The sequence below is a fragment of the Panicum virgatum genome, chromosome 7N, assembly GCF_016808335.1.
Source record: "Panicum virgatum strain AP13 chromosome 7N, P.virgatum_v5, whole genome shotgun sequence".
Classification (NCBI taxonomy): Eukaryota; Viridiplantae; Streptophyta; class Magnoliopsida; order Poales; family Poaceae; genus Panicum; species Panicum virgatum.
This window is the reverse complement of record NC_053151.1, coordinates 22772736-22844824: the sequence shown is the minus strand read 5'-3', so window position 1 is coordinate 22844824 and position 72089 is coordinate 22772736. Positions and strand designations below refer to the sequence as shown.

Here is a 72089-nt window from a genome sequence, read left to right as displayed (position 1 = left end):
TCTTTGGGTAAGCAGCCAGCGACCGATGTCAGTTGAACATGAACTACACATGCTTGGAGCTTGACCGATGTGCGTGCAGGCTGCCGGACGAGGAGGCCGGCGAGGTCCCGGCGTCGTGCGTGGTGCGGCGGCGCGGCGCGGCGGAGAGCGAGGCTGACATGATGGCGTACGTGGCGGCGCGCGTGGCGTCGTACAAGAAGCTCCGGGTGCTGCGGTTCGTGGACGCCATCCCCAAGTCGGTGTCCGGCAAGATCCTGCGGAGGCAGCTCCGGGACGAGTTCGTCAAGAACGCCAAGACGGCCGCGGCGTAGGGGGCGAGTGGCCACTGCGCGCGCTTAAATTTCCCACTTGGACGGAGCTGCGTATTTAATCAGATGAACTACATTTGTGTACTTGAACAACTAATGTCCCCTCTCGTGATTCCACACCTTTCCTTCTCGTGAGAAGAAAAAATGATGAATAGGGAGACCCCACCACTGTTTCTTTTCTACCTCAATCTGCTGTTTCCCCTTTCTCATTTCCATGCCCACACACTGATCATTGCAGAATGTACAAGCACCACTTTTGGTCGGTAACGGACAAGTGCCAACTGCCATTGCTTGGCCAAGTTTTTCGGTTATTTTCTGTGCTATGTGGTGCAAAAGTGTGGGTCACAGATGGAAATTGGTGTCCAAATTGCTATATTTAGGGATAAGCTTGCAACCATTTCGATGTTTTATCAAAAGCCCATATTCTTAATGAAACTTTCAAGATTCTTTTCGAAGTCCAATACTCCAATTAAAATCTTTAGTTTATTAATGGAAAACTATCTTTTTTTAAAAAAATAAAGTTCAAACATAGTTTTTTTTCATGGAGTATTTGGTTTTCTTTGTTCCGAGTACGCTCTATCTCAAGATGGAGAAGATTAAAATAGAGAGGGAAAGAAAGAGAAAAGCGGATGAGCCCTCCAATATCCCGTTATTTTGTATCCACCACTGTTTTCTCTACATCGATCTCGGGATTTCCCTGCTCGCGCCTCTCTCTAGTCTCTACACGTTGACTCACTTTGTTGGAATGTAACAGCATCGCTTGATTGATAATGGACAGGTGCCATTGCCTTATCATGTTTCATTCTCTGTGTCATTTGGTGGAGGAAACGAGGCTCATGGTTAAAAATCTGCCTCCAAATAAATCAATATTTCAAGTCTTGGGTTAAACTTTCAAGCTTGCCTTTAAAGTCCAATACTCCAAATATGAACTTTAATTTATTGGCGGAGAACTAAAAAATTTGAGTTCAAACAATGATTTTTTTTATTTCTTCCTTGGATTCTTTAGTTTTTTCTTTGCTCATATTCTAAAGTTGGATTTTTTTTTGAAACACATACAACAACAATAATAACAACATAGCTTTTTTTCTCAAACAAGTTGGGATAGACTAGAGATGAAATCCAAAAGAAATAAAGGTCAAGGTTTAGACGCATGGATAGTTAATCTCCAAGCACTCTTATCCAAACTATCTCTTTAGAGATATTCTAATCCTTAAGGTCTCTTAACCGAATCATCAATTACATATACCCGCATGCACACTATGTGAGTTAGGGCCAGCTCTGGAGCTGCTGCTCCACCACAAAGCAGCTCTACCGTGGAGCTGGGCTCTAATCGCAGTGTGTTTGGCAGATATGACAGCTCCAGCTCCGCGAACAGATATTTTCATTGGATTTCCCCTTTTTGCCCTTGTGTTTTTTGTTGGCTGTTTTTTTTCTTGTTCCGGCTGGTGCATGGCGCATGTGTACAAAGGTTTTTTTCCTTGTTGCGGCTGGTGCATGGCGCAAGTTGCTGGGCTTTTTTTTTTGCAAATAGCAAATAAACATGCCATCCATTTGATCACATTTGACCACTAATAACTTTGATCATAACAATATGTTAACACACATTAATTGTTCAAATGCTTGAAATAAAAAAATTCACTATCCCATTACAAGCTAGTTCCAACCAAGAGCGAGAGCTGCGGCAAGTTCATCCCGAAAAGTATCCATACAAGTGGCAATGGCTTCCGTAGTAGATGTATCTGAAGCGTCTGCGGGAACGGCAAATTGTTTTTACCGTTTCGGGATTGTAGGCATAAAATTAGGATCACGATCAAATCGAGCAAAGTCTGCATCCTCACTGTTATGCTCACGAATGAAATTGTGGAGGACCATACAAGCAACAACTACCATCTTTTGCTTCCACATAGGATAGTTCCCCATCTTGTATAGAATTTGCCACTTCATTTTCAATAAGCCAAAAGATCTCTCAATCACATTACGAATAGATGAATGTTTGCGATTGAATTTTTCCTTCGGGGTTCTAGGTTCCATACCTCTATGCCACTCAGGCATATGATACCTCTCACCCTTATATGGTGCTAGATAACCAGGGCGATTAGGATACCCCGCATCGACAACGTAATATTTACCTACAAATGATGGGAAAAATAAATATTCACATACTTTGATCGTCAATGGAAGTAAATAAATTATTGACATTATTTTTACCTTTTGGAGGATGTGGAAAGAATTTCTCGTCCACACTCAATGCATTGTATAGCACACTTGTGTCATGCATAGATCCCGGTTGGCCCATTGACACAAATTGCTAAAACATTTTGGGTGGGTATCCCTGTCTTCCCAATATACCTCACTTGCTCATCCGGTGGAAGTGAAACACGAATATGTGTGCCATCAAGTGCTCCTATGCAATCTTTGAAATGTGGATACACTCTCTTGTCATCCCTTATCCTCTTTGGATCATATGAAAATTTGGATCTTTTGGCCTAATGAAATCATTTGCCATGTCCATCACACAATAAAGAACATCTTCAAATTTTCTACTAATAGTTTCACCAGAGTGCTTGAATCTATTTTGACCTTTTCTGTTGGACTCATTTCCCGCACAAATGAATAACAAAATGCCTAGACTCTCTTCAGTTGATATGTGCAGTGATGGTTTCAACACATACCTCTGAACCAATAACCCATGGAGGTTGAAGAAAATTTCTGTGCTCTTGCGCAGTTGGCTATGGCATTCTCCTGGAGTGTGCCAAAGCTCCAACATATACCCCATTTCACTTGTCGTAGACGTCCTTGAAGGGTTTTTAGTAAGAAACATGTCAACATATATTTGACCCATCATAACACCTCCTAAGACCATTTTAAAAAATTCCTCATTCTCGTCACTAGAATCATCACTAGACATCTGCAAGAATTAATAAAATGAGACCTATGACAAAGATAAATAATTTGTCCACCGGACACAGATAAATAATTTCTCCATGACACACATGACATAAATAAATAATTTGTCGACATAAGTTCAGACCACCCTAAGTTGTCCACATGACAAAAAAAAAGTTGTCCACATAAGTTCACACCACACGATATAAATAAATAAAAATGACATGTCTACATAAAGAAGATGAAACATAGGATAAACCCCATGGCACTAGACTGAAATCATCACTTCCTAAAGAGCATGTCATACTTCCTCTTAAGCCAATTGAACCTAGCCTCCTTGGTGGGAATAGTCATGAACATTTCCCTCTGTTCTTTCTTCACAAATAGCTCACTTGCCACGAAATGTTCATCACTCCCAAGATCAGCCCCACAAGCAATGACATGACCCATGACTTATTCAATAGTGATCCCCACTTGCCTAGAAGACACAAAAGCTTGAGCACTCTCTGATATCTTGGATATATGTTCTTGTATAACAAGTGCAGTGCTAGACTTGGGTTTCTTGTTAGGTTTTTCAAGAATAATATGAGCCTTTCTCTTAGCATTGCCAGGTGTAGGAGAGACTTCTAAAACCTCATCACCATTGTCGAAGTCCACATTAGCACCCATATCATGCTCTTCACCATTATCCAAGTCAATAGGAGGGGGGCATCTCCATTAGGGGGTATGATCGGGTTGGAAGACATATGATTCCAATGATCTATCTCTTCATTTATGCTGCTTCCAAACATCACCTTCATCTCATCTTCATTTTGGAGAGGCCTATTCTTAAATTTCCCAACACCAGATATCTCCTAAATAATTAGGCTTAAGTAAGCAATTGCATTATATGAATAATATAGAAATAGAAAAAATATTAGACGCATGAGAAGTGCTCACTTGTTTGGTTTTTTTCTTCACCACTCGGTATCCATGTTGATAGTTCCCTTGTCCCAATTCCAACTGGTTCCCGTTTGTTTTCTCATCAATTTTCTCCATACAGTCAAATCAGTCTTCAACTTGTCCCATTTGTTCTTAAGTTGGGATTTTTTCAACATGATACCAGTACACTGAAAAAACCTATCATTCACCTCTTTATAGCCCACATTATTCAAATGAGTGTTGGGTCTATTTCCCTTTCTAACTTGTTCAGCGAACAACTTGCAAACAAGTGCGGTATGCTCATCATTCCAAGCCATTTGATTACCCTATTCATGATTCTCCATAACATTGTTGAAATTTGCTATGAAATCACATGTATGAAATTCTAGATAGAAGAAAATTATACCTCATCATCCTTCTTTTTTTGTTGGAACGTCTGTTACCACGGGACGCCGTTGCCGCGCCCAGCGGAGTTCCGGCCATGTCGCTCGGACCCTGCTAGTGGCCGGCCGCGTTTAGGCCCTGCTAAATGCCGGCGACGCCCAGGCTGTGGCCGCCGGCCGCGTGCAGGCTCTGCTGAACGCCGGCCATGCCCAGTCCAGGGCCATGAAGATTGGCCGCGTCCAGGCTGTCGTGGCCACCGACCGCGCCCACGCCAGGGCCGCCGGTTGCGCCGAGGCCGTCGATCAGGCCGCTGGCCGCGCCCACGCCAGGGCCGCTGGTCGCACCCACGCCATGGAGGCCGGCCGCGCCCAGGCCAGGGCCGCAGGCCGCGCCAACGCCTCGGAGACCGGCCGCGCCCACGTCGCGTGGCCGGCCACGGCGCCGCCCATGGAAGCAGCATATGTCGGATGAGGAAGACCTACCCTAGAGTTTGTTTTGGGCTGATTGGAGGATGAAAACGAAGGCGGTGGTGGAGGCGGAATCTACCTTGCGACTCACCGCCTATCAGACGTCGACGATCCCCGCCTTGGCCCGCCGGCGCCCTCACGGAAAGAACGGAAATGACGATGCAGGAAGGGAAACGACGGAAAAAAAAGAAACGAAGCGTTACCTGTGTAATGGATGGCAAAGGTGGGTAATTTCCACCAACCCCACAAAACAAGAGTTGGTGGATACCCCTTGAGACGCTCCTTGAAATTGGTGGAGTTGGGAGCTAGGTCTACGTTGTTTATGGATATGGAGTTTCTAGGGCCGAGGCGTTTGGCTACAAAAATTTGGAGCGGTGCTATTTTTTTTTGGATATGGAGCTGTTAGGAGCTGTGCCAAACATGCCCTTAATGCACGCTCACTCTTATCTGGGTTTGAATTTTGAATACATTGCTCATGGCACATTAGGAATGTAGAACCATGCATGAGGGACCCATATCATAAATATATTATTTTCATAATTGTATTACAATCTTTTTGTTTGCTTACAAAGTACTATACCTTAGCTGCGGTAATAAATGCTACAAAAGAAAATTCACGGACCACTTCATTTTAGTCCACATCTTCAATTTGAATAAGACCGTATTTATATATATATATAATACTATAAAATCAATAAAAATCCAAACGATCTACATTTCCCCCACTGCCGGCAGCGAGAACTCCTTGTGTGTCAAATCTCTTCGCAGCCACCTCCCGACCACCGACCGGTGATCGAACGGTGAGGAGGCGATCCAACTCAACAATCCAACGAGCCCCATCTCCAGTCGGTTCCCCTGCTCGGCTTCCGGATCCTCCCACTTCCCCCACAGCCGGCGGCTAGAAATCGAATCGAGCACGAGCAGCCGGCGGCGATGGCGTGGCGTGGCACCCTGTCCCGGAGCGTGAAGGAGATCCGCGTCCTATTCTGCCAGTCTTCCCCGGCCAGCGCCGCCGCCAGGTAGCCACCGACGCCTCCTCCCCCATCTCTCTCCCGTCGGATTCTGTCTCGAGGATGGATTTCCCTCACGCGGCGGTGTCGCCGATCTGGTTCGCCCGCAGGGAGTTCGTGAAGAAGAACTACGGGGACATCAAGTCGCGCAACCCATCCCTCCCCTTCCTCGTGCGCGAGTGCTCCGGCGTCCAGCCCCAGCTCTGGGCGCGATACGGTACGCATCCCCTTTTTCCTACTCGTACTCCGGCTCAAGGCCTGATTCGGACTAGTTTGAGACATTTCTAGGGGCCCGCCTCTAAATATTGCCGTGTCCCGTGTGGAATGTTCCGATCTGCACTGCTGGATCTTGTCTTTGTAGGTTTAGCATTGTTCATGTTTGAGCCAAAATTCTAGTAGTTACTGAAATCTGCCAGAGATTAGTTGAGAATATCTGTGCAGTCTAGTTGGTGTACTGCTGTATTCGTGTGAAACCTCCTCTGGATAGCTGTCCTGGATGGTAAAGTATGGTGTTGTATCAGGACCATGTCAAATCCAACTTCAAAAGCTAGTGTTACCAATGTATTGTGGTGTGACGGCTTAGTTGATTATATGGCTCCTCCAGCTTTTTAGTCCTGGGCAAAATTTTCTTTCACAGTTCTTCTATTGGCACGGTTGCATTCTGTTTCTTCATTTTGCTTGCAAGTAAAAGCAATAGAGCTAAAATTATTTTACAGTTATTGTGAAGCTGATATGCAGTTAAAAGGATTATTGCATACTACGGTCTATGGCCATATGCTCAGCTTCAAATCTAGATCATTTGCATCATGAGCTAATTACAGTAGGTTTACTATGTGATACTCCACTACATTATTTCGTAGATGTTTGGCCAAATTTGAGTATACCAAATTAGTCAGCTTATAGCTCAGGGCACTCACAATGTAGATACTGCCTGAAGCTCCTTCTCTGATAAACGCGACCAACCATAACAATCTTCCTGCCACATTCCGCAGTAGGTAGATTTACCTCATACCCATAGTGGTTGCCATCTCATCCCTCTCCAACAACTCAAAGCAAAATAAAATGTCATATTACTTATTTCATCCACCTCATTATTCTCAAGTGGGGCTGCAACAATTTCATTTTAACCTGACACTAGTGCATCATGCATGAAGGGCGGGCATGGCGCAGTGGTAGAGACTCTCCGCTTGTGGCCTGGATGTCCTTGGTTTGAACCAGTCTCTTTGCAGAATTTTAAAAGAATTTTGCAAGGGTAAGGCTGTCTAGAAGTCCCTTCCCTGGAAAACATTGTTTTTACGGTGGTAAGGCGAGGCGTGGCGACCCACCCCCTTCTGGACGCCTAGGCGAATAAGGCACGCGGTGAGGCGACGCCATGCACATATCCTCATTTAGCATTGAGCAGCACAACCTAAGCGATTAGGCATTTTATACTAACTGAACAACAAGAACATGCATCAGGCAAACAGGTACACACCACACATTCACACAAAGCTATCTACTTCTATATCAGATTAATAGCACTATAGCAGAGCAGAGAAGAGCACCAACTCCAAGCACAAGCAGATGCGCTAGCAAGTAGCAACCTAGCAGAGGGAAAGAATAGGAGAGGAAAAGGAACCTGTGTCTGGTGTTGCAGCTGCAGGAGGGGTACCAGCTGAGAGGCGGAAAAAGAACAAGGAGCTCATGGGCAGAGGAGTGGAGGGAGTCCGCCCGGATTGGTTGGGGAAGAGGAAGAAGATGCATATTGATTGGAGAAGGGGCTGGAGCCCCACGGGATTGGGGAGCAGGCATGGCGGGGTCGGAGCTAGGTGGAGCAGAGGAAGCTGCCACGAATCGATAGGGGGCAGAGCTGAATCGGCGGACGGGCGGACATTGGAAGAAGCTGGAGCAGATGGATGCCATCGGCGCGCCGCTGGATTCCAGGTCGCCGCCCTGTTCTCTCCCCCCCTCCCCCCTCTTCTCTCTTTCCTCCTCTCTCTCCCTTCCCGCGCTGCAACGATGCAGCAGCCCGCGTGGGAGTATAGGCGCGCGATTTCCCGCGCGTGCAGCTGGCGCCTTTTCCCCTGCGCACGCAAGGCGACAGCGCATTTTTTTCCTCCCGCGCGCGTCGCCTTTACGCACGTGCGGCGTCCATCCGACGCCTTGGTGAGTGAGGCGACGCCATATGCACGTAAGCCATGGCGAGCCTGACACCTCAATTGGAAAATCTCCTGGACGCCTAGGCGACGACTAGGTGACGCTGACGCCTAGGCGACGTCGTAAGAACCTTGACGGAAAGGCTGTCTAGAATTCCCTTCCCCATACCCCACCTTGTGTGAGACCTTTCAGCACTGGGTATGCCCTTCTTTACTCGTGTGCCTTGCATCTACTCACTCTAGTTCCACGGAATTCCATTATGTGCATCTCTTGGTTCGCTCATTGCACCAGTAGCCATCAAAGCTAGATGCTGCAAACCATCTGGTATTGTTTTCACTATGGGTGACCTTATAAGTGCAAGAAGATGATTGATATGAATATTGAGTATTTTCTTCTGAAAAGGTGGTGTGGTGTGGGGGATTTTTAGTATGCCTATCTCGCCTTAGCCAACTAAACCTGAATGCCCCCGTTCGACTCAAGCTCTGTTTTAGGTCTCCAATTAAGTTTATTTTGCCAAATGCCTCCTGAGCTCATTGATGTGCAAATAAATAATTTGACAGAAATGGGATCAGCAACATGTCCTTAGTAATGTTATTCTTGTACAATACTAACTATTGACCCCATTATTTTTGCTCATTTATGTCCTCTATCTTAGTGGAATCAATATGGAAAGACAAGAAAGTGCTTTAGGCTAAGCTAAAGAATTTTGTTTCATAAATTCACCAAGCTTATGTTCATGCAATGTCGATGAAATAGCTTTATTTTAAGAAAATAAATTATAGCTTGGGACAATCTTGATAAACGTGGAGCCATGCTTTCTGCTTTACAGAGGTGCAACTTTTGTTTCCATAGGGCACCAGTTAATCGGAAATCATATTCTCATCTCATGGTCAAAGTTCATATCAACCTAATTGTTGACCATAACAAAATATTAAGGCATATCTCCTGCGGTCTTCCAAGCTACTTGTTTTCTTATCTTACAAGGAGAAATGTCCGAAGACTTGATAGCATCATACTTTGATATGAAACAAAGGAACCTTGTACTGGAAGACTGTTGTTGGATTTTAGTTTGTTTTGTCATTCAGCGAAGTGCATAGTGAAGTACATTAGTACAAGTACAAGTAATGTTAAACGGATAAATGAACTCCAGTTCATTGTGTTCAAGTATTGTATTATATCATCTATCAGCACTTGTTTGTCTCATTGTCTATAGGAATACACATTTCATTATTGAAATTATGTATAGTCAAGTATTGAATTCTCTTATTCTTGCAGTGGATTGTATTTCTTATTTTGTTTATTTAATCATGGGTGCCAAGTATTCTAATTGAAGACAAAATAATGACAAACTTGACATGAGTATTAATAAAAACTCGACCACAGGGGGAGGATAATCATGGCCACAGCCCACAGCACATTGTGTTTGCTTTAGATGCTTTTGTTCAAGGAGGATACATCTGCTCCGTTGTGTCTTCATCACTGCTTCATTGCTATATGGAACATATCGTTTCATCTTAATCCTCTGCTATTATTTAACTGGTCAGAAATGGGTGTGGAGAGATGTGTGAACTTGGATGGCCTGACGGAACCGCAGATTGATAAGAAGCTCGAGGAACTTGCCAAGGCTGGAGAATCTGCCAAAGCCAAGTAATGTTGGAGTTCCTACAATCTCTCGCCGTAATGTTCACGAATAAGTGAAACTTTAGCAGTGAGTTTCGTGTTGTCATGACTTCGGTGCTAAGAATGAAATGAAGTCTTGGGTTTGTATAACTTAATGCGAGAAAGATAGACTGTTATTCACATGTTTGCTACGCATTCTTCTTGAGTTTATGCATATTTCATTGGTTTACCAGTACTATATACTGCATAGTTCTGTACTGTATTCTTTTATATTTCCTGAATTAGAAGTTGCTACTGATTTCCTTCTTGGTACTGATTTCCTTCTTGGATAATAGGGCTAGCGTACAGTCTTCCAGTAACGCTAGATGAGCTCCCTAACTATCTGGCTGAGACGAGTCCTTTCTGTTAGACAGATATGTAGCTCAGCCGGTTTGGACCTTTAGGATCGGTGCTGCCCTCGGCCTATATGGCACTGCACACTCAGATGGATTGGGGCAGGGATTCCTACGTTGGTCATATTTCCATAAACCAACCCTAGGTCTCCAAGCCTATATATGTACATGTATTATACATTCATCAATCAATCCACTATAGCCATATTTCGGCTTACATGGTATCAAGAGTTCAGAACCTTCCCTATCCCGCTTCTGCAAAACCCTAGCACTGCAATGCCACCGACGCTGCTTTCCTGCACCAGCCACCTCGCGGTCGTCACTGCCCCTGTGCACGATCCCCTCATGTCGTGTCCACCCCCGAGCAGTAGCAGCAATAGCAGGCGCTCGCGGAGGAGCGCCCACGCAGTCAAAGAGGCCCACGACGCCGCCTTCGCTCGCTCGGCAGATGCCAAACGCGAGGCTGTCGACGCCATCAAGATTCGTGACAAGGCCGACGCCCGCGCACGCGCTCCCTCGAGCGCGCGGCTGCAGATCCACATTGGCAGACCGATGATGAGCGCGCGGCCACCGATCCACATTGGCAAACCGATGATGAGCGCGACTCCGACTCGCACATCTCCGAGCCGCCTTTGCAACCCGGCGTCGATGCCATGCTCATCCACGAGGCTGTTGCAGTCCTCAACCTCCACCCTCAGGCCATCACCGTGTAGAACATCCGTTCGCTCATGCCGATCGTCCTCCACCCCAAGGCTAACAACTACGCTCACTGGCGGGAGGTCTTCCTCTCACGCTGGGCAAGTACACGATCCTGAATCACGTCCTCTCCAACGCCTACCTCCCCCAGTCTCCACACGCGCCCTTTATCGCGGAGTTTCGCTCCTTTAGCCAAGGTGACCAGAGCATCATTGATCATGTGACTTGGGTGAGGTAATCACTGATCGCACACTTGTTCTCAATGTGATCCGTGGTCTTCACCCCAAGTTCGCCAGCATCGGTCGCCATCTTCGCCGCGGAAGACCCTTCCCCACCTTCCTGGAGGCATGCGCCCATTTCCTCCTGGAAGAGCTCACCTTGGCGAACTCGTCCACATCTGCTTCCTCTACGGCCCTCATCGCCACCGGCATCGGCTCGTCATCAGCAACTCCACCATCGCCGCAGCACCCGCTCAACTCCGGGGGCGGCTCAAAGCACGCAAGTGCGGTGATGATGACCGTGGAAACTAGCCCGCATCGCCCGACATGCCCATCCCACTCCTGGCGGCACCAGCACTAGTGCGCCAGCATATGGCAGCCCTGGCGGGGGTCTGGCAAGCCTGCAGAACCCATGGGATGGGTCTATCTTCATGTGGTACGGCCATGGCCTCCGCTGCCAGCAGGCTGCCTGCCCTGCCCTACTTTGCCGGCCGGCGTTTGTCGTGAGTGCTTCGTCGTGTACAACAAATGGCAAAGCCTTTGCCGTGTGCTTTAGGGGCTTTGCCGTCTGCTTGTGGCGCGCGACAAATGTGTTGAATCCCGTAGTGCCAGCAGCAGCATCTGTAGGCCGCACAGCTGGCCCAGCAGCAGCAGGCCGCGCAAGTGGCCTAGAAGTAGTAGCAGCAGGCCGCCCTTCTTGGCCAACAGCAGTCGCAGGCCCTGCTTGCCGGTACCCAGGGGTAGTGGGCCGCCTCACTGATTGGGCTCCACGGCATCGGCACTGGCCTTCCATACTGGTATCATCAGTCCCTCGCGTCGTCCTTCAACACCATGGCACTGCAACAACCTTAGAACACCGCGTGGTACTTCGATTCAGGTGCCACTTCTCACGTGACCTCTGATGCAGGCATTCTTTCTTGCTCCTCTTTACCGCGATATCCTGTTCTATCATCAATTGTTGTCGGTAATGGTTCCCTTTTACCCGTTACCTCCACTAGCACAGCAACCCTCTCTGCTTTGCTACATATTAATAATGTTTTGATTTCACCATATCCTATTAAGAATTTTATATCTGTTCATCAGTTTGCTTCTGATAACAATTATTCTATGGAAGTTGATCCTGCTGGTTGCTCTGTGAAGGATCTTCTGTCTTGGAAAACGACTGGTGCAATAGCTTCGGGCCGTTGTACCCTCTTCGTCTTCCCGCCACCTTGCCAAGCGCCCTTCTCACCGAGTCATTCGCTTCTCTTTGGCGCCTCGGTCATCCTGGTCATGAGGCGTTATCTAAACTAGTTTCTTTTATACCCGCATGTATCCAAAGACACTAAGTCATACTCTGTCATGCTTGTCAGGTGGGACATCATGTTCATTTACCCTTTCATGTGTCATCATCTCGTGCAGCTCAGAAATTTGATCTCATACATTGTGACTTGTAGACTTCTCCTAGTATCTCAGGTTAACAAATACTATTCGATCATTTTAGATGACTGCACCCATTATACTTGGATATTTCCCTACGCTTCAAGTCTGACACCTTTACTATCTCTCTCTCTCTCTCACACACACACACACACACACTTTTTTGCACATGTACCCACACAGTTTGGCGCCACCATTAAGGCTGTTCGCGAGTTCGACAACTCTAGTGCCCGCACTTTCTTCCTCACCTGTGGCACCCACCTTCACATGTCATGCCCGCACACCTCGCCTGAGAACGGTAAAGCTAAGCGAATCATTTGTTCCATTCCCACAGCAAGGCAGCGTTTAGTTTTCGTTTAAGTTAAACAAATCTTTTTCATTCCCCAAATATGCACCATATTTTTATCCTGATAGGTTGTGTCAGTTCTTACTTAAAAATACCTGAACGTTGCTGCCACGACTTTCACCTTCCTCAGCTCATGCTGTTGCCGTAAGCAAGTAGTAGTGTTAGCCAGCAAGGCAAGAATCACACCATGTCACCATCGGTCAATTTGTGCAACAGGGATAGAGTAAAGCTAGACTTCATTATTATATCTGTCGAAGTATGCAATACGTATGCAGATGACACGGATCGTGGAAATTGTTCAGAATGAATTAAACAGTTGAATGGATTGAAGATTTTGCGAATTGATGAACATCATGGTGACTTGGTCGAGTACAGAGTAGCAGGTGTGCAACTTGGCTTACCTCTCTTGATGGCCTTGCACGTCAAATTTGCGTTTTGGCTCCTAATAATTTGATCTCAAGGGTCAAGTTTGTTCTTCAACTTTTAGATTGGCTAATCTAATCTCTTAACTTTTGTGTTTGAGTCAAACTCATCCTTGTGCTCATGTTGTGCTCCATATTACATGAGACTAATGAGAAAAGTCCTTTTTTTACATTTGGCTCCTTCCTCTCTTTCATTTCTGCTGTCACCGTTCGCGCTAAACATGCCCATGACGCCACCACTATCTGATCAAGCAGAACTAGCTATTTGTACAAAATCCAAGAATTAGCACCTCCTCCTCTATTGTTTCTAGCACCACCGAGCAAGCGAGCTAATAGTAAACCAGCCGTCCTCTCCTTTTCTCCAATCTGAGCTTCACAAGAATCAGCTTCCGATCCCTTTCCCCTTCTTCGTGAAAGCATGCATGTAACAGTACAAAGCACAAGCATATAGCACTCTCTTTCCCCTCACCCCCAATCGGTAAGCAAGCAGCATCTGACCGCTTCTCTCTGCTCCTATTTCTCTCAGCAAGTAAGCCATCAATAGCAACATGTCACATGTTACAGCAATAAGTTTAGAAAAAATTTATGTGCAAGCCCTAACTTGATCACATGTTACAACAATAATGCCAGCGCAAATTGAGGGGAGCATGGAGTTAGAGGCAAAAAAAGACTTCGCATCAGTAGCATGCCGCAATGGATTGCAACATCAACACAAATGAGTTTGGCACAAAAATTAAGTCTTCTTACTAGCCCCAAAACCAAACCAATCTGAAAGTTGGCAGACGACTTGACCCTTGAGGTTAAATTGGAAGACCAAAACACCTATTTTGCCCAAAAAACCATAATATACAACATATCCAAAAACACACAACCAAAGAAGATACTTTCAATGTACAAAGGGCAATGAACTTCAGTGGGATATCATAGATTAATAGCTGAAAGTGGACCAGGGTGAAAAATTGTTTGCTACTCGTTTGGATGGGAAATAATTAATGAATCCACATTTATTACGGAGCCCACGTGTGCTTCATTTTATCGAGGTACCTCCGCAGACGATATGAACTCTTGCTCGAAACTGTAGCACCTTTTGCTTGGTTGGTCCACGCTATAACCAACTTGGGAAAATGAATGATCAGTACTATCTTCATGAGCAGCTTGGTATGACTTGAATCTTTTTGTCCGCATGGTTTGCAATGCCATCTCAACTTCCTTCATTGTAGGTCTCTCTTCACCTCGAAGCCTCAAACACATCTCCGCAAGGGAAGCGACACTTTTAATCTCTTCCTCACTTGCTTCTTCTCGAACTTGAGTTGCAGCTATCTCCTTGATTGGCCTTGTCTTGGATTCCCAAAGAAAGTAGCTAGATAGGTTCTGTTTAGAGCCTGACTCACTTGTAAAAATAGGCTCCCTCCTGAGCAGTAGCTCTAGAAGCACAACCCCGAAACTGTAGACATCACTTTTTTCATTAAGCTGTCCAGTATGGTAATATTCTGGATCTAAGTAACCAAATGTGCCTTGCACAAGTGTTGATACATGTGTTTGGTCAATAGAAACCAATCTTGAAGCTCCAAAATCTGAAACTTTGGCACTGTAGTTTGCATCAAGGAGTATGTTAGATGACTTAACGTCGCGGTGGAGGACTGATACTGAAGCTGAGGAGTGAAGATAAGAAAGAGCTCCTGCAGCTTCTGTTGCAATTCTTAAACAATCATCCCAAGACAAAAAGAAGCCATTACTTGTAGCCGAATGAAGAATTTGGTATAGTGAACCGTTGGGAACAAAGTCATATACCAATAGTGGGACCTTTGTCTCAAGACAACAACCGAAAAGTTTTACGATGTTTCGATGGTTTATTTGGGAAAGAATGGCAACTTCATTGATGAATTCATTGATCTCACTCTGCTTGATTATCATTGACTTTTTTATAGCCACCACACATTGATCAGATAAGATGCCTTTGTAAACCATACCATGCCCACCACGACCAAGGATACGTGTGTCATCAAAGTTGTTTGTGGCTTTTTCGAGCTCTTCCAAAGAGAATATCTTTGTCTTGTCACTAGCATTTTCATCTGATGATATTAAATGCTCCAGTAGAAGTCCTTGGTTTTCGAGGAAATACTTCCTACGCTGCTTCTTTTCGATTTCTCTTCTCCATCTATTGGCAAAGAGTAGTGTAGACAAGCCAAGAAGTAGAATTCCGAAGCCAGCACCAAACCCAATAACAATACCTATCAAGAAAAGAAATATATTTCATCTTGTAGGACAATCCTGGTGAAATTTAATTGGGTACTACAGACTCACTTACCTAACAGAAGACTTCGTTGCCTTTTTGTTTGAGTGCACTGCTTCTTTGCTGTGTCATATTGTGTTTTGCTAGGGCATTTTGTACAGTAATAACCTCCTACGGTATTATGGCAGGGCCCTCCGCAAATGCCTGGTGTTGTTTCACATTCGTCAATATCTGCAACCACATTCAGTTTATAAAATGGGAAAAATATCAATCAAAAGAATATGTGTTTTTAGTTTTTGTATGCGAGCGCGAACCTTGGCAACCGTTCAGGATATACGGGTTTCCATCAAAGCCATCCACACATTTGCATCGATAGCCAATGTAGGTATTACTAACGAATTTTTCTGTTGAGTTGACGCCCAAGCATGTACTGTTTGCACTAACACATGCATATGCAGAGATATCCTGTTGCGCCTGTTGGCAGCTCTGATTGGCTACCGCCCAATGCAAATCTTGAGTGGCTGTAGACTCAGCGTAGGGAGCCGTACCAAAAACAGGAAGAGCATCAGAACTAACGGTCATGATGCCTTTGCCAACATTGATTTCCGACACGTATTGATCCCAACCGATTATAAGTGTGGAGGATGCTGCGTCACTGCAGTTGAGCAGAAATTCTTGCCTCGCGGAGCAGTCTTCTTCTAGACCGAAAGGGAATGGAACACTGATGTTCCCACACGATCGGCTACAGTTCACCTTCTGTGGATTCGGATTGTACCCTGTGGTTTGGAGAACAATGCAAGTTGATTTCTAACTGCATGCTACCAAAATAAAGCTACAACAACAATTAAATTTGGCAAATGCTTAGACCGAGCAATTGTACTACTCACCAGGCAAGCAGCCACCAAGCACATGAGGATTGCCATTATACCCAGCACCGCACATACACATGTATGAAGGGTAGATTCCAATCAATTCATATGTGCATGTGCTGTGCTCGCTGACACAGGCATAGCTGGTCTTGTTCTTCGCCACCGCGGCGCAATCTGGTTGTTGATCCAGCACGAAGCCCCAAGAAAGCAACATCAAATCGGTTTCAACGCTGATTCTGTCCCATAGAGAGCTCCGATTAGTCTGCCCTTCACCTCTTGCCTGACCTTCAACGTTGCTGTTGTTGCGCCTGACGAACTGGAACTTCAAGCTTGAAATACCACCTGTTGGAAATGTACTACTGCAACAGCCGACGCCGTCGCAGCTTTGCTTTGCAATGGTCTCCGTGATCCCGTCGCTAGGGCAGGTAACCGCACATACCAAAGCCCTTGAGTTAATGTCACGAAGCCAATATATATCGAAGTCACAGCCAGTGAAGTTTAGTTGTATTTGCGAGGCGACGAAAGATCGGCCAGGTGCTGTCCATGACACGTTGTACACATCAACGCCGGAAATCATGGGGATGGACCGAGAAAAGGCGACATCTAAACCTGTTATTTACCATGATCAATGAAATGAGTCATTTCTTCAAGAAAGTGAAGATATAATAAACTACAAAAATGTTGCCAGGTTTTCAGAAATATTTGTGCAAGTTTTTAGGAGTTTTTTTTACTGGTTTCAGAATACATCAGGCCAGGTTTGGCAATTTTGCTGCGCGTTCAAAAATTGTTGCTCCTACATTTCGAGAAATTACTGAGCTAGTGTCAAGTGCGTGATTAGGGTTGGGCATCAGGTCATGGCAATCCCATCTAAGTCAACTTATTAATTACTACCTCTTGCACTTTTCCAAAAAATAAACTTTTCAAGAACTCATTCTAATCGCCTAAATTGCTCTTGCCAGAAGATAAATGCGCTCCCTGGGCGTTGTGGGCAGTGTGTGGTGTGCGTGCTGGTTGGGCCCTGAGGGTCTTAATCCCATAACAACTGGTTTCATAAAATTGCATTGTTTTCAGAAATGTTGATGTATCTGTTAGTAGATAAGGAATTCCGTATGCACATATTGAGATGCTGTACCTACCATGCATATTGTGGATGTACTAGACTACTAGCTAGTATGAACTTACCAGGACTATTAGCGGGTAAAGCAAAAGGGATGCCGTCAACGAGCTCTGTGTCGCCGTCGTTGAGGAAGAGCCTTGGGGGCTGGGTGCTGTGGTTGCAGATGACCTCAAAGTCAGGGTCCCGGAAACAGCCGGCGCCGATGCCGGATGCCGAACGGGTAGTCAAAGGTAATGTCGCCACACGTCTTGGGACAGTGGGCAAGCGTGGCGGCGGACGGAACGGTCACATTGCCGGATGCTAGCATAGCTGCAGCCTCGCCCCCGAAGCCGAGTATGAGCACAGCAATAAGCAGCGCAGCATCATGAGCAAGGAAACCCATATCGAGCCCCCTTCAGCTCTCTTGCTCTCTAGTGAATGGGTTATGATGAGCAGCTCAAAATCTAGCTCGATGCTAGCCTTCGGCACCCGGATCGTAATGCGTTATTATGCATGTGGTCAGGAAGGACTTGCTCAAACAGACTGGAAGTAGTTGAAATTCCTGCTTGTCTCCTTTCCTTGAGACGCGCTGGGTACCTTGCATGGACATTCTGCAAACAGCGCAACAATAGGCAATTGAGGAAGGACATATTCCTGCGTGCTGGCATGTATAATTTCGAAGGAAAAAAATGCCAACTACTGAAAGCGTCATATATATAATCATCACAGACAATAGAGAGGAACATGGCGGCGCATGATATTCCATATTATTTGGGACTCGGGGTCCAAGCTTTTATATGTTGCAATGGGATACAAAATACCCGACTGATTAGTTGCTGCTAGCTTTTATTGCTGTTCTTCACCCACGACCACGAGGGCACGAAAGCATGAGCTGATAGGCGGTAGCTAGGCATGCACACAAGTGGACCTTGACGTTGTCAATGTGTGGACTTGCAGCTTGGCCAGGCTAGCCAGCTGCACATTGTTGCAACTAAACCACGAATGGGCCGATGTCCAAACCACATCCACATCAAACTTATTATATATATAAGTATTTAATCCATCCATCGTACATCCAACCATCCATCCATCGTACATCCAACCAATCTGACTCAAAAACAAAACCAATCCATCTTGCCATCAGTTTTGAACCAAACCAAATGGGCCTAGCTTCCTCTAAATTGTCCCAAACTGTGATGTTTAACTCACAGATTTAGCATTTAAAAGCTAATTGGCTAATTTGTAATGCACTACACTACCTATAACATTTAAAGGTTCTTGTAAGCCTGCATCGTCCGATCTCGATCGATCTTGCTAGTTCTTAATAGATTTCACAATTTACCTCATGATAATAGTAGATCTATCAGCTTCTATCTAATCTTTTTCTTGCAGAATCTCAATAGCCGATAATATATTTGATTCTCAGTGTTCTCTTAAGTGGAGAACCAGCTAGCTCTGGGTTCGAGTGGCATTTCACCCCTAACCACAACTCATCCGCTAATCCTTCAACATCAGTCGGGTTGGACCTCTACTTAGTGGACCTTGACGTTGTCAATGTGGACTTGCAGCTTGGCCAGGCTAGCCAGCTGCAACAACCGCACATTATTGCAACTAAAGCATGAATGGGGTGATGTCCAAACCACATCCACATCAAATTTATTATATATATATTTAATCCATCCATCATGCTTCCAACCAATCCGACATAAAAACAAAACCAATGCATCTTGCCTTCAGCTTCGAACCAAACCATATGGTCGCTGTATTTTTGTACCTGACCAAGAACCAAATTAACCCAATCAGATGGCAGCCATGTTGAAGCTATCAAAACTGAAAACAAATAGTAACATAGAACTAGCAATTTATCCTGCTGCCTATATCTAGTTCTGAACAGAAAAAGACCTTTCAACTTAGGACAGAAAATGCATATTACAAACTGAAATTTAGTAAACACTAGTCAATTTCTAAACTATAAGACTTTCAGTTGAAGACACAACATAAGTGTAGAGAATTTATCTTGAAATTAAATTCAATTAAATTCCAGGATATGTTATATAAGAACAGAACAAGGAGTCAACAAAAGATCACAGTTTATTTTCCACTAGGACATTATCATATAGGGGGCAAAAGGACATGAGTTCATTGTTCAGGACAAAGTAAAGAGCGCTACTTACATGAGAGACTTTGTGCCACTGCCAACACAATCGTATTGTGTCTATACCTAATCAAGCGATATTTACCTGAAATTAAATCAAATTAAGTTAGATAAGGTATTTGCATGAACATGGCATAATTATTTCCCAACATCAAGATAGCATGCAGTTTTGTAACATGGGCTGCAGCTAAACAATGAAACACTAGGATACAACAGAGGCACTCTACTTCCAGATTCCAGCAAAGTACAATAGTAATGCTTCATATATAGATTTGCTCACACACCAATTACTAACCAATCAGTTGATTCTGCCAACATGCAAGTACACTCGACCTAGTTGCCTGCAAATAAATTCTAGCTAGGATATATCATTACAAATAGAATAGGGTCAATTCTTACTAGTGTCATGCATACTTTGACTGTTAACAAATTTCTTTAGCATACGAGACGACTAGAACACCTTTGGCTGTTAACAAATTTCTTTAGCATACTAACTTATATGTTTCCATTACCACCTTTGTCTTTGTGCATCATTTATTCATTTTCAGTTCACAAACAAGACTAGAACACAATCATCAAATTAAATGAATAGTTGGGCGCCGCACCATATGAAAAATAACATCATGCTTCCTTTCCCTCTGATAGACAAGTAAAGGGTCAATGTATTCCTGTTGGGAAACATAGAGAAACATGAAGAAAGTCTAATCAGAACCTTATGGTTTCCACTCAAATCATTACTAGATCCATCCCCTCTAGAGAAATTAACACACACAAGAGAATCATACCACATGGAGCTAAGGAAGATGGCCTTGGCAGGCACGCATTCGTGTCATCGAGTGTGTGATGGAGTACACAGGCTTGCGTCCGGCTCGGTGGCGTTGCAGCTGAGGTGCAAGAACTCAGCGTATGTCACAGCACTGGCACCGAACCAGCAGATCCACGCCTGACTTGCTGCTGACAGCACTGAGTTCGCGCCCCACTTGGCCAGCGCCGGCGACACAGGAAGATCCGCGCGAACTCTCGAAGCCGACCTCGAGCTTCCGGATCTAGGATGGGGAAGCGAAGATACGATGGGCTGAGCATGGACTGGATCTCGAAGGAGGATAGGAGCAAGGCGGGGTGAGATAGGTAGAAACGACGGTGGCACAGGCTAGGGATTTGAGGAACGTGAGCGGCAATGGCGGCAGCGGCGGCGGCGACCTATGTTTGTGAGGATGGGAGGTGGAGCGAAGAGGTCGAGAGGATAAGGTTTGGGAGAGTAGCAGTTCCCTTCGTTTTCTTTTTTGGTTGGGCGATTTGGTCGGGGGTGGGGGTGGGGATGCGCTGCTGCGGGCTGTGCGGATTGGGCTCTTGACGGTCGGCCTATACCGTCAGGACCCTTCGCGTTTCCGGTAGTGCATATCGGCCTAGCTTCCACGAAATGGTCCCGAACTGTGATGTTTAACTCATAAATTTAGCATTTAAAAGCCAGTTAGCTTATTTGTAATGCACTACACTGCCTATAGCATTTAAAAGTTCTTGTAAGGCTGCATCATCCGATCTCTTGCTAGTTCTTAATAGATTTCACAATTTAGCTCGATAATCATAGATCTATTAGCTTCTATCTAATATTTTTCTTGCAGCATCTCAGTAGCAGATAATATCTTTGATTCTCATTGTTCTCTTAAGTTATCTAAATGTTATTTCTTGTTATAGTTAATTTTATCAGCTGATTTGTTTAATCTAGTTTCACTATCATAAGTTGTCTTGATTTGGTCCAGTCCTTGAATAGTGATATATAATATGTCTTATTGATTAGATTCGTCTTTCTATGAAAAGAAACATGATGATGGTGACTTGGAGGTCCAATCAGCTATTCTAGCCGATCACAAATTTGTGTTAACAATAAACTTTGCTATAATTAGATTCAAGAGCAAGTTTATTTAATCTATCGTCCCGCTTTCAATGTTGTCTTGGTTAGATCTGATCCGACTGATATGGCGCTAGGTTGAATTTAATCGGCTAGATGCGCTTCTTTATGGCTAAGTTTATCTTTGGCTTTATTCGTCACCAATGAATCGGATTCCGAGCCAACGACTTTACTAATGTATTGGATCTTGTGGCCGATGTGTTTTCTAGAACTTCTCGGAATTCCTGCCGACGTGGTCCTTTTAATTTGCTGATTAAATTTCTTTCCCTTGTCAATTACATGTCAAATTGACTGGTACATCCCTAATCTAAATTGTAGGACCTGCACTGGAGATAAATAGAGCTCTCAGAACTTAGTGCGTCGTGCTCTGCAAGATTCACCGTCCAATTTTTGCGACAACATGGTCATTGCAAAACTTGTGAACCCATATGGTTGGTTCCTATCTTTTGATGAGGGAAGGGGGATAACTTGACTGGTGGAGGGAGATGTCGTTCATGGCCCGACTACAGCCTTCAAAGGACGTTGCGCCCTGGCAACCCATACACTACATTTAATGGCTACCGTGATCTTGTGGAGTGCAACACACAACCACTAGGGCACTCATCCCGCAAGCAATCAAAGAACAAGCAAGAATAAGTAGAGCAAGCAACTCAATTGCAAATATGATGATACAATCCAATCTGAAATAAAAAAGGTGGGGTTCTGAATCTTGTAGAATGGTTGGTCTAGCCGACACACGTGTCTATAAGACACTATTAGTGTTATTGCAGCACCCTATTTGATCATGGTATTGTAGTCCAGAAGGATATTTCAGATTAGAGTAAATATAAACTTTATGCAGTAAATATAAACTTTATGCACTCAATATTCTCCTTTGCTGCCATATTTGCCAAGTGCATGAAGCGTACACTGATTAAAACTTGGCAAACTAGAAAAAAATTAAGCTTCTCTTTTAGACAATTTAGATTACATAGAATATCAAATTTAATATAATGTAGAGTATTTATAGAAGACCGCAAATTTCAGTTCATCTTGTGCATAAGTAATAGGATAAAAAGGCTTATGTTCAGCATATTTGTATGGTTCCAAACCAAAAGTATCACAATTATCATAAGGAACAGCAAGTAATTCATCTTGCGACAACGATGAATAAGCAATGGGTTCCACTATTTGTTGCTCTTGGTTACCAGGTAGAGTGGATAAATTTTAGACATTAGGGGTCATCTCCTTCTTGCAAGTATTCACAAATAAAAGAATCTACTTTCAGCATTGAGAGCAAGACAAAACAATTGACCAATATAGCTATATGACTTGCCAATTAACAGGGTTCAAATTTCAAAATTGAGCCCTCTCAGGAACCTATTCATAACATCTTCCATGCATTCATCTAATCCACAAAAAATGATACAGATCGTAAAGACATGATAATATTCTTTCACAGTTCTACTACCTTGCTTCAAGTTGTCTAATTTTGCAAGAAAATAATAAGCATAATATGAAGGAATGAATGCATTTCTAAAAAGAAATTTGAAATCTGCCCAAAATTCTGGAACCTTGTTGTGCCTACAAATGTGTTTCCACTCTAGCAAAGCATATTCAATCAAAATGTTAGAGAAAATATAAATATTTTGTTTCTCGAACAGGTTATATTGAACAGTAGTAGCTACTTATATATTAATCATGTAGCAACTTATGTGTAAATATATTAATAAATTATAAATATAAATTGCTACGAAAATAATTGTTACTGTCATGTTGTTACCTGCATAATGTCCTTTTTTACCTTACCTACATAATGTCTAGATAATTTAGCACATTGACTCTCCGTAAGTTGATGCTATTTATAACATCAAAATTATCATAATGTTCAAACACAACTTGTCACATAATTCTTTACACAAGTTGATATACTTATTTTCCTATAAATATTCTACTGTGCAAGTAGAAATGAGATTATAAGTTGTTATGTAGTCATTAGGTAACTTATTATATAGTAGTTGATATATACTCCCTCCTTCCCAAAAACCAAGTCACTTTGGGATTCAAAATTTGTCCCAAAAACTAGTCATCTTACCTTATTTAGAAAGTGCATGTGCATGCAAGAATCTATTAATGCCAAATATGGGTAATAAATATGGGCAAATATGGTTATTTTACCTTCTTGTTAATTTGTACTAGAATCTCTAAGCTGACTTTTTTTAGGACAGAGGGAGTAGTATTTATATAAATTGATACAAAATATCTATATAAGTTACTAATACTGCTTTATATATATATAAATTGATGAAGAATATGAAATTATTCCAAAGATATGGAAAGTAGGTCTTGTTTAGTAGATAAAATTGTAAAGAATCTAAGCCGCAAATGGCTTTAAAAATGGACACTTAGTGACAAAGTAATCACCGATTAAAGAAAATAGAATAAAGTATCCTCTTAGGATTTACTGCATGCATGCGATCTGCATGTACATGATTTAAGCAACTAGGTGGTGAGTGGACTTTTGTCGCTATACGAAATCTTTTTTATCCGGCATTAATTTGGAGCCGCACTTATTTAAAATTTTTGAAAGTTCTTAATAGGCCCCTTTGCTATTTGATTTGGAGTGGGGTTATTTCTTCTAGCATTCTGCACACTGCATGCATGCAATTTGCTACTCTTGGATGCTCTGGAGAGACGGTTGCGCGATCACCTCCTACGTGATTGGTCGCGCGTTACACGGTCCCACCCAAAACGGAGTTAGGATGAAGTCATGGTGGCTGTTAGAATTTGACACTTTCCTGCAGTCCGAATGCAGCTCTTCCATAACATGTTTGATTCAATCTCTTTGTATCTTTGGGCTAAAGTGTCGTGGTGGTCTGGCGGAGGATGTTGGGAACGCATGAAATTGGTGCCCAATCAACTTCTTTGGCCCTCCATGCCTTCTATGTGTGTTTAATAATCTTTTTGATCCATGTATATATTTTTGCAAATGAAAATGAACCCACATCATGGTGCAGTATCATTTCATCAAATGTATCGAATGCAATCATGATAAAGAATAGTTTCAACTTTAAATCAAAAGTTTCTAATGTCGTTGTATCCAAGCAGGTGATGTCCTCATCAACTGCTTCCTTTTCAACTTGAATGGAGTGTAATATTCTTTGAAGGAAATAGGTGTATCTTTGGTTTAAAAATTATATTACTACCCTATTGTCCTTGTACAATTTCAGCATCAATTGCATTTCTAGCCCCCTCACAACTAAGCAATTGTTTTTACAGAGAATTCTTCATATAGCATTGAATAAAATCTACGTTCCTTATATAGCATTAAAATTTTTGCCTCCCTTACTTGACACTGAAAATATATCTTTTGATCTTGACACTGAAATATACCTTGCGTTTCTTTTCTAGCACTTCTGTTAGATTATTACTCTATTCTGTTAAAAGTCAGTCATATAGATATTTGATCCATGGACGACACTAGCCCTAAGAAATCATTAGTGTGGCCTCCCATCCTAATCATGTGGCCCGACTACTGGTGGTAATGGGCCATGACTTTAATGGTCTCTTCACAATCTAAATTAGTTCTTATATATTTTTAACCCAAAATTGTATAAGATTAGAGTCCAGCCCTTAGATAATCTAAATCAAATTTTAGATCCCTTTACCACCTCGATGACGGCAATCGCAATGATCATTAGTCGCCACTTCCCTTCCCTGCAGACATGGGGAGGCCGCAGATAGTGCATGTGTAGAAGGCACGAGGAGCGGCCAGTTTCGCAGCCCGCCGGCATTGGGACCCGCGGCTGCAACGGCACGGAAGGGCGGCGGTGGCTACTCGGCTGCGTCTTCCCCAGGTGTTGTGCCTTGCCATGTCGAGACGACGATTGGCAAGCTGTGCACCACAAGCTGCAGCAACCCCTTGGTCTGCCATATCAGTGCAGGTAACCCTTTCGACGAAATGCCCCTAAAGACATCGATAGCAAGGCAAGGTGGAATGGCAGATGCACGTGAGGACCTTTTCATGTGTGTTAGCAGCCAAGATATTCAGAAGGAGGAAGAAGGGGGATCGACTAGCAGAGAGGAATTCGTAGGACATGATTCAATTCGATGTGAATTGTTCGGTTCATACATGCCGATCTCTTCCTCAGCTTGCCTACTTGTAGCAGGAAGCAGGAAGAACTCACACGTCTCAGCAATCACGCAGCACACATACAACTCTTACACGGGCCGAGCGTACTTTGGACCTGATATACGCACACTGGGTTTCCCGGGCCGAGAGGACCGTCGAGGTCCAGGAGTCATCGAAGCGGAGCAGGCCTTGTTGGTGTTGGTAACATCTCCCCCCTGTAAAGACACCGCTTGTCCCAAAGCGGGAGCCGATGGGAAATGTTGACAAAGCGCTTCTGCGTCTTCCCAAGTGGCGAGTGACGCTGGCCAACCGGACCACTTGATCAGGACTTGCTGGACAGAGTGGACACCCTTGGACACCATCTTCTTTGCCAAGATCTGTTCAGGAATTTGGAAAGAGTCATCAAGAGCAGGTATGAAGGGTGAAACCTGTTAGGTCTTGGACACTGCTTTCTTTAGTTGAGACACGTGAAAGATGTCGTGGATAGTTGCGGAAGGAGGCAGCTGCAGCTTGTATGCAACTGGACCCACTTTGCCAACAACTTTGTACGGGCCGAAGAATTTGAAGGCTAGTTTCCAGTTTCTGATTAGCCCTTGGTGCCAGCGACGATTGGACATACGGCTGGAGCTTGAGGTAAACATCATCGCCCACCTGAAAGGAACAATCAGACCTATGCTTGTCAGCCTGCATCTTCATGCGATGCTGAGCGTGGTGTAGGTGCTGTTGGAGAAGTCTGTTCATCAACTTCTTTTCCTGGATCCAAGCAGAGATGTCTAACCTAGAGCTCTGAGAAGGAGAAAGACCCAATCTGTGAGGGACATACCCATACAAAGCTTCGAATGGAGAACAACCAATGGCTGAATGAGCAGATGTGTTATACCAAAATTCAGCGAGGCTCAACTAGTCTAACCATTTGGAGGGACAAGAATTGGCGAAACAGCGGAGGAATGTTTGGAGGCATTGATTGACTCGCTCCGTCTGGCCATTAATCTGTGGATGATAGCTCGTGATCATGCATAATGTTACTTTGGCCAACTTGAACAATTCTTGCCAGAAGGAGCTAGGGAAGACCCTATCTCTGTTGGAGATAATAGACTCGGGGAGACCATGCAGTTTGTATATGTTGTCAAAGTACACCTTGGCAACTGTAGCAGCAATGAAAGGGTGCGCAAGGGGCAAGAAATGGCCGTACTTGGTGAATTTATCTACGACCACCAGCACACACGATTTACCTTGAGACTTCGGTAAGCCGTCGATGAAGTCCATTGAAATGATCTGCCAAGCGGACGATGGGACTGGCAATGGTTGAAGAAGGCCGGGGTACTTGGATCGATCAGGTTTGACTGGTTGGCTTCACTGAACTTACAGGATGGAGTTGCGGGTGGACAGCTAGCCACAAAAGATTTAATGTCTGACTTCATGGCTTTCCAGGCGAATAGTTGTTTGATGCGCCGGTAGGTAATAGGGAACCCGGAGTGACCACCTGAAGGGGAATCATGAAAGGCTAACATGATCTGTGCTTGCAAAGCCTTGTTATAACTCAACCAGTTCCTACTTTTGTATCTGAGGATGCCCTCTTGCAATGTAAAGTGAGGAACAGCTGAAGAATAAATTGCTAGCTTGGACAGTATGGACTGAGTTCCCTCATCTCGGTCATAACCTTGAATGATGGCGGAGGTCCATGATGGAACACAAGTGGAGATAGCATATTGGGGATTAGCATGATCATGTGGGCAGCGTGAAAGGGCATCGGGCACCCGGTTGTCAGGACCTTGCTTGTACACGATCTTGTACTGAAGTCCAAGCAGTTTGGTGAAGACACGCTATTGCCATGGGGTGTCAAGCCGCTGATCTATTAGGTGGATCAAGCTGTATTGATCTGTAAAAATTGTAAATTTAGCATGTTGTAGGTAAGATCGCCACTGCTCAATAGCAAGAAGAAAGGCCAAGTATTCTTATTCATCGGTTGATAAACTAGCTGTCTTGGGACCGAGAGGCTTGCTGATGTAGGCAAGAGGATGACCGGACTGCATCAGGACGGCGCCGATCCAGTAGCACAAGCATCAGTTTCCAGACAAAAAGCTTTGCTGAAATCAGGTGTGGCGAGGACAGGAGCAGAGCTCAGAGCAGTCTTAAGAGCCTCAAAAGCAGCTTGATGATTGGGGGTCCAGGCGAACATGACATTCTTCTTGAGAAGACAGAGAGAGGGCGAGCAATAACAGCAGAGTGACGGATGAATTTCCGGTAGTAACCAGCCAAGCCAAGAAAACTCCACAACTCTTTGGTGTTGGTAGGTGTCGGCCAAGAAACCGTAGCTGCCACTTTCCTGGAATCAGTCGAAATACCCCCAGCGCTGATGATGTGCCCAAGATATGATATCTGCCGCTAAGCGAATGTGCATTTGGACAGTTTAACTTGCCAGTGATCCTGAGCGAGGATCCAAAGGACCGCCCTGAGGTGGGAAAGATGTTCCTCGAAAAAGTGATTATACACCAGAATATCATCAAAGAAAACTAGCACACATTTCCGCAGCAGAGGCTTAAGGGTGCCATTCATGGCGCCTTGAAAAGAAGCACTGCTCGGTTGGATAAGACCTTTGTCCAGCATATCCTGCACCTACTTTTCGATTTCATCCTTGAGGGCCGGAGGGTACCGATAGGGGCGAATATAAACTAGCTTGGCACCCGCAACCAATAGAATGGAATGATCATAGGCACGTTGTGGCGGCAAGCCATCAACTGGGGCTAAGACTGAAGCAAATTCAGATAGTACAACTGCAACTGAAGGATCAATTGAAATGGCTAGTTTTGCAAGCTGCTCAGACACTGAGAGACTGCAAATCTGAACAATAGTGTCATCAGGAATATGTGGCAACAAGCCCTGCAGCATCACAGAAGAAGTCCCATAGGAAATTGACATCGATTTAGCCTTCCAGTGTACCTTCATTGCACTGAAGGACTCGAGCCGGTCATGCCTAAAATCAAGTCAAAGTGTTGAAGTGGCAGAACTCTGAGATCAGTAGTGAAACTGTGCCCCTGAATTGTCCAAGCACTTGCTGGCAGATGAGAAGAGCACTGCATAATACCCCCTTTTGCTACCTGCACCTTGACTGAACTGGATAGCAAATGAACACCAACCAGGTTGTCAGCAATATGAGAACTGAGAAATGAATGTGAGCTCCCGGAGTCTACCAATATGAGCACTTGGTGTTTCCGAATGTTATCAAGAAAACACATTGTCTGCGGACCATCTGCGCCGACGAAGGCCTCAGAAGAAAAAGCCACAAAAATTGTCCCTCATCAATACCAAAAGAGAAAAGTGCCACATCTTTAGCAGAAACCTCCAGAATGTCCATAAGCTCTTGAACCACATGAAGCTGTATAGACGGTGCGCACTGATGGCCAGGCCTCCAATGCTCTACACACTTGTCACAGAGACCACGGGCACGGCAGTAGGCTTTCAGAGCAGCAAATTTATCTGCAGCAAGCTTGCCTGCATCAAGAGCACACCTGTCATCTGCTGCCGTGGGAGAGGCCGGAGCAGACTTGTCAATGCGGGGCGGTGCCGGGAGGGGCAATGGCGTCCTCGGCGGCGGGGGTCGCCATTGAAATCCTGCATCAGGACGACGGAAATCCCACTAGCGCTCCGGACCGGCCACCTCATCCTGCAACAAAGCGAGGGAACAAGCAGTATCTAGAGTGGATGGGTGCTGAACAAGAACTGTAGAATGTATATCATCCCACAACCCGTCCATGAAACAAATTGTGTAGTACAAGAGATCTGTGGAGTGCTCATAAGCAACGAGTTGATCCACTAATTCAAAGAATTTCTCAACATATTCAGCTACGGTACTAGTCTGACGAATATGGTAAAGCTGTCTAATCAGGGATTCCTTCTGATCGCATCCAAATCGCTCAAGCAACATAGAACAAAATTCAGGCCACTCGGCTTGCTTAAGATGTTTAGCCACAGATTGGGACCAGCGCACGGCTGGGCCATCCAGCTGCATCAGCACTAAACAAACCCAATAACTCAAATCAACATTATACATGTCAAAGTAGTCCTCACACCTAGCTATCCATAGTTTGGGGTTTTCTCCCTCAAATCGATGGAAATGCAATTTGGGTAACTTCCCCAGCTTAGGATTGTCACGGAAAAAACTAGAAGCGACAGGATTAGGGGATGGAGGGAAGGAACGAGAGCACGCACCCTTGACCGGGACGTGGGTGTGGATCAATACCGATCCCAACGCTTCATCCCGGTAGTGTGAATCAACGAGGTGCCCAGCGGGGCCATCGGCGCCGTGCAGAGGAGTAGGTGAGCGCTTTGTCGCCGACTGCGGAGATGGAAAGATGGGTGGCTCTGGGGTGATGCGCTCGCGGAAGGAGCAGTCCATAAAGTGGTTGACCTTGCCGAGCTCGAGCTTGACGTCCTCGATGGAGGCCTTGATGCCTGGACGCCAATCGTCGAACACCTGGGCTACATCCTCCAAGCGGTCGATCCAGGCACCCTGGGAGTGCTCGAGGTTAGTGAGGCGGCGGTCCACTTCTCGTCGTTCTCAGAGAGGCCCCTACGGAGCTCGTTGGAGAACCGCTGCTGCATCTCGTCGAGGATAAGCTTTATGGCGGGATCCATGGCGCCGGCGTGCTTCTGTAAGTGGGTGAAGTGGGAGTGGGGTGTCGGTGTTTACCGCCAAGCCTGCTAAGGGATACCCTTAGCAGTAGGGTTTGTAGGTAGGGATCGACGGCTCTGGAACTCGATGGTGCAAGGAACACAAAGATTTAGACAGGTTCGGGCCGCGAGTTACGTAATACCCTACGTCCTGTGTGGTGGTTTGTATTGCCTTAGGTGTTGATGTGTTTCGAGGGGGTCCCTGTCTGCCCTTATATATCCGGGGAGACAGGGTTACATGAAAAGTCCTAGCCGAGTACAGTTGGAGTCCTACTACAGCACGATCGGGTAGTTTCCTTTGTACTGCAGCTAGTTCTACGCCTATTTAGGTAGTTTACAAGAGAGGTAAGGTACATCCATGAGCTATCCCTTACTCTAGAACATTCTATGCCTATAAGCAGTCCTGCTGGCCCGGGTCTGACAAGCCCCCGAGCTCTTCGTAGCCGAGTCCTGCAGGCACCGAGTACTTGGCTGGGCATCTTCGAGTACTTTAAGTAGTCAGAACATGTTCCTAGCTGTTTCTAGGCCTTCCTTCAGATACGTCGAGAAGTCCTCCAAGTACTTCCATTTGCTTCGAGGCTGTGAGGTGCTCAAGCCCCGAAATCTTGATCAAATATGGTGCGCGAAGTACTCGCACTCCATATGGAGTAGCTCCCAAGCCTTAGGTTGAATAGCAGAATCAGACTGAGGGTTACTTCAGTCTTTTTCTTCTTTATTTTCCAAAAATTTGAAAAATAAGTCTCTGATACATATATCCCGCAGCCCCCGAGTCTTGAATTTAAATCTCTCCATTTAGATTTAAGAATCAATGTAAACTCGTGGCAAAATGAAAACTTCCCTAAAAAGGAAAGAATCTGTTGGCATCCCAAATATTCACGAAATTGCCACCAGAGACCGTATAAAGCCAGTTGAAAACTTCTGAGGGTTTTATCTCTTGAACTCCTGGCCGCCGTCAAACTCAGATTCAGACGTTTCTTCTCTTAGTGAGATCCACAACCCCTCTCGCAGCCCCCGAGCCTAAACTCGTGACATTAAGATGGCTCCCAAGAAGGATAGATCCAAAGCTGAAGATGGAGCAGTTGCCAATATGTCCACAGGCTGGCGTAAAAGTAAGATGTCTGAATCATTAGTGCAAGAATTAGAGAATATGGGTCTCCTCCAAGCCCAGAATGTGATCCAATGACGCGCTGGTGAATGAGAAGATTATCCTTTGGAAGGTATCGTTGAAACCGTTATGTTCTGTGATTTTGTGGAATGTGGTCTTGCTCTTCCCGTGTCAGAATTTTTCTATAGACTTCTTCAATTTTGGCGAATCCAATTACATCATCTTACTCCCCAATCCATCTTGTATCTTTCCATTTTTACTCATTTCTGTGAAGCATTCCTTGGGATTCTTCCCCATTTCCACCTTTTTCAATATTTCTTCTTCCTTGTTCCTGTCCCAAATGCTACCAATCCTGCCGTCGTCGGGAGATGTGAATTGCTACTTCATCCTAAGACCCGAGGCGAGTACTTGGCTGTTGATCCAGTGGGTAAAGGAGCCGAATGGAAGAAGTTCTGGTTCTATGTTGGGAACTTTGAATCTCCACTTCCAGAAAGAGTTGCTGGCACCCCCCAAGTCCAAGAAAGCTGGTCGAGTAAATGACCTGATGGCAAGCAAGTTGAAATCATTCTTCGTGTTATTGCCACTATCAAGAACAAAAGAGTCACTGGAGATCATGTGGTCTTCTCATTTATTAGTCATCGAGTCCAACCTCTCCAGCTCCGAAAGCATCCTGCCTTTAGATATGAGGGCACACAAGACCCCACTAGGATGTCTGCAGAACCAATGGCTCAGTCTGAAGTAGTTAAGAGGTGCTGCAAAGTACTCAACAACTTCGACAAGTCTTTGAAGCTTCCAACGCTCTTCTGGGCACAAAATCCTCCCGAGAATGCATGGGTATGTATTTTGAAAACCATGTTGAGTACTTGTAGTTAACATTTTTGATCTTCTAACGAATACTTTGCTTCTTTCTGTAGAAAAATTATAAGTCCTGGTATTGTATGCCTCCGACTTCTGTAGATGCTGACTCTGATGGCAGCAAGAAACGGAAGGCAACTCCCGAATCTTTATTGTAAACAAAAATTCCTCGTCTCGATGCCAGCCAGTAAGGATCTGATATTCTTTTGATTTCATCCTATTTGCCTCAGCTTTCTTATTCAGAATCTTGCTTGGCTAGGATCCAATATCTCTCGGCGCGTGAGAAGGAGCAAATTCAAGATTTTTGCAACTGGGTGTCGAGTAGTTCAGAGGGAACTAGTCGATCAGCCCCCATGTCGCCGATAATTGGGTTGTTTGAGAACCCGTCTATCAGTACGCCGAGTGCTGAAACATCAAACAAGCCGAACCCTGAAGTCTTCGAACATACTCTTGCGGCTACTGAAGGTACCTCTAATGCTGCTGGACCTGGTAGTAGTGGAGCTGAAGGATCGAAAGGTCCTGCCGTTCGACTAGTGCCCTTTCAATCTATGCCACAATTAGCCCAGGAGGAGTTGGGAAAAGAGCTTTTTGTTGATCCTCTGTTGTCCCTAGACAACATGAAGAAGCTCGCAGACTGTATGCAATGGAGCTTTAAATTTATCAAGGTGAGTCTTCTGCTGCTACTTGTCTTCGTCGAGTAGTTATTGATGTCTAACCAGTCTTGCCTTGTATGTCACAGGATGTAGCCAATCGATCTTTCCTAAAGTCTCATGCTCTGTATAAGACTGTGGACAATCGGAAGACCTTAGAAGAACAGAAAGCCATGATTGCCAAACGACTGGATGAATCCCTTGCTGCTCGAAATAATCTCTATGAAGCAAATCGACAGCATCATCTGGAGGTTTGTGACATGAAGCGGCAGATCAAGGACCTTGAAAAAGAAAGATCAAAGCTTCAGGAAGAAAATTCCAGGCTTCAAAACCAATTGCAGACTGCCCAAGCCTGTAAGTATCCGATCTTTTGTCTTGATTTTGCTTTGTCAATAATAATTACTAAAATATCCTTCCATCAGGTTCTCCAGAAGAGCATACTCGACTAGTAGCAGCAGCTCAAGCTCTTGTAAATGTGGTTGATTCTGAAGAGGAGCCATCGAATAGCAAGTCCTTGGTGGAACATTTGGAGGAGGCTCCCCAAAAGATTTTTGATGTCATGACGGCTACCTCCAAGAATTATCTAACTCACATGATCGGAGTTGTCAAGTCTTACTTACCTCAGTTTAACTTAGCTCCCATAGCTAAAGGAATAGCTCCCAATTGCTCCGATGAGAAATTTCGGGACTATTGTAAAGAATCAGAATTGATGGCTGAGGAAATTCTAAAGAACATGGCAGAGTAGACTGCTTGTAACAACTCTTGTAATCTGCAGTGATTTCCTGTCGTTGTTCATAACTTGTATCCTGTTGGTGTATCTTCAGAAACATGATCTGATACCGTAGGATATGTACGAACTAGTCGATCAATTGAGTAGAATACTCACATGGAGTAATCCTTAAAGTTAATCAGTTAGAATGAGTCCCGTCGGACTATCCAAATAGAAAAACTTATAAAGATATCCATAAACTACTCGAGCAAGTGAGTAGTGTGTCCCAACCAAGGACTGGAGTAATCCATAAGACATAACTACTAGGTACAAACCTTGTCGGGTTGCCCAAGACGTAAATGTCAAAGGGATATCCAAAAATTACTCGAGCAAGGCGAGTAAGGTGTCTAACTTGTAGACTGGAGTAACCACTATGATTGACCTGTTAGGGCGAACCCCGTTGGGTTTCCCAAGATGGACAAAATGTAGTAGTATCCATAACATACTCGAGCGAGTAGTTTTGCCTTTACAACAAGGCTGGAGTTTCTTATAGTTGACCTGTTAGGATGAACTCCGTCGAGTTACCCAAGATGGACAACTAGTAAAGGTATCCATACACCTTCTCGAGCTAGGCGAGTAGGTTGCGTCCTTATAATAAGGACAAGGATGCGGCTTGTGTAGTTATCCTAATGGAAAATTGTGTAAGCTATCCTAGACTGGTGATGCTGTCAGATATAGAAATAACCTTCAAAGTAGTCGATATGCTGGTAAAGACCCTTGTTTTATTAAAGAAATAAACTGACATCACCATATTACTTGGATCAAGGATAGAATTTGCGCAAATGCTCGATATTCCAGGAATTTGGTACCTCATTGCCATCTACATCAGTGATTCTGTATGATCCTGGTCGTGTTACTTTGGTTACAATGAAAGGACCTTCCCATCTGGAATTTAACTTGTGCAGTCCCGTCTCATCTTGGATCCTTCGTAATACTAAATCTCCGACATTAAAAGATCTTTGCTGGACATTGCGATCATGATAGCGTCTGACTCCTTGAAGATATCTAGCCGATTGAGTTAAAGCATTGACTCTGACTTCTTCGACTGAATCCAACTCAAGTTGTCGAGCTTCATCTGCTTCTCCTTCTTGATAGGCTTCTACTCATGGAGATTTCCACATGATATCTGCGGGTAGTATGGCCTCTGACCCATAAGTGAGGAAGAAAGGAGATTGCCCAGTTGCTTTGCTAGGTTGGGTTCGTAGTCTCCAGACTACATGAGGTAGTTCTTGAATCCAATTGCCACCTTTCTTGGTGTTGGCGTCGTAGAGTCTTTTTTTCAAGCCGTCGAGTACTAAACCATTGATGCGCTCAACTTGACCGTTTGCCCGAGGATGAGCCACTGAAGCATATTTGACCTCAATGCAGGAGTTATCACAGAAATCCTAGAAAGATTGTGATGTGCAGTTAGAGCCAAGATCTGTAATTATGGTGTGAGGAAAGCCGAATCGGTGGATAATGTCAGAGATGAAATCCACTGCTCTGTCAGATGAGATCTTGAAAATGGGCTTGTACTCAATCCACTTGGTGAACTTGTCGACTGCTACCAGCACATGATTGAATCCTTCTGGAGCTACAGTTAATGGTTCGATCATGTCCAAACTCCAATAGGCGAACGGTCATGATGGAGGGATTGTTATCAAGTTGTGTGCTGGGACGTGAGTCTTTTTGCCAAAAAACTGGCAGCCAGGGCATCGTCTGACAAGGTCCTCTGCATCTGAAATAGCTGTTGGCTAGAAGAAACCTGACCTATAAGCCTTGCCGACTAGTGTCGTTGATGCGGCGTGATTGCCACAAACTCCTTTGTGTATTTCTCTGAGGATGTCTTTGCCTTCTTCAAGGGTAACACACTTCATGAGGATACCTGAAGCAGAGCGCTTGTATAGGTTGTCGCCGACGAGGACGAAACCCTTGCTACGCCTGATGATGTGAGCAGCTTCAGCGCTTTTAGAATCAACATGTGGAGGACGCTTGAACTCCTTGATGAAATCGATAAACTGGATCCGCCAATCTTCTTCAATCATTAGTACTTCTCTGACTGTGGCTGGAGCCTCCGTGTCAGTGACCTATTGGCTTGGTACCTTGACTGATGGATGATGAAGTTCGTGGACAGAGACACCGGGTGGGACAGCTGCTCGAGTCGACCCAAGTTTGGAGAGGACATCGGCTCCCACATTATTATCACGGTTGACGTGGTGGATTTCCAATCCTGAGAACTTATTTTCGATCTTTCTGATTTCCTCGACGTATGCGTCCATGGTATCTTTGTTGATGTCCCACTCCTTATTGACTTGCTGGACGACCAGTAGAGAATTGCCGTAGACAAGTAGTCACTTGATGCTGAGAGATACTGCTAGTCGAAGGCCGTGTAGCATTGCCTCATACTCAGCTTCGTTGTTGGAGACCTTAAACAAGATTTGGAACACATACTTCAATTGTTCTCCCTTAGGGGAGATGAACAAAACTCCCGTGCCACCTCCGTCGAGCTTGAGTGAGCCATCAAAGTACATTTCCCAATGCTCTGGAATGTTATGAGGTGCTGGAATATGATTTTCCCGCCATTCAGCTAAGAAGTCGACTAGTGCCTGTGACTTGATTTTTGTTCTTGGCTTGAAGTTGATTTCCAAGGCTCCCAGTTCAACTGCCCACTTTGAAATTCGTCCAGTGGCATCCCGATTGTGGAGTATATCCCCCAATGAGAAGTCAGTTATGACTGAGATCTTGTACTCGTCGAAGTAATGTTGGAGCTTCCTGGAAGTGATTAGAATTCCATACATAAGTTTTTGAATTGATGGATATCTAACCTTTGATTCAGAGAGTACTTCGCTAATAAAATAGACAGGTCTCTGAACGACGTAGGCATGGCCTTCCTCCGGGCGTTCGACTACTATCGCCGTGCTGACCACATGAGTAGTCGTGGTGATGTAAAGGAGTAATTCCTCGCCGGGTAGTGGAGCTGTCAGAATCGGCGGTGACTGAAGTTGATGCTTGAGGTTCTCAAGTGCTTCCGCGGCTTCTGTAGTCCATTCAAATTTATCTTGTCGCTTTAGAAGCTTGAAGAAGGGCAAGCCCCGTTCGCCAAGCCTGGACAAGAATCATTCAAGGCTGCCATGCAGCTTATGAGCTTCTGGACATTCTTGATGGTAGCTGGAGCATCCATGGCCATGATTGCATTGATTTTCTCTGGATTGGCCTCAATTCCTCGGTTACTAACGATGAATCCGAGTAGCTTTCCAGAGGGTACGCCAAAGACACACTTGGTTGGGTTGAGCTTCCATTGGAATTTTCGGAGGCTGTTGAAGGTCTCTTCCAGGTCAGTAATGAATTGATCCTGGGTCTTGGTTTTGACGACGACGTCGTCAACATAGGCTTCAACATTGCGATGTAGCTGATCAGTGAAGCATAGCTGTATCGCACGCTGGTATGTAGCACCAGCGTTCTTCAACTCGAAGGACATGGTCTTGTAGGCGTATGCCCCGTAAAGGGTGATGAAGGCCATCTTGATTTGGTCTTCCTCTTTCAGGGCGATCTGATGATACCCTGAGTAGCAGTCGAGGAAAGATAACATGACACATCCTGCTGTCGAGTCGATTACTTGATCAATATGTGGTAGCCCGAAACGATCCTTTGGGCAGTGTTTGTTTAGATCGGTGTAGTCAACACACATCCTCCACTCGTTGTTGTTCTTCTTCTGGACGAGAACAGGATTAGCCAACCAATCAGGATGGTAGACTTCCTTGATGAACCCTGCTACGAGTAGTTTCGCTAGCTCTTTCTTGATGGCTTCTTGCTTGTCCAGTGAGAAACGCCATAACCGTTGCTTTTTTGGTGTGGCTTTAGGGTCGACCTTCAAGGCATGCTCGATCAACTCCTTGGGCATCCCTGGCATATCTGCTGGTTTCCACGCGAATACATCTCGGTTGGCCCTAAGGAAGTTGATGAGCTCGAGTTCCTATTTGTCGCCCAGTCCTGCTCCGATGATGGCTGTTTTGGAGTTGTCTCCCTCTTGTAGCTGGATAGTTTTGGTGCCCACATCACCGGTTGGTTTAACCGATGATTGGCTTGGCTTCTTGGAAGGTATCGACCCCTTGAGTGAGAGTTCCTTAGCAGCAGGAAGTATTTCGCTGACAGAGCTAGGGACCCGGATTGTGGCAGCATGATCTATTGTTTCCTTGTCGCACTCGAAAGACTTAAGGAGGTCTCCATGTAGTGAAAGGACTCCTGTGTTGCCTGGCATCTTGAGGAGCAGGTAGACATAATGCGGTACTGCCATGAATTTGGCTTGTGCAGGTCTTCCCAAGGACGATGCCGTAGAACGGAGCCTTGCTTTTAGTGAGCAGACTCATGTAGTTGAGGCCCATCTTTGCCAACGTGCTTGCAAAGATTAGGTTGAGCCCACTTCCACCGTCAATGAGTACTCGAGTAAGCTTGGAGCCCTGGATGACTGGATCGAGTACTAGCGGGAACTTTCCAGGTTCAGAGAAGCTGGTCCATTGATCCTCCCTAGAGAAGGTAATGGGGACCTCGCTATATTTGAGTGGCCTCTGAATTGCTGGCTCGACTGAGAGGATTTCTCTGAGTAGGAGCTTCTGAGCTCGCTTGGAGAAGCTAGGATCTCCTCCGAATATGATGTTGATGATGTTTTGTTGCTGTTGGAAATAGTCATGGTCTTTCTTGTCGTCTTCGTCATCTTTGTCTTGCTCCTTCTTAGGGGCGACTGCAGGTGCCGATTGGAAGGACTTGCACAGGATCGTGCATTCCCACATCGAGTGGTTGCTCTTGGGGTGGATTGGGCATCTCTTGTTGTGGAGAATCTTGTTGAACTGGTCCTGCGGCTTGTCGCCCTTCTTACCACACGGGGTGCGATCCACAGTGCCAACTGTATCGTCATGCTTACTCTTGCGCGTAGGATCCCGCTGGTTGCTGGGCCCTCCACGGTCGTTGTGGCGCTTCCTGTTGTTGTCATTGTTGTGGTGGGGGAAGCGACTACATTCTTGCTCTTCTTCGTCCGCCCAGTGCTGCATCATGTCTCGTAGCTCCACTACCGTTTTGGGGCGATTACGCCCGAAATCACGGTATAGTGACTGGACGGTGATGCCGCTCTGGAAGTAGTCGATGACGTCGTCGTCGGCGACGTTAGGGATGGTAGCTCTTGTGTCAAAGAAGCGCTTGATGTAGGATCTGATCGATTCGCCTTGCTCCTGCTTGATCATGGACAGGGTGTGGCGAGTAGCTACTCGGTGTAGCGACCCTTGGAAGTTGTCGACAAATGCCTTCTTGAGGTCCTCCCACGAGTGGATTGACTCGCGCGCCAAGCTTTCGAGCCACGTGAGGGGTGCGGGCTCCAGGGCCATCGAGAGGTAAAGGACCTTAGTATTGGAGTCTCCCCCTGCAACAATAACAGCCGTTGAGTATAAACGTAACCATTGAGCAGGGTCTTGCTCACCATCGTACTTTTGGATGTTCGTAGGCTTAAAATCCTTTGGGTACTCAATGTTGTCGAAGGCTCTGCTCAGTGCTTAGAAGCGATCGGAGTTGTCCGTGAGCTGAGCTCTGCATCTTGCGTTGATGATATCCCGTGCATCCATGATGGAATCAGCTACCTCTTTCCTGTTGTGCCCGTGATTATTGTTGTTGCGGTTTGACTGAGGCCCAGGGGCTTGGTTTACTAGTGGTTGGCCACCTTTGGGGCGATGGTTGCTCGCGACTTCTTGATCCTCTTGATTTCTTTGGTTTTGCTGCTCTTGTTGCTGTTGACGTTGGTGGCCTCTGGGGGTACGGCTTGCCTGAGGTATGACTATTGTAGTAGCCCTTGATCGTGTGCCGTGGAGTGAGGATAGCGGGTTCTGTCTCTCGAGTTGTTCAACAACGTTCTTGGTGAGATTTATGACTTGCTCTATGAGTCGCAGGGTTGCTTCTGTCATCGCAGCGATTGGTGTTTTGAAAACCGGATCTGCAACGTTGTTGAACTCGTTGTTGAGGTTGCGCGGTGGAATACGAGCACGTTCAGTCACATAAACCCTGCGCGCTTCTTTATGTTGATTCCTTGCCTTGCGGGCTGTGCTAGTAGCTTCATCTTCGTCTGGTGGAGCATCTTGGGTCAGATTGTCTGCTGAAATCTGATCCAAGGCTTCGTTTGGATCGTGATGACTGGGTTCCGGCTTTTGGATGATCACTGGAACCAGTCGTTTGGTAGAGAAGCTTTCCAGGTCTGAATCGTAGTCGGCTAGGACAGTTTCTCCGGACCCAGTTTCCCTCTCGGTTGCGAGGGGAGTACCTTGTTGGAACGGAAGATCATCGATGCTGGCAACTTCTCGCAGGTTGTCGAGTAATTCTGCGAGGGTATTGGTTCGGCAAGATTTGAGTTGCATCGTTGCCAGCGCATTGGTGATGAAATCCAGGCTGTCTTGAGATGACTCGACTGGATCTGGGTATACGTCGAAAACGGGTGCCTCCTGGCTAGCGGTGACTGATTGGTTTTCGATGCGGGGTAGACGATCCAAGCTATTTTCATAGATGGATTTAATCATCTGCTTGTAAGCAGATGATGAATTGCACAAGCCAAAGATGGGTTGAGTAAGAAGAGTCCCAATCTGAGTAGACTTCGGTTTGAGAATAGTCTGAGACTGAGTAGAACTCGAGTTGTCTTCGAGTTTCGCCTCGATCTCTTTAGCGAAGTCGGGAAGCAACATAACGCCGCAATCGTGAGACCTAGTGAGTTTGTTAGAATCTTCCGACGTGATGGTCTTCAGCGTGGGCGAGTTGGTTAGGTGGCTGTCAAAGCCACCCGAACCGTTGACGACGCAGACCCACGGGCCGAAGACGAAGTGGCGCCTTGGGGAGGTGCCATGGTTCTAAAAGCGAAGGTGGCATCGAACTCGCCGATGAACTTGCCGAGTCCCCTACCTGGCGTGCCAGCTGTCGGTGTTTACCGCCAAGCCTGCTCAGGGATACCCTTAGCAGTAGGTTTTGTAGGTAGGGATCGATGGCTCTGGAACTCGATGGTGCAAGGAACACAAAGATTTAGATAGGTTCGGACCACGAGTTGTGTAATACCCTACGTCCTGTGTGGTGGTTTGTATTGCCTTAGGTGTTGATGTGTTTCGAGGGGGTCCCTGTCCGCCCTTATATATCCGGTGAGACAGGGTTACATGGAAAATCCTAGCCGAGTATAGTTGGAGTCCTACTACAGCACGATCGGGTAGTTTCCTTTGTACTGCAGCTAGTTCTACGCCTATTTAGGTAGTTTACAAGAGAGGTAAGATACATCCATGAGCTATCTCTTACTCTAGAACATTCTATGCCTATAAGCAGTCCCGCTGCCTCGGGTCTGACATGGGGTGGGATGGGATCCAGGATCTAGTCTTTTATTATAGAATGTTAGCAACCAAGATATTCAAAAGGAGGAAGAAGGGGGATTGGCTAGCAGAGAGGAATTCAGAGGACAGGATTCAATTCGTTGTGAATTGTTTGGTTCATACATGCCGATCTCTTCCTCGGCTTGCCTACTTGTAGCAGCAAGCAGGAAGAACTCACACGTCTCAGCAATCACGCAGCACACATACAACTCTAGCTTACACGGGCCGAGCGTATTCTGGGCCAGATATACGCACACTGGGTAACCTAGACCGAGAGGACCGTCGAGGTCCAGGAGTCATCAAAGCGGAGCAGGCCTTGTTGGTGGTGGTAACAATGTGTTTTTGATTGAGATGGGTTTCATCTAAATTGCATTCCCATAATCCCATTTTGTACTAGGGACATACAATTGATGAATCGATGAACGCAGTATTAAAGCTTTAACCATAGTTATATGATACGGTCAAAGTTGCCTTGCTTGTATGCTTATTATCGTCATTCTATATGCTCACCCATATCTTTAGATACAGGAAATGAGCGGCCACTACAAAGTGTAATACAGCCAATTATTAATACAAAACATAACATGAACGTATGTGTAACCGAATTATTACAAAACTAACATGAACGTATGTGTGTATACAGGAGAAAAGTTGGGGGAATCAGGCTGCACTGGAAAGTTCATCGAGTTCTGGCGTAGCTCCTTGCATTAGTCTGAGCGATGGCGAGAGTGTGAATCCTACTGAACTGAGCGGGCACGCTTCAAATACGTGAATACTTTGAACCTGTGCGTTTTATCTCTGTGATGGAATAAAATGGGCCAAACCTTTGTTCAAAAAAAAAATGAATGTATATGTAACCTAGTACCTATCTTCAAAAACAAGGGCAATGTTCAAAGTTGTACTAACTACCGTGGGATTAAGCTGATGAGCCATACGATGAAGCTTTGGGAGAGGGTTATCGAGCATTACCTAAGCAGAGTGACAAGTGTGACCCAAAACCAATTTGGGTTCATGCCTAGAAGGTCAACCATGGAGGCGATTTTCTTAATACGACAATTGATAGAGAGATATAGGGAGCAGAAGAAGGACTTGCACATGGTCTTCATTGACCTTGAGAAGGCATATGACAAAGTACCGAGAAATGTCATGTGGTGGGCCTTGGAGAAGCACAAAGTCCCAACTAAATACATTACCCTCATTAAGGATATGTACAAGGATGCGACGACGTTTGTCCGGACATGTGATGGCAACACCACTGACTTTCCTATTAACATAGGCCTACACCAGGGGTCAGCATTGAGCCCTTATTTATTTGCTTTAGTGATGGATGAGGTCACAAGGGATATACAAGGTGAGATCCCTTGGTGTATGCTCTTTGCTGATGATGTGGTGCTAGTTGACGAGAGTAGGGCAAGGGTTAATAGGAAGTTAGAGCTGTGGAGACACACATTAGAGTCGAAAGGGTTCAGACTTAGTAGGACCAAGACCGAGTACATGATGTGCGATTTCAGCGCGACTAGGCATGAGGAGGGAGACGTTAGTCTAGATAAGGAAGTGGTGGTCCAGAAGGATACTTTTCGGTATTTAGGATCGGTGCTACAAAAGGATGGCGACATTGATGAAGATGTTAGGCATAGAATTTCAGCTGGCTGGTTGAAATGGCGGCAAGCTTCTGGCATCCTTTGTGACAAGAGGGTGCCACAAAAGCTAAAAGGCAAATTCTATAGGACAACAATTCGTCCGGAGATGTTATACGGTGCTGAATGTTGGCCTACAAAAAGGCAACATATCCAACAACTGAGTGTAGTAGAGATGCGGATGTTGCGGTGGTTTTGCGGGCACACAAGGAGGGATAGAGTCCAGAACGAAGTTATTCGGGATAGGGTCGGGGTGGCACCAATTGAGGAGAAACTTACCCAGCATCGGCTGAGATGGTTTGGACATGTCCAACGAAGGCCTCTTGAGGCGCCGGTGCGTAATGGGGTTCTTGAGTGGGTCGATAATGTAAAGAGGGGTAGATGTAGATCTAAACTGACGTGGGATGAGTCGGTTAAAAGAGACCTTAAGGATTGGAATATTTCTAAAGAGATAGCTTTGGATAGGAGCGCTTGGAGACTAGCTATCAATGTGCCTGAACCTTGAACTTATTTCTGTCGGGTTTCATCTCTAGCCTACCCCATCTTGCTTGGGAAAAAAGGCTATGTTATTGTTGTTGTTATGTGTAACCTAGTGTATGCTTGTGATGGATGCTTGATTATTTGAATTATTTCCTGCACAATATGTTGTCTTTGTTTCAAATTTTACTGTTCAATGGATCATATCGTCATAATACGTTGCTTCAGATTAGTTTCTGATAAATAAAGTCAAAACAAATATATATGAACGATGATGAAACAAGCTTCAACCACACATATGCTCTCACCCACGTAATGGTCTTGGCATCTTGCCGAAATGGACTTGCCTTTGGCAATATACTTGAGGGTCAAAATATCTTTTTAAGTATATCTATCAAACGTCGGTTACATTCTACTTGATCTAGTGAATGTGCCTATTCTACCCCCTCCACAGCAAGGTGCTGACTTTTTGGAGATGAATGACCTCCTGCAAGCCCCTGATCTTGATCTCAATGCCCCTCCAGAAAATGACCTTGGAGTAATTGAAGACTTATTGGAAATTGCTGAAAATATGGATGACCAACCATTTGTGGGGCTACAATTAGAAGATGTCATTATAGAAGATGCTCACTCTGATGCAGGTTCTGAGAATAATGTCCAGGCAGTAGACAACATTGTTGATGTGGAGGTTTTCCTCCCTTTGGAGCAGATTAACCCAGATGAAATCCATCCAGATGAGTTGATGGATGACCATGAACTTGAAGCTCAGGCAGCTGAAGAGGCAAATCAAACTGAGAATCAGATTCAACTTGGTTTTGTACAACTCTTTGAACCTGAAGCAGATCCAGTCTTCAGCAATTTGGCAGCCCACTACAAGCCAAATGCTGAAGCTGTCAAGCTCTGGGCAAATTTCTTTGCCTCTGGAAAGGCCCAACCCTCTGTCAGTGTGCCCCAACTCTGGTATGATTTCTTTACAGCCCTTCTGGCCAATCCTAGCAGTTTCACTTGGGCTAAAAAGTTTCTTAATTCACAAGCTCTAAGTCACTTGGATTACCTTTCCTTCAGCACACAGTTCTCACTGCAAGATAAATTCCCTGCTATCAATGTGCCTCCTTGCTCCAAGATCTTGCCTGATGTTGAGCTCTCTACCCTGCCAGACGATGCTCCTTTGTCTGATCAGCAGCTTGGGACGCCAACAAAGATAGACAAAGGCAAAGCAATTCAAGAGCAGTTGTCACCAGGAACTCCCATAGAGCAGATTTCTCATAGAATCTCACCCTCATCTGGCCCCTGGTCCAAAGTTTTCTTGGAGAAGGTTGAAGAATTGAAACATGCAGAAGTTCTGGGGGACCCAAATAAGAGAAGAAGCAAAAGGATGCAGAACAATAAAAAAGGATTCAAGGATCCACAGTGTTCCACAAAAAAGTGCCTTGGCTGCACAGTGGTTCCACCTAATCTCTCTCCATCTGTGATTAGGAACCTGGGGGTGTCATTCTGCAAGGTTGATGAGAAGGTTCTGACTGTCCAAGCTCTCCAAAAAAAGAAGAAGCCACCAGTGCCTACCCCTGGAGGGAAGAAGGCACCTAAAAAGAAGAACAACAGTGATGATACCAATGATGAAGCCACAAAGAAGGACCCCAAGAAATCAAGAAAGTGAAGGCTGCTGCTGCCCACCTTTTGGCTGTCTTTTGCTTTCTCAGACACTTTTGCTTTTGGTCTGTAATTATTCTGAGATGTTGGCCACATATCTAGCTCAGTCTCTGCCTCTCTTTCTGTCTCTACCCCTCTTCCTGTACTTTTCTCTAACTGACTTTATCATGCCCGGTTGTTATCTAGCTTATTTCAACCGCTTTAAGTTATCTCTATCATGGTTTTATGGGTAATCACACCAATGTCAGATCATGGAAGGTTCTCTGCTGGAATGTTAGGGACCTCAATTCAGACAAAAAGTGGGATGCTATTTGTGATAAAATTATAGAATCTGGTTGTGATGTCATTTGTCTTCAAGAAACTAAAAGAGAGGTATTTGATATTTAGTTCATCAGAAAATTTTGCCCTAGAGGCTTTGATGCTTTTGAATACCTCCCATCAGTAGGAGCTTTAGGAGGAGTTATCACCATCTGGAAATATTATATGTTTGATGGACATCTCATCTTTAGTAATGCATATGGTCTCTCAGTAGAACTTACCTCCAAACACAATGCAGTAGATTGGGTCCTAACAAACATCTACGCTCCATGTACTCCAGCTGAAAAGACACAATTCCTTAGTTGGTTTAGAGATATACAAATGCCTACTGAAATTTTATGGTTGATTGTTGGGGATTTTAATCTGATCAGATCACCAGAAGATAGAAATTGCCCACGGGGATGTTAATGAAATGTTGAATTTCAATGAAGCTATCAGTGCACTTGGCTTGACAGACATGATCCTAAATGGTAGAAGATTTACCTGGTCAAACAAACAAAACCCACCACTATTAGAGAGACTTGACTGGTTCTTTACCTCGAATTCGTGGACCTCGTTCTTCCCAGACTCTTCAGTGTCAACACTAAACATGGAAACCTCTTATCATGTTCCCTGCCTTGTTTCGATTGGCACAAATATTCCTAAAGGTGCTGTCTTCAGGTTTGAAAATTATTTAATGGAGCATGAAAATTTCATGGCTGTGGTTTAGCATGGCTGGTCTATTCCTGTTTATCATACAGATGTGGCAAAAAAGATTACTGCTAAATTTAAAAATCTGAGGAGAGTCATTAAGGCCTGGCAATCACATCTTTCCAGCTTGAAGGATAATATCTCCAATGTCAAGATTACACTGGAACTGCTATGCATGATAGAGGAATTCAGAGATCTCACTCTAATGGAATGGAACTTCAAAAATTTACTAGAGGATAAATTGCTCTCTTTACTCAAGCAACAAAGAATTTACTGGAAGCAACGATGCACCATTAAGTGGGTCAAGGAAGGTGATGCTGGAACCAAATTTTTTCTTGTAAATGCAACTATCAAGCACCGAAAGAATTTGATTACCTTCTTAGAAAATTCAGAAGGAGCCTTACACTTTGCTCATCACATGAAAGCCAAGTTATTATGGGAGACATATAAAGATAGATTGGGACAGTCAGATTTCAGTTCTATTTCACTGGACCTACATTCACTACTTCATTCAGATGTTGATTTGAGCTGTCTTGAGGAACCTTTCACCACTGAAGAAATTGATGCTGTGATCCAAAACCTCCCCAATGATGAATCACCAAGTCCTGATGGCTTTAACACTAATTTTGTGAAGAAGTGCTGGCCCATCTGACGTCTGCGTTGGAGGACTTTAATTTCATAAAAATAATAAAACCCCTACAAACATAAGGTTGATCAAGTTCTTGGCAAGTTGAGAGTAAAAATCCTATCATCCAAAAGCTATACTCGTTCCACCATAAGTATTGGATGTACATTGAGTTGAGTTAGGATTTCTTTCTCTTGGGAGTTTTAATTTCGAGCAATGATCATGTCCGTATTTTTCATCTCTGAATTGCTAGCCATGTCAATATTCGGTAATGAGAATTCCTCATTGGAACAACTCATGAAATCCACCGGATTCCAAAACCCGAACCCGAGATTATCTTGTTTATTATCGTCTTCCTTGACCACAACCCAATTGTGAGGATACATTCTGTTTCTGCGCATGATTTGTATAAAACATAATTTTGGGATGAAGAAAGGAAGGAGTATTCAAAAGATGGACCGAATCCGACCTGGGAAAGCCCCAGGCTGGCCGGCCTAGGCCTCTCTGGTCTCGGTTCAGGCTCTAAAAATTTAGGGAGCCACTTTGGAGATTTGCCTATCTATGTTTTATAGAAAGTGTCCTATGAAAAGGTTCGGAGAAGAGAAAGAAAATTCGGGAGAAAGAAAGGAAAAAAAAATGTATGAGAAGAAACAAATAAATGAAGGGATTCTATGATTGGAGAAGTGCAAAGAGATATCACCTTGTTGTTTGAGAACAATATACTCAATTCTAACCATGTGCAATCCGACAACGAGGACGATGCTTGTGCCTTGAAGTCAATCTTTTTATTCCTTTGCACATGTCCACCATTCTAAATCTTCTTACCCTTGAACCCTTTACACTATGGAGAAACTCTCATGATCATTGGCTCGGAAGGTAAGCAATCATTAGAAGGTTTTCTTAATTTGACAATATATGTATATACTTTGCTAAGCCTCACCTATAGCCCCACTTCATACTTGAGAGACTTTCGAGAGATGAGAACTTGCAAATAAAAATAGGATAGCCACTTATATTGAGAGACATGAAAGGACTTGTGCAAGAATTTCTGGTCTAACCTTTGTTGCAGGGTATTTTGTTTCTTAATAAAAAAAAGAGACAAAAACCTCCAAGGATGGCAAGAAAAGCAAGTGTTGTCGATATTCGAGTTGCCGGCTAAAGGTAAGAGTCGTGGAGTAATATTGGATGAGTTTTTAAACGCCCATGATATGATTATCCTTGCTGCTCCTCTGACCTTTGTTTGAAGAAATATTGTTAGACTTGTTTGCATAAGTAAATTTTGCAGTTCGAGAACTCTTGAGCAACCCATGGAAGGATTTGATGATTTGATTTGCTCGAGGACGAGCAAAAGCTAAGCATGGGGGGAATGTTGGCGCTCCTTAAGTACCCATTTTACTATATGATTAGGAGTTGTTTTGGTAAATTTTTCGGGATGATTCATGTACTAACCCGCCACTTGGCACCCGAACTTGACCGTTTTCGATTTTGTCCTGGATTTTGGAGCATGTTGCATTTTGACAGGAAATTGGACATTTTCGGAGATGTTTTGACGCATGGTTACAACTGGGCTAAGATGAGGAATAAGAGGAAGATTCAACACGCGAAAGATGGGACCGAAAGGGGCCAGAAAAGGCCCAGGCCAGCCGGCCTGGAGTCCTTGGGCCGGCCGGCCTAGCCCTTTTCGGTGACAGGAAATTGGACATTTTCGGAGATGTTTTGACGCATGGTTACAACTGGGCTAAGATGAGGAATAAGAGGAAGATTCAACACGCGAAAGATGGGACCGAAAGGGGCCAGAAAAGGCCCAGGCCAGCCGGCCTGGAGTCCTTGGGCCGGCCGGCCTAGCCCTTTTCGGAGTCCAATCGATCTCAGTTTTCTTTAGCGCGAAGTATGCGTCAACCCTAATCTATGTTTTACCAAAACCGCCGACTATATCTGCCTATAAATACCCCGAAGCCGCCGTCAAAGAGAGAGCATCCTGGGAGATAGCAGAGATCGCAGAGAAGAGCATCCAGAGATACATTCGAGTTAGACACAAGAGAAAGGCGACACCGGAGGCCTCCTCGTCCCTCGGCGCCGCTGCAAGTTGGAGCACAGCAAGGGATCCATCCCTTGCCGGAGATTTCGTCACCATGATCGACTATACTTCGCTTAGCTTCATGGGGTAAAGTCCTCGTTTGTTCATGTGGTTGTAGGGAGATCTTGAGTTGTAATTGCCGAATCCTTTATGAGATTGATCTATCACAATTCTTGTTGATGATGTTTTGATGCCTAATAGTTCGTGACTTGGCTTTGGGTTTGCTTTGCTCTTGCATGGTTTACTTAGATTACATCAACTATCGTGTTTCTTGTTGATTCGTTACTGATTATCCTCGTGTAGTGATAGTACGCGGGAGGGAAATGTTTTGATCTTGGAACACACCTTTGGTAGATTTGATCCGTTCTTTGTTGCTTGGCGATTACATCTCTAGTGATCCTAGACCCTATGGACAAATACTCTTCATATCTTGTGCACACATCTATCGTTGCTCATTAGTCTAGATTAGATTAGATTGGTTAGATTAGATCTATTTCATACTCAATCACTCAATATAGATCTTTTACCAACATCATTAGTGCTTAGTTAAGCATAGTAATACACTTGTTCCGTGGATTGATAAACTTTGGGGGAATACTCTAAGGGAAAAGCTACACGATCCGTGCGCTTGCGGTACGTAAATTGGCGCTTTAAGAAGCGTCAACACAAAGCTACTGGCCAACGGACTGCAAAGGGTGATTCAGTCTATCATTCATAAAAACCAATATGGGTTTATTCAGACTAGGACAATACAGGATTGTCTGGCTTGGGCCCTAGAATATATCCATGGTTGTCATCATTCAAGAAAATAAATCATCATCCTCAAGTTAGACTTTGAAAAGACACACTTTGCCTGTGGGTCCTTTTAGAATATGCAAGTTGTGTTTTCAAGCTAGTATGCAGGTTACAAGCACACTTTGGCCCGACATAAAATCACAGAAATTATCAGAGCACCGATTCAGGCTCAGATAGACCAAAAGTAACGCAAGAACCCAATTCAAACAAGTCAAGACAGGCCAACCCCAGCGTAGATCAGACAAAGAGGCCCAAGACAGCCCTCCAGAAGAAGTTGGGGGCGGTTGGTGGCACGGGTAGGCCGACCGACCTACTTGGTCGGCCGACCTGGCCCGTGGGCCCCACCGCCTCAACCAGGGCACGTGGGGCTTCCCCATTGGTCCCCTACGTCGGTTGTGCTGGCTTCACCTTGTGGCTCCCTGCTATAAATACAAGGGGGGGGGGTGGAGAATAGAACACACACACACCACACACACACCTCTCATCTCCTCTCTTGCATTCCTTGCATAGTCTTTAGGCTTAGTGGAGTTTAGGAGAAGTCTAGGAGTCATCGAGTCGCCGGTGTTGCTCGAGAGTCTGGTATGGGTTCATCTTTAGCTCTCTCTTGTAACATTCGGTTGTTTGTAATAGAATTAGACTATGGTTACCGATATCTGCTTGAAGTATATTCTGAGTTATCGAGTATATTCTTCTTGTCATGGCTGCGTTATCATTCTATGCTTGCATTGTACGATTGCCCTGTACTGGAGATGGTTAGTCTTTTGTTCTTAGAACTCTATCCACTGCTCCAGTATTCGTATGATTGCTCTAGTGTGATGTCTGTCCATCCGGAGGGTGGGGGCTCCGCGCGGGACACTAGAGTATCCCTTACTAGTGTAGACATGGTGTCTAGATTAGCTAAGTGTTGCTAGATGTCAACTATACCCACGGTTTGTAGAGGTAGCCGGCAGGTGGTGACAGCCCTGTCCGAGCCTTTTAGTAATCCTCCACGTTCGGTATGGGGGGTAGGAGGTACATAAAGTCGCCGGGGTGTACGGGCTCCTCCCGTCGCTTCGATAGCGATCTCCCTATTGTGTAGTTTAATCTCTGACGAGCTAACCAATGAGAAAGTGTAGATATAGCTAGTCTAGCACAGCTGACTCGAGCTCTGACTTTTACCTTGCTCCCGGCCCAAAGCATCTTTTATCTTTCTTTTATTTATTTATCCAAGAGGGTAGTTTGTGTGTGGGTCACACTACCTCCTACCATGTTATTATCTTACCTCTGTTTATGCATGAGAATATCCAATCTAGATAGAGTTCACCCACTCATCTATATATTCTCTCACTCACCGCTTTCCCTGCGGAAATATAAATGACACCCCGGTATACTCCCGGGTAAAATGCTACAGCGGTATTCCGTACGCTTACGGATTCATTCGTGGTTCATGAAATACTGTCATCCCTAATTGGCGTCTACTGGCATCATCGCTAGTGATGTTGGTAGGCGCCAACACCTGGCGGCACCGGGTCATGGCAAAACCCAGTGCCATTGTCCGCTCCTTAGGCACTGGTTGGTGCCACCAACCGGTACCTATTCCTCCTTGTTCTTTTGGTACCGGTTGGTGGCACTAACCGGTGCCTATACGTGGGTTTTGGTACCGGGTAATGCTTTAACCCGGTACCAAACCTCTTGCCTTTGAGCACCTCTGACCAAAGATATCAGCTGTTGTTGCAGCCGGTACTAATGCCACGCATCAGTACCGGCTGCAACAGCAGCTGGTACCTTTGGCCAGGACATTTGATCCGTTTTCTAGTAGTGATTTGTTCGTTGCTTGCTTTCACAAAGAAGGGGAAAGAGGAGCTGATTCTTGTGGGGCTCAGATTGGAGAGAAAAGGAGCAGGTAGCTGGTGTACTACAAGCTCGCTTGCTCGGCGTGGTGCTAGAAGCAATAAATGAGGATGCGCTAGTTCCTGGATTTGGTAGTGCAAACAGCGATAGGGAAATTAAAGAGGAGAAGGAGCCAATGTTAAAAGGATTTTTCTCATTAGTCTCATGCCAATATGGAGCACCACATCAGTACAAGGATGAATTTGACACAAAAGCAAAAGTTGAGAGACTAGATTGCCTGATCTGAAAGTTGAAGGATGAACGTGATCCTCGAAGCAAAATAGAGTGACCAAAATGCCTAGTTTGCCTTTCAGAATATACAAGGCTAGGTTTTGAAAGACTGCATGTTCAAAAATTGTTGCCGTTACATTTAAGAAATTGCTACATTTAAGAACTGTCTATATTTAAGCGTTGGATGAGATATTGTGTTGTCTTTTTGCTTGATTTATTCCCACGGCCTCCACCCCATTGTTTATATAGTCTCCTCGAAAGCCCTCGTATATATGCAACTAGGAGTCCTAATAGGATTCAACACCTGAGTTATAGCAGAACTATATATAAGCCCTAACATCACATCCCTATTGATTCCTAATTCAAGTAGGATTTGAGTCAATATTCGAGATAACGGGCGCGTTGTGCTAACACTTGTGATGGCAGTGGCATGAAGAGAACTAAAAAAAATTAATGGCATGCAAATCATCGAACATTGGGAATTTATTTAACATTCAATGGCACACAGATAATACATTCTTGAACATCATACTCCGAAAGCATGAAGATCTGAATAAAAATCATCTTATTGGGATATTTAGGGGGGAGAGCAGCACTGAGAAGTTGATGGGCAAATTTAGCTTGGTAACTCAGCAGATGCTAAGAGCTCTTGCTCCAACCTATAACATCATTGGCCTGGTTTGGTTCATGTACGTTGTGGTTCACTTGAATGGCTATTAACTGGTCTGTAATAGGCTCAGCTGTTGCATACAGCAACGGCTGCATCTCTTGATCATTTTCTGGAGCTTTTATGCAAGACTTCGACCTTTTTGTTCGCAAGGTGTGCAGTGTCATCTCTACTTGCTTCATAGTAGGTCTTTCTTCACCCTTAAGGTTCAAACACATCCCAGCAAGGGAGGCAACACTGCTAATCTCGTCCTTTGATGCTTCTTCGAGAACTTGAGCAGCAACTATCTCCTCAACTGGTCTTGACTTCATCTCCATGAGGAAGTAACTGGACAAGTTTTGGTTTAAGCCAGACTCACTTGTAAAAATAGGCTTCCTTCTAATGAGAAGCTCCAGGAGCACCACACCAAAACTATATACATCACTCTTTTCATTTAGCTGCCCTGTATGGTAATACTCTGGATCTAAGTAACCAAATGTACCTTGTACAAGTGTTTCAATATGTGTTTGATCAATAGGAACAAGCCTCGAAGCTCCAAAATCTGAAACTTTAGTTGTGTAGTTTGCATCAAGGAGTATATTAGACGACTTGACATCACGATGGAAGACCGATACTGAGGCTGCCGAGTGGAGATAATAGAGTGCCCCTGCAGCTTCCGCAGCAATTCTTAGGCAATCATCCCATGACAAGAAGAATGTGCTTTCTGATGCAGAATGAAGAATGTCATACAAGGAACCATTAGGAATAAAGTCATATACCAATAATGGAACTTTTGTTTCAAGGCAACATCCAAAAAGCTTTACGATATTTCGGTGGCTTATCTGTGAGAGAATAGCGACCTCATTAATGAACTGATTGATCTCACTTTGCTCAATAACCTTAGATATTTTTATTGCCACAACACGCTGGTCAGATAAGATTCCTTTGTACACCATGCCATGACCTCCACGGCCAAGGATACGTGTTTCGTCAAAGTTGTTTGTTGCCTTCTCAAGGTCTTCCAAAGAGAAGATTTTTGTCGTGTCTTTTGCATTTTCATCAGTTGATATTAATTGTTCAAGGAGAAGACCTTGGTTCTCTCGGAAATATTTCCTGCGCAGTTTCTTTTTGACATCTTTTCTCCATCTATGTACAGCAAATGTTACACACAAGCCAAGCAATAGAGTTCCCAAGCCAACCCCAAGACCAATCACAATACCTATCATGAATAGTGTTACTTGTCAATATTTTATAGGACAGTACTTATGAAATTAATGGACTACAAACTCACCTAACAGAAGACTTTTTTGCCTTTTTGTTTGAGTACACTTCATCTTTGTTGTATCATATTCTGTTTTTGGAGGGCATTTTGTACAGTAGTAACTTCCTATGGTATTATGGCAGTCTCCTCGACAAATACCCGGTGTAGTTTTACACTCATCAACATCTGCAGCCACACATGGTTGTTTAGGAGATGAAAGAAATCAATTAACACGTACAAATATAGTTTCTGTATGTGAGTGAGAACGACCTTGACAACCGTTTGGGATGTATGGGTTTCCATCAAAGCCATCCGTGCATTTGCATCGATAGCCAATGTAGCTATAACCAGAGAAATTATCTGTTGAGTTAACACCCAAGCAGGTACTGTTGGCGCTAACGCATGCATATGCAACAATATCCTGCTGCGCCTGTTGGCAGCTAAGGTTGGCTACCGCCCAATGAATATCTTGTGTGACAATAGAGGTAGTGTAGAGATTACCGGAAGCAGCTTACCATCAGAGCTAGCTCTAGTGACTATGGTGCCTTGGCCAATATTAATGCGGGAGACGAGTTGATCCCAGCCGAATATAAGTGCGGAGGACGCTGCGTCACTGCAGTTGAGCAGAAATTCCTCCCTTGCATAGCAGCCTTCTTCTAGACCAAATGGGAATGGAACACTGATGTTCCCACATGATCGGAGGCAATTCACCTTCGGTGGATTCGGATTATAACCTGTTTTTTGGGAACTTTGTAAGCATTGTCATAGCATGAATAATCATTTTGTGGTGCGTAGACAGCAGCTACCAAGCAATTGCAGCGAGGTTAATTAATTATATTACCTCGATCATGCACGCAGCCATCAGGCACATAAGGATTGCCAACGTACCCATCACCGCACACGCACATGTACGAAGGGTTGATACCATACAATTCCGATGTGCAAGAGCTGTGCTGGCTGACACAGGCATAGCTGGTTTTGTTCCCTGCCGCCGCTGCACAGCTTGGTCGATCCAGTACGATCCCCCAAGAAAGCAGCATAAAAGAAGTTTTGACGCTGATTCTGTCCCGTAGAGAGCTCGTCAGATTAGCCTGCCCTTCCGGCTTCCGGTCGTGCCTGACGAACTGGAATTTCAAGCTTGAAAGTGCGCTGTCCTGAAATGTATGACTGCAACCTCCAGTGCCGTTGCACTGTTGTTCCCAGCTGGGATCGATTTCCGTGATCCCTCCGCTAGGGCAGCTGGTAACCGCACATATCATAGTGCTCGAGTTAATGTCATGTAGCCAGTACGTGTCGAAGTCGCAGCCAATGAAGTTTAATTGCAATTGTTGAGACCCAACAAAAGACTGGCCAGGTGCTTTCCATGACGTGTTGTACACATCGACGCCCGAAATCATGGGGATGGAGCGAGAAAAGGCAACGTCTAAACCTGGTGTTTAAATTTTGCCATGGTATATGAAATGAGCGTTTTCTTTCAGGAAAAACAGCAGACATAATAACGCCTGGCTTATGCAAACAGAATTTGACCACCCTTATTAATGACATACTTAAGTTCTTTTACGGTGCCTTATACTAGGGTATTTAAATATTCGAAAAGGACTGGCTAGAAACATCCGAAGGATAAAAGTATAGTACTGAAATGGGGGAAATAACACAAATGGCTACAATATATTTTTGACAATAAAGATCGATCGGTAATAAGCAAGTCAATTAATAACTACAATGGTTATTATTACCCTTAGGCCTTAGCAATGGACGATTAGATCTTCTCTTTAACTAGCTACTATATAATGCTATATATAATAAGGTATATAAAACAGCTCTAAATAATTCAACCAGCGCTGCATGCACGTACCCAATGTTGAGGCATAGATACATGCGTACCTGGATTATGTACGGGGTCAGACAGATAGATGCCGTAGACGATCTCTGTGTCGCCGTCGTTCAGGAAAAGCCTTGGGGGTTGCGTGGTCTGGTTGCAGATGAGCTCAAAGTCGGGGTCGCGGAAGCAGCCGGCGCCGATGCCGAAGGGGAAGTCGAATGTAATATTGCCACACGTCTTGGGACAGCGGGCGAGCGAGGCGGCAGATGGAATGGTCACATTACCGAATTTTTGTGCCGCTAGAACCCCAGCGCACCAGAGCATGAGCACTGCGACAAGCAACGCTACGTGAGCAAGGAAGCCCATGGTTCTTGCCTTGCCGCACGCTGGCTGTCTTGTGAATGTATTGTTGTCTTGCTCAAACTCGAGACATGTATATATGAATGCGGCTGGGAAAGACTTGTTCAAATGAGTCTTTGTTTTTCCCTGAGACTCGGTGTGTACCTTAGCTTGCTTTGACATTCTGCAGAAAACGCAACAATGACAGTTCAGAAAGGGCAGCTGACAGTTGACATTATACGTGCTAGCATGTATAATTTTGTGGCATAAAAATGCCTACTAAAAGAATCATTTGTGGTCACAAATGATGACGGAATAGTCGACTAGCCAATAATCATCACAGACTAAGTAAATCACTAAGAAAATAAACCACATATTGCTCGATTGATGCATACATCCGCACGAATCCCAGAAATTAAAACAGGAAAGTGATGAACATGGTGGCGCATGCACTTCCATATTGTGGTTCATGCATGCTTATATATATATATATCCATGTTGATAAAAAAATACCCGACCGATTAGTGGCGCTGTTCTTTGCTCCACGGAATAATGTGCATGAGCTAGTAGCTAGACGTGTGGTCACTTATGTGTAGAAAACTGGCTAGCACGGGTGGACTTTGAAGCTGTGAACAAGGACTTAGGCTAGCCAGCTGCAGCCACTAAATCTGTTATGTGCCGATTTCCAAACCAAATCCTCGCCAACATCTAGTATTTAAGCACATGTAAGGAAAATAGCCTCGTTAGACCATTACTGTCATTTTAGAAATTGTGTGATAACATAGTTATTGGAATATTATTAACATATTTGTGAACGCACAGTTTAATATACAGATTATGGAGCACTTGGGTTTTGGAGAAAAATGGCTGCAATGGATGCAATTGATCTTTTCTTTTGGTACCTCAGCTGTTTTGCTCAATAGTGTGCCAGGAAAAACCTTCCACTGTAAAAGAGGTGTCAGGCAAGGAGACCCACTTTCACCACTTCTCTTTGTCCTTGCAGCAGATTTGCTTCAGTCAGCTCTGAATTGGGCTAAAAACATTGGCACCCTCTCCTTGCCCATTCCTTTAAATCATTCTCAAGATTTCCCAATTCTCCAATATGCTGATGACACCTTGATTTATCATGGAGGCTAAGCAGGACCAGCTTACTGTCCTCAAAGATATTCTCAAGCTCTTCTCACTTTCCATGGGTCTTAAGGTTAACTTCTCTAAATCAATGCTAGTCCCCAGCAACATGAAGTCTGAAAGTGCCACTGCACTTGCCCAGTCATTTGGATGTATCAAAGGATCTTTCCCTTTCACTTATTTGGGATTACCACTCAGTGTGAGCAAGCCAAAAATGGTTGATTTCTGGCCTCTTATCTCTAAATGTGAACGAAGATTGTCAAGCACAGCAGTATTTCTCTCTCAGGCAGGAAGACTACAACTCAAAAATGCAGTCTTTTCTGCTTTGCCAACCTTTTACATGTGTTCTTTCAAGATCCATAAAATAGTAATAAAGTATATTGACAAATTCAGAAAGCACTGTTTATGGAGAGGTGCTGATATCAATGCAAAAACTCCCCCCAAAGCTACCTGGCATATGGTTTGTTTACCAAAATCTCAAGGTGGTCTAGGTGTGATAAATTTGACTACTCAGAATGAAGCTCTTCTGCTTAATAATCTTCATAAATTTTTCAATCGACTGGATATCCCTTGGGTTAATCTAGTTTGGGAAAAGCACTATCGAAATGACAAGTTACCAAGTACAATAAAAAAAGGATCTTTCAGGTGGAAGGATAACCTTAAATTGCTGGATAAATTCAAGGGTTTAGCTACAGTTAATCTTTCTGATGGACTAACGTGCTTGCTTTGGTCGGACATCTGGGAAGGTCAAATTTGTGCTCAAGCTTACCCTGAGCTCTTTTCATTTGCTAAGAAGAAGAATGTCACAATTAAAAGAGTCCTATCTCTTACAGCAATTGAGCAGCTATTTCATCTACCTTTATCTTCAGAGGCCTTCTCTCAACTGCTTTTGCTGGGTGATAAACTGGATGGGCTTCACTTGGATTCTAATCAAGATACTTGGTCATACATATGGGGCACACCCTTCTTTTCAAGTTCCAAAGCTTATAAGCAACTCACAGGACAGCCCACTATCCCACATGCCTTTAAATGGCTCTGGAAAAACTGTTGCCAGCACAAACATAAAGTCTTCTTCTGGTTACTCCTGAAAGACCGTTTGAGCACTAGAGATCTTCTGGGCAGAAAAGGGATGATTTTGCAATCCTTTGACTGTGTTCTCTGTCATTAGAACACAAGGGAAACTTTGGAACATCTATTCCTTCTTTGCCCTCTGGCTGCTCAATTTTGGGTTTTGCTTGGCCTCACAATTCCAGCTTTTAACAATCCTGCTGATGTGGTTGCCTCTTTCAGAAGACAGCTAAATGTCACCTTCTTCATGGAAATCATAATTCTTGGTTGCTGGGGTATTTGGATGACACATAATGACTTCATTTTCAGGCAGATTGATCCCTCAGTTCAGAATTGCCGGGCCCATTTCAAGAAAGAATTAGCTCTTGCTGTGCACAGAGCCAAAAATTCGATAGTTGACATTTTAAAAGAATGGATAGACAACCATTTGTAATCTCTCTTATTTTTTTCGTCACTTTTTTGTTTCTTGAGGTTGCCTGTAATAACATTTTGCTCTTCTTATTTTTTATAAATATAACCTGTAGGGGAGTCTCTCCCCTCCTGTTTCATCAAAAAAACAAGAATGCTTAAACCCCAAGTGATACAAATCATTGAAAGTGGAAGCCATAGTAAAAAGAATCCAGAGATAGAATAATTTTAGGGTGTCCAAATGATAACTTGCGATGACCAAAGCATGGATGAACTGACACCCTTCAAAATACAAGGGTGGGATCAATGCTGGGAAGGAGGAGAAGAAACTCAGCAGTACCAGATGATCCAATGCCATGCCGGATTAAACACCGGATGATCCGGTACTGTATCTAGGAGCAGCTAAATAAGCACTAGACCATTACTTAAAGATCAAGTGAAGTGAATGTCGCTATTTAACCGCCAAGCCCACCAAAGGATACCCCCTAGGATTAGTTCGTAGGTGTTGGGGACGCCACGTTCGCCCGTCGCCGAAGGCAGTCAACTGCGAGCAAGGAAGCGGAAGAAATGGCGAAGCGAACTGCGAAGGCGAAGAGGACGCGCCCGAAGGTCCTAGAGCGAAGGGTGGAGAGCGAATGCAGGTCCCGCCCGGAGAGAAGCGAAGAGACGGCGCCCATGGCGAAGGGACGTACGGCGAGGCGGTTCCGAGAGCCTCTTCGACGAGGCAGCGAAGACCTTGATCGCGAAGGGGCGCGAAGAGAGGCAGGCCCACTGTCAGAAATCTGCATGGAGTGTCGTGTCCAGTTGTAATTCCACTACTTTGTGTCGAATGTTGTAACATTACAAGACTACCCTAGGAATATTCCCAGATGCTGGCAGTTAGGGGGTAGTTATGGGATTTTAGCCAGGGAGTAGGTGAGCCATTGGGCTATAAATACCCCCTGTAACTGTGTGAGATATGGAATACAGAGCAATTATGTTGTTGCTTTGATTTTCGTGCTGTTATTGTGCTCATTACTTTTCTCTCGAGGCTTCGCCTTCTACGACCCGAGCTGTTGTGATCCCTTCGTCCCGGAGAGTATCTTACACCAACAGTTTTGACGCCCACCCACAGTTCGTCCTCGACACGACCACATGGCGGCGAAGAAGAAACCAAACCCTGGCGCTTCGGAGGCCAACGCCTCTACCAAAGCCCCGGCTTTGACAGACAACACTATCGTCACGACGAACGGCGACAACAACGAAGACCACGGCGAAGACTTCGAGATCGAAGACCTCGCTGACGGGGACTTCAAGGTCGATCTCCACGACTTCGGCATCTCCGCCGAAGACATCCAAGTCATGAAGAGAATTGGCGCACGCCTATCCGAGCATCTCCGTCAAGCACAGCAAGCTCAGGCCGGCACATCAAATGCGCCGGTGGCAACAAGAACGAAGGGAAAAGGGTAGGAGCTCACTGCCGAAGAGCTAGAGGAGCAAGTCAACAAGTTAAAAGAAGAAGAGCTTCGCTGCAAGGCAATGCGGCAGTCCATTCGAGATCGTCTGGTAATGATGAAGCCCCTTCACCAAGACCCCAGACCCGTGCAACAGGCGCCTCAGCCCCATAGGCTTCGCCAACAACCCATTCTCATTGAAGAAGAATAGTACTCGGATGAAGAGGAAGGCGAGTACATGATGCCACATCAGCTTCGTCCGTAACAGCTTTGCCCGCAACAAGACCTCGCCACGCCTCTCTCTGCAGAGTTTGAAGAGCTCCCGTGGCCTCCACGGTTCAACCCCACTATTCTCTCGCAATTCGATGGAGACTCCGACCCAAAAGATTTCCTCCTCAAGTACGAAGCGGCCATCGAAGCATCAGGCGGCGGCCCGGCATGCAAAGTCAAAGTGTTTGTCCTCTCGCTCAAGGGCCGCGCTCAGCATTGGTACTCCAACCTCTCAGGTGGACACATCCACACGTGGTACCAGCTCCGAAGAGAGCTCACTGCTGCCTTCAGAGCGCCGAAGCCTGAAGAAGTCAACTCATGTGACTTCCACAACCTGAAGCAAGAAGGATCCACACTGCAAGAGTATTTGCACCGTCTCGTCAGGCTTCGCGCAAGGGCACTAGATGTAGCGGAGAAGACCATCATTGATGCCGCAATCGCAAGATTAAGTCTTGGCTCGTGTGGAGAGTACCTCGAGCGCCGCAGGCCGAAGACACTGAACAAGCTCTTCGAGATTATGCAAGAATATTGCATCTTAGACAAAGGAAAGCGCCGGAGAATCGAAGAGATGAATGAGAAGAGATCGCGCAATTGCGACCGACCGAAGCCACATCAGGTTGAACAAGCAAAGACCCCAAAGACCATGAACACGGTCTCCGGTGACGAAGCCCGCGACTCCCGGCCTTAGAACAATAGAGCGAAGAGCGACCAAAGCAACTCCAATCGGGGTCGGAGGGAAAACTCCGGCCAAAGGCAAAAAGTTCCCTACTGCTGCATTCATGGCAGAGACAAAGGTCATTGGACGAGTGAGTGCCCACTCGTCAAGAGAAGAAAGAAGAATTAAACCGAGCCGCGAACACCGAACAACCGCCGAAGCCCGTCAACTATACACACAACAACCAACCGCGAGGCCTGCCACCACAAATTCAGTGACAGCCTCCGCAATAACCTCACTAGACTTCGGCATATCCCACCCTGTCACCATCCTTCCCAACCTTCCACTACAACCCCACATACACCCCACCAGCCCTTCCAGCACCTTCGGCTCCCCAAATCCCGCAAATCCAAACTCCTTCGGTGCCACATCAAGGGTGGCACCCACAACCCCAGCCAAAAGCTTCCACCTACCTCCCTCTATCGCCAAAGCTAGAATCTGGTACGATCACAGAGAGAGCTAATGATCCGGTCGGAGGCACGGTGAATGTCATCAATGTCATCTCCGGTGGATCGAATGAGCTAGTACACAAGACGAGACGTCAGAGGAAAGAATACCTCCGCACCGTCTCGCATGTCTGCGAAGGCAAACATTTCCGCACCCCCTGGTCTCAGACCCAATCACCTTATTTGAAGCCAACCTCAGGCTTCAACACTACCCACACAACGATCCCCTTGTTATCCATGCAAACATTGGCAGAGACTCTGTACACTTTGCGGGAAACGACATAGGTCGGATTCTTGTTGACAACGGCAGCTCCACAGATGTCCTCACTTGGCAATGCTTCGTGAAGATGGGCTTCACAGAGAAGAACCTGCACAAGTCTCAATACCCGCTTATTGGCTTCGGGGGCAAAAGAATCAAAGCCCTCGGCAAAATAGAGTTGAATGTGACCTTTGGCAAAGGCAATACCCAGAGAACAGAGCTCATAACCTTCGACGTGGTAGACATTGCCTACCCATACAATGCCATCTTCGGCGGCAACAGCATCATCAAGTTCGCAGCAGTCATCAACCAAGCTTACTTATGCATGAAAATCCCGACAGACGGAGGAGTCATCACGATCCTCAGCAACCAAGAAGAAGCAAGAAGATGCGAAGACAATGCAGTGTGCGCCATGAAAAATGTGCACACAATCGAAGCCGTTAACAATGATGGGGAAGAAGAGGAAGCGAAGCCACTCAGTTTTGAGCGGCACAACAAAGAAGGGGTTATGCTGGCTAAGCACACCACAAAAGTTTTGCTCTACGAAGATGTTCCTGATCGAACAGTAACAATAGGCAGAGGCCTAGAGGAGGCCGAAGAGTCCAGGTTGATCCAGTTCTTGAGAAATAACCAGGATGTCTTCGCATGGTCATCTTCAGACCTGCGAGGAGTCAGTTGGGAAGTCATGGAGCATGAGCTAAGGGTAGATCCAAAGGTTAAGCCGCGTAAGCAGCGTCTTCGCACAATGTCCGAAGACCGCAAGAAAGCCGCACAAAGCGAAGTTCAGAAGTTACTTGATGGGTGTGTAATCCGCGAAGTGCAGTACCCAGAATGGCTGGCTAATGTAGTTAAGGTCCTGAAGAAGAACGGAAATTGGAGAATGTGCATCGACTTCACCACCCTCAACAAGTTCTACCGGAAGGATGAGTTTCCTTTGCCTCGCATCGACACCTTGGTAGATGCGGCGGCAGGATCGGAGATGTTAAGCATGTTAGATTGCTTTTCCGGCTACCATCAAATCTTCATGATGAAGTCAGATGAGGAGAAGACCAGTTTTACCACTCCCTTCGGCACTTACTACTATGTAAGAATGCCTGAGGGGCTTCGCAATGCAGGTTGCATGTTTAACAGAACCATCGCAGCGGTGCTCGACACCCAGCTGGACATGAATATCTCCACATACGTCGACGATGTTGTCGTGCGAAGCAAAAAATGCGAAGGCCACATCTCAGATCTTCGAGAGACCTCCGCCAACCTTCGCAAGCATGGGCTCAAACTGAACCTAGAAAAGTGTGTCTTCAGGGTCAGAAGGGGAAAACTTCTAGGATGCATGATCACAGAGAGGGACATCGAGGCAAATCCAGTAAAGATCGAAGCCATTAGAAGAATGCAACCACCTTTGACTGAGAAGGAGGTACAAAAATTGATAGGCCGTCTGGCTTCGCTGAACAGATTCATTTCGCGGTCCGCAGAAAAATCACTCCCTTTCTTCAAGGTGCTGAAGGGCACAGAAAATTTTCACTGGGGTACTGAGCAAGACAAAGCCTTCGAAGACCTGAAGAAGTGCTTGGAAAACCTCGCCGTAATGACAAGCCCTACGCCTGGAGTAGAGCTCCTATTATTCATTGCAACTTCAAGCTCCGCGGTAAGCGCGGCATTAGTCGAAGAGAGAATGGTCGAAGGCAGTTTGAAATAGTTACCAATCTACTTCGTATCCGAAGCCCTAAATGGATAGAAGTTGTTGTACTCTAAAATGGAAAAGATGGCCTATGCAGTGGTAATGGTAGCCAGGAAGCTTCGCCATTACTTCCAGAGTTTCAAAATCAAGGTCCCTACATCTTTTCCCCTTCGGGACATGTTTGAGAGCAGAGAGGCCTTAGGAAGAATCGGAAAGTGGGCAACGCAGTTGCCATCGCACACCATTGATTTTGTCCCGCGAAGCGCAATCAAGTCCTAGGTCCTGGCAGACTTCGTTGCTGACTAGACACCGTCAGCACCTTCGCAGATCCCTCCGGTCATTGAAGCAATCTGACAGATAGAATGTAACGGAGACTATTTGTAAGGATCACCGGGGTGTCCAACCCTAGAGGGGCAGGGGTTGAATAGGGTCGCTAATCGCTTTCTATCATAGGGCTCAATCTATTTGCATAAGATAAACCTAACAGTTCCTACACATGCTAGTTATGACTAAGGTTTATCTATGCTACTCTCTACTTACCCCTAAAAGACTTGCAACCTATAGCCAATCCTAATCAAACTAACTAGGAAAGTAAAGGCACGCAAGATAGAGTAAATGCGGAAACGTAATACAGTAAGTAAAGAGGTAAGGGAGAGAATATGCAAACTCTCGTGAAGACACCAAGACACACGATTTAACGTGGTTCGATTAGGACACTAAGTCTCTCCCTATATCCACGGCCACTTGTCCAACACGAACAAGTGTGATGCCGAGTCTCTTTGCTTGATCACCGTCTTGCGTTCGCCACCAAGGCTTCCGGCAAGCAAAGGCTAAGTGGCGCCAAGTCACCAAGACAAGGCCACCGCCACCGTCACTCTCAAAGCGTCACCAATGGCACCGTCTTCACTATTGGAGCTTCTCACCAAGAGGGGTCTCCTTCCCCACACAGTGTCGTTGCCGCTCCATACCAAGTCGGAGGGTCACACAATGAGTACATGGTTGCTTGCCGCAGCAAGACTTTGCTCAAGGGAGCTCTCACAAGAACTAATCCCTATACAAGTGCACAAAGCACTCAAAGCTTCTCACAAGCTAGATATGACACTAAGCTTTGATAGGATGGTTGGAGATGTTAGTTTGCTTGGGCAACACTTCCTTCAACTTTTCTGGTGTCCAACCATATGCAGCAACCGGCCTTGGGGGTATATATAGCCCACACACCCCAAAAGAGCAGTTGGAAAAGCGGCTGACAAAAAGCGCTATCACCGGTTAAACCGATGATCCATTTTGTGTCATCACCGGTTTAACTGGTGAGCACCTTTTTCCAACTAGCCGATATACTTCAACGGCTACCTTAATCAACCGACGTAATCAACCGGTGAATGCATCTTCATCGCCGGTTTAACCGGTGCATGTAACTGTCCCAGAGTTCCCGAAAACCAACTCTCTGGACAACTACACCGACGTAATTGACCAGTGTATCATTGGTTCAACCGATGTATGTATTTCCCTTGGTCTTTTTCTGCCGTTGCACCGACGTATTCAATATCTTCATCGTCGGTTCAACCGACGCAAAACCCTAGCCTCAGCTTCTGGGTTCATTGCACCGGTGAGTACAATTTGCTCATCATCGGTTTAACCAGTGATAGCAAAATGTCTGTCTTGTTTGTTTTGACTTGATTTCTTCACGGTCTCTTCAATTTTTTGTCCTTTGGACCGACCGTCGTAGGGGCGGCCCTTCGGGCCTAGCTACGCCTATCTTCTCTTTGTCATCACTTGAACCTAAAAGCTTGAGAATGGTCATCTTAACAATCATACTAGTCCAAGTGTTGTGTGTGTCATCAATCGCCAAAATATTATATTGAAATATGGCATGAGAGGCCATTTTCGCTACACTATTGCAAGAATGGCTCAGACGCTTCGGTAATCCTCACAACACCTTCGGGAACTCAACTCAAGTATGCAGCAAGGCTGGATTTTCCAAGATGCACAAACAATGTTGCTGAATATGAAGGCTTGCTTCTAGGCCTTCGCAAAGCACGAGTACTTGGGGCGACGAGGTTGTCTATCAAGTCTGACTCCGAACTCATCACCAACCACATCGGCAAAACATATAGAGCACTCAAACCAGAACTAGCGAAGTATCTTGCAGCAGTCTGCAGTATGGAAAAATATTTTTGGGTTTTAGTGTGCGAAGCTTCCCTAGACAACAGAACAAATAGGCAGATGTTTTGGCAAAGGCCACAGCAGAAAATGATCCATTGCCTCCGGATGTGTTTTTCGAAACAATCAGAACCGGCTTAGTAAATTTTGCCGAAGAGCCAGTAAAATTTGTCAACGCAATCTCGAGCGAAGACTGGAGATAGACGATAATGTCTTACCTTCGGGGACACTTTGTTCCGGAGGATGAGAAAGAAGAAAAAAGACTTGCCCTTTGGGCGCGAAGCTATTCAATCGTTAATGACACATTGTATCGAGGGGGCATTTGTGCACCTCTGCTAAAGTGCATCTCGCAAGCCGAAGGCAGGTAGTTATTGCAAGAAATACACACAGGAATGTGCTCTTCGCACATCGGAACAAGGGCTCTGGTGGGAAAAGCTTTCCGTGAAGGGTTTTATTGGCCTTTGGCCGTGGCGGATGCCCACGAAATCATGCGCAATTGCTCAAATTGTCAGAAGCATGCCCATTATAGCAAGTTCCCACCCGAAGAAGTCCATCTCATACCCCCGGTTTGGTCCCTCACACGGTGGGGCATCGATATTGTGGGCCCCCTACCAACAGCTCCAGGCAACTTCAAGTATGCAACAGTCGTTGTAGAGTACTTCTCAAAATGGATCGAAGCCAAGGCACTTTGCGATATCACGGCCGCCACCCTGTAGAAATTTTTCTGGTAGAATATTGTATCCTGATTTGGCGTACCCAAAGAAGTCACAGTAGACAATGGAAAACAATTTGACTGTACCACATTCAGAGAATTCTGTCAACAATTAGGCACCAAGCTGTGCTTCGCCTCAGTGTACCATCCGTAGTCCAATGGGGCAGTAGAAAGAGAAAACGGAATCATCTTCTTCGGAATCAAAAAGAACATCACAGAACAGCCGAAGGGCAAGTGGGTTGATGAGCTACCAAAAGTAATCTGGTCTCGTAACACGACGGAGTCAAGGGCCACAAAATTCACACCCTTCAAGCTCCTCTATGGCAAAGAGGCCATGACACCAGAAGAACTTCGTCATGGGTCTTACATGACCAAAGCACCTGACAAAGACATCAAGCCAACAATCGATACGATCGAAGCTATCAAAACACAAGCGGCAATCAACCTTGGCAGGTACTAGGAGGAAACCCGAAAGTGGCACAACAAGAAGGTGAGACCTCGGAAAATCAAAGAGGGCGATCTCGTCCTTCGCCGTATCCCGAAGATCAAGCAACAAGGAAAAATGTACAACAAATGGGAAGGACCGTTCCTGGTCACTTCGATGGCAAAACCTGAGGCTTGTAGGCTTCACACACTTAAAGAAGTTGAAGAGCCATACTCATGGAACAAACACATGCTTCAGCGCTACTATGTCTAGTCTCCCGCCATTTTTTCCTTTTTGTAATATAAATTGTAATCTTATTTCAGCATTAGCTTGAACAGTGTATTCAAGGGCCCGTACTCTTTTCCTCACAGGAGAAGCCTTCGTGCAATCGCTGTGATTGCCGAAGGTGTGAGTGTCAGACCTGGGGCAGCAGGACTACTTATAGGCATAGAATGTTCTAGAGTAAGGAATAGTTTATGGATGTATCTTACCTCTTTTGTAATTACTCGAATAGGCGTAGAACTAGCTGCAGTATAATGGAAACTACCCGATTGAGATGTAGTAGGATTCCAACTGTACTCGGCTAGGATTTTCCATGTAACCCTGTCCTCCCGGATATATAAGGGCGGGCAGGGACCCCCTCCAAACGATGATCAACACCTAAGGCAATACAAATAATCACACAGGACGTAGGGTATTAAGCAAACTCGCGGCCCAAACCTGTCTAAATCTTTGTGTTCCTTACACCATCGAGTTCGAGAGCAGTCTATCCCTACCTACAAATCTTACTGCTAAGGTGTCACATCCGGTTTTTAAAAGAAAACCGAATGCATAACTATATGTATGCCAGTATCAAGTTTCATGTATATAATGATGTCATAATGGTAGAATGAGCAACAATGTCACATAAAAGAGACTTGCAACGATTAAAAGATCTATCAGAGATACACAACTTCATCTTGAAAACGGCGGCTCCATACTTCACAGGCAATCGACTGGAAGCACGCTGGCCTAGAACTCGTCGAAATCTCCAGAAAAATCCTCAAATCTCTCGTCTGAGCAGCCGTCCGGGTAGTGTAGATGCAAATAAATAAACACAAGCGTGAGCACTTGTCGTACTCAACAAGGAGAGAATAGTATAATAAACATGCAACACTTTATAAGTGGAAAGGCTGATGGGTTTAAGCAGTTAGCATTTTAGTTGGTAAAATTTTATTAAGCAACTTAATTACTAGCAAGTATAAGTGTATACCATCCCATAATTAATGTAAATCATCCCCAACATAAATTAAATGCACAATTAAAGTCCATCTTCCATAGTTTACTCATGTGAGGGTCCAGACCACTCATGGCCGTGAGCACGGCTAACCGGTTAGTTTTACACTCTGCAGAGGTGGCACATCTTTACCCACAAGTTGTGTTTCCCATATTGCATGGATTTGCAAAGCCCTAACACACTTCCTTTGGTGAGTGGCTAGGGATTCACTACGAGGTCTTTACAAAGATTCCCTAGTGCGGACTGCTTGCTAAGTTACATGAACAGCGCAGTGTATAAAGCTCCTTAAGGGTAACGTGTCTTAGCTAAGCCCACAACCCAAATGAGCAGGTCTATACACCAACTACCGACACCCCCCAGCCCTTTTCAGGTAAAGCATAACGCACACTAAGGTTTCTAATTAATTGACCAAGCCAAAGCCATATAGCCTTGTGGTTGCACTATTGTCCTGGGTGGTCGCTCCATGTTCCGATTAATATTTATGGTCTTGTAATTACATCATCATAGTTGAACATAGAGCATAAATAAGTATTCATGTTGTTTAATACCATCCCAGTTAAGCAAACTAAGTAGCATCTACCATCAAAATTAATTAAGTAACCCGGCTTCAAGGCAAGGGTAAAAGAGTCTAGTCATCTTTGGTAGGCACCCATCAAAATTAATGCAAGCAATAAATAAACTGTGTAATTGAAATGCATGTTATATAGGTAAAGCGTGTATGCATCAAGGACACTTGCCTTCCACAGGATCCGGAAGCTGCTTAGAGTTCTTGAAACTCTTCATCTTTAGATCTCTCGAAGTGTGTTCCTTCTACTCGCAACTAGCATCGGCACAAACATATAAGAAGCAAACAAGCACAACTAAGAACACAACACTAAACAAAAGAAAAGCACAGAGAAGCGCACTAAAGGACAAGGCTCGGAGCTACGATCACAAAAAACACTAAAAACGGAGTTACGGTTGAAAAGAAACAACCATCAGAAGATTTGTATTATAACATAAAGAAAACTATAGGCCGGATTTATTTTAATTAAGGAAATCATGTGTAAAAGAATATATCTAATTAGCTCAATTTAATTTATATTTGTAAAGACGTGATCAACTTAGTCATATTTTATTTATCAAGTTTCGGTATAAATTAAAACAGTTAACTATTTAACTAGCAAAAAGATATGAGAGCAACTAGCGTAAAATTTTATGATTCGTGGTTGAAATAAACAAATTATTTAAAAGATACATTTAAGTTGATAGTTAATCATATTAGTATGAATTATGAAAACCGGTGTAGAACTCTAATTAGCTTTTAATTTAAAAAGCTAGTTACAATAGTCATTAATCAAATTAATTCTTAATTTAATTATAAAACTCGAACTACGGAACAACTACACTAATAAATTATAGCTCGTGGTAAACAAAGCTAATGGAATAAGAACGGATCTAAAACTAAAATAAACAAGGTTTGCAGGAGTTCTCACAGAGATGCTACTGAGAAAAGCACGAGTCGGAGCAGATTAGCGGCGGCAGCATCTGGCGACGGAGGGGTGACGAAGACCGGCAAAAGGGGTTTGGCTTGTCGTGGTGATCGTCTTGGTGGCCTCGGATTCGCGAACCGTCCGACAGTCGTGGTGAAACGGGCAACCGATGACCAGCGACGGTGTTTGCTCCGGCGAGCTGCTGCAGCTGCCGCGGCGGCGCTCGGGCAGACGTCGCGGAGTCATCTTTGTCGAGAGGATTGTCGTGGTGCTGTCTATCTTGATGAATCGGGCAACCGCGACAGCCGGGCGCAGCGATCTGCTGTGCAACGCGAGGATGGAGGCGCCAGGTCAGCTGGGGGACGCGGGGCACAAGGGGATGCGACACCTAGGGGCGGCGGCGCTGGACGGTGTAGATCAGCAGGGGCAACGCGCAGGCAGCGTCCAGCTATAAGGGAGCGATCAGGGAGGGGCGGCGCTAGCAGCAAAGGGTGCGTGCGGCGTTGGCTTCCTGACTTCCTGCGCCAAGAGCCCAAAACGTGAGTGGCCTCACGGGCTAAGAGCGGGGCCATGGAACATGACCAGCCAAGAAAAGGGAAAACAAGAGTGGGCCAACATAGAGAAAATAAAGAATTTGGGAAGAAGAAGGAAAAGGTGAAAAAGAGAGAAAAAAAATGGAGAAGAAGAGAAATTTAACCTCAAAATTTTGAGATAAAATCTGAGATATAGGATGGGGATCAAAAGTTCAATTAAGATCGTTGAACCTCATGAAAAAGATTGTACAACTTTTCCATTAGTTAGATTTAGCTCAAGGGAATAAGAATAATTGACAGAAAAATACGGAAAATTCTCGAAATATTCAGAAGATGGATAAATATATTCGAAAAAAATATTTATAACCCAAAATTAAAATTTTGGGGTGCCACATAAGGATATCCCTGAGCAGGCTTGGCGGTAAACACCGACAGCTGGCGCGCCAGGTAGGGGATTCGGCGAGTTCATCGTCGAATTCGATGGCCGGATCAAGAGACGCCAACAACGTGCCCGAGGGCACAACCCTCGTTTTCGGTTCCTGTGCATGCACGGCTGACGGATCGGGCGGCTTCTCCAGCCACCTTGTCATGCCCAACTCACCTAAACCGAAAACTACCACCCAATTCGCCGACATCCGCGAGTCTGCGGATATCGACGAAAAAGGAGTTCTTCTCGAACTCAACTCGGATAATGCATAGAACGTGTCAACTCCAACCCGAACTCTTGGGTCAGTCAAGTTTGACACAAACTCTGGCTCTGAAAGCCTCACTTTTCCGAAACCCTCGGAAAATACTTGACTTTTCTCAAGTCGATCAAACATCCCAAGATCATCAACTCAGAACTACTTGATGGGGTATATCGAGTTTCATGATCAATATAGGGCTGCATCAAACTTGCAGAATCCACCATTTACTCATCTACATCACAGCAGAACCCGGTAGTATTTAACCCACTAAAGAAACAGTCGGGTGATATTCTCTCTGGGATCGATCGAGTAGACTCTAAGCTCGTCGACTGCATCAAGATGACTGAAGGTACTCTGCAAAATATGAAGCAGAAATCAGGAGGAGGAATCTGCAGGAGATCTAGTGAGACAAACCGCCGGCTTGCTCGGATGGGACCGTCTATATCCAGGATACCTCAGAAACCTTCACCGAAACTGCTCACAATCGGACTCGTCCCTGTTTGATCAGGATCTTGATCAATTCATGAACACTCTCGACAACTTTGAACCATTCGATGATCTCAAAGATTGGTCTAACAATGTCGACTTGTTCATGGACGCTATGGCCAACCCACCCGAACATGCTAACGCTCTTTGGGAACTGGTGATGAGGACATGATACCTTCGGATACGACCATTGCTTATAAGGTGAGCTTGCTCCTACTTTTTCATAGTGATTTTTGGTACAATTCACTTGGTTCCACACGTACATATTATTATTTGCTTGTAGGTGCAAATATTTCTCAAAGTGCAAGTCCATCAAAATTGCTATGTCATCGTCACGGGCTTGTTATTCACAATTGGGACCCTGGCCCAAGTTGGAGCACACCCCATGAAGTTGGAGAACACATCAAGAAGGTCTTTGGACATCCTCCACCTTGACCACCTCCTTACGAGGCCAGCAAGGGCGTCCAACCCAAGTTGGAGGCCCAATCGAATTCGACTTCGAGTCCGTTTCGGAGTCCAGGAGCAGTCTGCACTAAAACGAGCGACGCGGTCGCATATGGGCTCGGATTTGGGTGCACTTTATATGGTTGGAAAGATAATTCCAAGACGCTTCCAATGGCACTGGTCTCAGGCAAAATTCTTTCGGAGTCGATGGGAATCATCGAAACAAGATGACATCCAGAATCTGTCTCGGTGTTGCATCACCGTTTTTCGGTCTTTGGGCCATGTATCAAGTTGAGCCCACTAGGGGTGCGACCAGGGGAGGTCTTGCACGACCTAAACCCTTTATTAGCTGCCGCTGCCACCATCGTTAGGCTTTGGGTTTTGCTTAGATTCATTCTGTCAAGAACAGTTATCGTCGTTCATCGGTTTGTGAAACCCCAACTCGTGAGATTAATCATCCATTTGCAGAGTTACTTCATTTGAGCTGCGTTCTTTCGAGTTCTTGCTTATGTTCTTTGTTGCGCTTGCAGAGATTAGCCTTCTTGGCGAGGTCAACCGGGTTGTGACATGGTTGATAACCAGATGAGTTGTGGTGCTAAGATTGCTGGATTCGGGTCTTAGGATTTGAAGCCGGATCGGTGTATCTCGCTCCGCCTACAACGAGAGTTATCCATAACCTGACGGAAGATCGGGAACCCACGTCCCCATTATTTGGTAATCAGAGCTTTAGGTATACTGTTAGGTTTACATCTATCCTTTAGTTTGAGTGTTTTCGCCTTCATCCCTTAGTCCACCACCATATTTGTTTTCTTACCTAAAACCATCCGCGCCATAGCCTTTGCATAATTCAGTTTCAGAGTTCGTAGTGTTGAGTTTTTGTCCTAGGTCAAGGTCTTGTTGCTGGTTTAGATCATGTTTTAGTCTAATTTGTGTGATTCCTCTTTGTTTTCCACCAACCCTTGCCATCACCATCCACAAGATCTACATCTTTCGTCCATATAAGATCCTGATTCGACTGTCTTCCATAAAACAGTCATAACTTTTGCGT

At 45.0% G+C, this 72089-nt stretch overlaps 2 protein-coding genes, 1 long non-coding RNA gene and 2 pseudogenes across 3 annotated transcripts in view; 2 read left to right on the top strand and 3 right to left on the bottom strand.

Moving 5' to 3' along the window:
* The window catches only part of LOC120680722 (4-coumarate--CoA ligase-like 9), a 2371-nt gene extending 1752 nt beyond the window's left edge, over positions 1-619 (top strand). Inside the window, exons 2-3 of the mRNA XM_039962247.1 lie at positions 1-7; positions 80-619. The exon at positions 1-7 is cut by the window's left edge and continues 61 nt beyond it. Coding sequence (XP_039818181.1) covers positions 1-7; positions 80-311 — 239 coding nt within the window. The 3' untranslated portion in view covers positions 312-619. The remainder of the gene's footprint in view (positions 8-79) is intronic.
* A 5099-nt stretch (positions 620-5718) lies between these two features.
* LOC120682273 (NADH dehydrogenase [ubiquinone] 1 alpha subcomplex subunit 2-like) lies at positions 5719-9972 on the top strand. The gene is made up of 3 exons (XM_039964094.1): positions 5719-5985; positions 6087-6193; positions 9657-9972. The coding sequence occupies exons 1-3, from the start codon at positions 5900-5902 to the stop codon at positions 9761-9763; spliced, it is 300 nt and encodes a 99-aa protein (XP_039820028.1). The 5' UTR covers positions 5719-5899; the 3' UTR covers positions 9764-9972.
* Positions 9973-14257: 4285 nt separating this feature from the next.
* LOC120681038 lies at positions 14258-17826 on the bottom strand (annotated as a pseudogene).
* A 1225-nt stretch (positions 17827-19051) lies between these two features.
* Positions 19052-20514, bottom strand: LOC120682274. Its single transcript, XR_005678336.1, has 4 exons — positions 20364-20514; positions 20184-20246; positions 19598-19663; positions 19052-19197 (listed from the first exon to the last, which is right to left on the bottom strand). It is a non-coding gene; the product is annotated as an uncharacterized LOC120682274 (long non-coding RNA).
* Positions 20515-51991: 31477 nt separating this feature from the next.
* On the bottom strand, positions 51992-55470 carry LOC120681037 (annotated as a pseudogene).
* Between the last annotated feature and the right edge of the window lie 16619 nt (positions 55471-72089).

What these genes read in the sequence shown, in the direction of transcription:
- LOC120682273 (XM_039964094.1), top strand. Translation starts at nt 5,900, where the DNA reads ATGGCGTGGCGTGGCACCCTGTCCCGGAGCGTGAAGGAGATCCGCGTC. An exon ending in CCGGCCAGCGCCGCCGCCAG is followed by an intron (nt 5,986 to 6,086) that starts GTAGCCACCGAC and finishes GTTCGCCCGCAG; the next exon opens with GGAGTTCGTGAAGAAGAACT. An exon ending in CCAGCTCTGGGCGCGATACG is followed by an intron (nt 6,194 to 9,656) that starts GTACGCATCCCC and finishes TTAACTGGTCAG; the next exon opens with AAATGGGTGTGGAGAGATGT.